Consider the following 72,089-nt stretch of genomic DNA (forward strand, 5'->3'; position numbering starts at 1 on the left):
AGACGAGGGGTTTTATCCACCAAAGCCTAGTTTCCTGTTCCCACCTTACTCCCCTAGTGTTTTAAGTGTCAAATAAAATTGTACTTTTTATGTCAGCTTCTCTTTAACAATTCAGTAATAGAAAGCACATGAAAAACCGGAGGAATCACTAGCATGTAATGTGAGATTGAGTACAACTATGAGATTGAAATAGACATAACATTCAAACATCAATTTCTGGCTTCAGAGTGAATTCAACCACCTCGGAATTCCATGCAAAAGGAGAGTCCCAATGTATTGGAGAACATGGAGGAGAAGTCCATTCTGTTGAAGATGCTAACCGATCAGAAAATTCGGATATGGGTAATTCTACTGGCTCAGGGTAGCAGCGTTGACTATCAAGATCAGTCTATATAAAAAAAGAACAGACATTTATATTAGATGATAATAAAGTAAGGAGAAGCTAGTTTGCAGAGCAAGAATGACAAAACGACATCACGGGAAACCAAGCTTTGTTGGCAACACATCTTCATAAAAAGGATGATTGTCATTTCTATGCACACTTACTGATATGGAGTATGCAGAATTAGATTTTCAAAATTATTGGTGTGTGTCAAACTAGACCTGCCCTTCCATTTTACATTATCTCAAAGTAGAGAGGTAGAAAAGTGAAAAAGAAGCAGCACCTTTGCTTGTTTGAACTCTTGGCATTCAGCGTTACATACAGAATCTGCACAGGAGGAAAAAAGGGAAAAGGAAAAATATGAGCTTAATGAACTCTGCATGCAGAATACTTCGTGAGAGTTAGACGAGAAAAATGGCATCAGATTTAAATTACAGAAAGGGGGAGAAAACACTTATTCAGTCTGATGTAAAACCATTCGAGACTTTTCGAGACAAGTGTTCCTCACTCCATTACTTCTGCCTTATTTCATCACTAAGTCACATTCCATTCATTTCCTAATGCAATTCCTGTCTCTTAAATGGGGAGGAGCGCTCTTGGGTGACTCACTGACTGCAATAAATATCCTTTAAGACAGTGCTTGTTTGATGAAAACACAGGGGAAACTGAAGTAAACCAGAAACTATATTCTATCCACTTGAATTATAAACATCTAATGAATCTTGAAAAATGAGGTCATCTATAGTAGCAAGATTACAAAAAAAGTACTTCAGATTTATTCTGGAATATACATACCAATATGAACATACGGAGACTCCAGGAATTATTGATGTGCACTAAGATAATGTAGAAAATCAGACGTCTTATTAAATTGAAAGTAGCAGTGTATTCACTGCTTTGGATAATCTTTCAAACAGGAAAAAAAAAACTGACTACCAAGTCAAAACATATATGTGAAAACAGAGGATCAAATTGTTGATGAAATAATATTGAAATGAGAATCGAGTATAATCACCTTGTCCTGGAAGAACCAAGTCCAGGTAAAAAGTATTCAGTGCACTTTTTTGTGCCTCGATGCACTTTCTGTGATCATGCAAAAACATTTCTTCGGCTACATTAAGTTCCTCTTTTGGTATATTCATTTTCTTCAAAGATGCTTCATTATGAAGGGACGATTTGTTTGTTATGTCATTGAGAGCTTTACGACTTCCATGCCCTAATCCTCCTTTCTTTTTAGCTGTTTTTGAACTCTTCATTTTTCCATCTAAAATGCCCTCTACCAAAGAAATAAATTCAATTAGAGAAAAATTATATGAAATCATTCAGAATGCCTAATTAAAATTGGTCATAAATTAAGACTATCAACATTGGATTAACTCAAAGGCAAGATCGCCTGCCAGCCAGTAAAACTCCTGTTTCAATAACATTCGAATCTTCCACTTTGACTTGAGAATATAAGAAAAACATGGAGCATTACTTTTGTGGAGAAAGTCCAGATTTTCATTCGGAATGATTAGCTGCCCCCGAGTGAAATGGCTTGCCATTGCTTCTTTTTCCTACCCTTCGTATAAAAAATCCCCAAATATCCAAACGCAGAGGATGAGCGACTGGTCATGAAAAATTCAAATATCAGAAAAAATACTCATACAAATCCACAAAGAAACAAGATTACGGCTCATTCACAGCATGAAATCGAGTAATATCATATAAACCCATACATCCAATGCCTAAAAAAAGATTAAGAGGAAAAAAAAAAACTGAAATAGAAAGAAAAATGTAAGCGTCGGAACAAGATTGAGACAGAAATCGTTACCACTTGAGAGTAAGAAGAAAATGGAAGGGAACCGTATCAACCGATTCAACCGAAAAATGCAGAGCCGCTGGCTGTTAAAAAAAAAAGAAAACAAGCTAAAACGAAGAGCGGGTTTATAACTGGCGAAGCGAATTCAAAAAATATTGGCTGTTTGGAAACGTGATTAGTGTGGCTGGTATCGGGGACTGTGTTCGGTCTCGATGCCGTTTAAGATATCCCATGTTCGGAAGATATTAATGAAAGGCTGGATTAGCTTTAAATTAAAAAAATAAATAAATAAATTGTAATATATTGATGGTTCTATTTAAAATGTGTCGTTTAATAGGATAAAGTGTAGCTTTTCTTACTATTTTTCTAACATCCCGTCTAAACGACTAGATATTTTAGTTGAGTTTCTCTTAATTTTAGTTATTTGTATTACAATTTTAAAATTTTAGTTTAACGTGATGAATAGAGTGTCATATCAATATTTTGTCGTATAATTAGAAAAACATACATATACTATATAAAAAATGTACCCTCATTTGAAATTGAGTAAAACTTGGATGAATTATCCTTAAATTTACAAGTCATAGATAATACCAAGTCATAAAAAATGGATTCTTTCATAAGTAATTGTAATAAGTAATTGTAATATCCACAACACGAAAGAGTGTTAAATGGAGTTCAAACTTTAGAGATATATATGAGAAGTGCTAGATTTATATAGAATTTTTAGACAAGCAAGTTGACATAGGTTTTTTTTTTTTATATATATAAAAAGTCGGGACCACTTGTCTACGGGTAATCTCTCCCCAATTTTATTAAAAAAAAAAAAACCTCACTTAAGGCAGAGGGAAACCATGGATACAACTTGGTACTTAATGGTTACAACAAATCCAACCCAAGCAAAAACTACTGACTCTACCAGGAAATTAAAGCCAAAACCAAACAATATTGTTCACAAATAAAAATGAAAAACCTGAAACCTGAAACACACTAGAGTCAACACCGAATCTAAGGCAAACCAAGTCTATCAGTACGCAGCACACCTCTCAATAAATGAGGAATCAAGTCCCAGGAATCCCAAGTATTATTGACTCCCTGAGATCCTAACCGAGCCAACAAATCAGCAGCTGAGTTACCTTCTCTATACACATGCCGCAGTCTGAATGTAACTTGCTATAGAAGGACCATAAGCTCCTCCCAAAATTCTTCAAGATACCAGACACCACATGTAGATGAGGTGATCCAGCTTATCACCACTTGAGAGTCCATCTCTATCTCCACTCTAGAAATCTGTTTATGCCTTATGAGTCTGAGACCGTGTAGAAGTGCAAGAAACTCTGCAACTGTGTTAGTACCTTGCCCAACATCAATTGCAAAAGCTGAAAACATTCTCCCCGCAACATCTCTGATCACCCCTCCGACTCCTGACCTACCCGGGTTACCTTGGCTACTCCCATTTACATTTAACTTATACCAACCCATACTTGGTCTTTGCCAAGTGACCAACCTAAAAGGTTTTAGCTTTGGGGCTTTATATGGAACATTCAAGTCCGCTAACATTTTCTCATCTCTTGCACTCAATGGCTTTACAACTTTGATTTTTTCACTTAATTTCACAACCCAGTATTTTATCTTCCTCCATAATTCCTCTGTACTTATATTTCTTCCTTCCATACGCACGCTGCATCTTCTAAGCCATAGCTGCCAAGTGACTATAGAGGGGATTTTCTCGAGTAACTATCCCTTCGTAGTAGCTTTAGAAGCTTTACTAAACCACGCTTGCACTACTTCCTACCAACTTTGAAACTGTCTCCAAGGCATACCAACTTGTTTTGCGCATCTCTCCCAAATAGAAGAGGCCACCTCACCCGTAGCCAACACATGATTAATATCCTCATATCCACCTTTTTCACAACAATTACACTTTTAGACCAAAGGTATGCCTGTTCGACGAACATGATCATCCACACTTAAAAGCATTGTTAACACTTCTCCATATAGTTACAGCAAAAGTTTTGGCGAGACTTGGATGCCAAATCCACTAAGCCCAGTTAAACTTAGGAGATTTTATTCTCACCACCTCTCACGCACTTTTTGTTGTAAAAACCCCTTCTTCCTTAGCCATCCACACAAGCAGGTCCTCACCCTCTTTTTGGTGACTCAAGAATTGAAAATTTTCCCCAACTTTTTGAACTCCAACCAGACTTATAAGGAGCTCCATGTTCCAGACCCCATTCAACTTACACTCTTTTACCTTTAGGCCTGGACACCTAGAGATTGGCAACCTCTCCCCAAGTGTCTCTACTCCCATCCACTTATCAAACCAAAAAGAGATCAACCCCTTTCTCAGTCTTCACTTTGAATTTTCTAATATGAATGGAACACTCCTTATCACCAACTTCCAGAACTAACTTCCTTTGTTCGGATTTAGTAAGGATACATGAACATTTTTCACATATTTTGTCTTAAAAAAATAGCCCACAGAGAATTTCCTGTTAATAATCTCCACGCAAATTTCATATGTAGTGCTTTCTAAGTTTCATGTAAATCCCGAACCCCAATACCACATTCCCCTTCCGGTTTACACATGTTTTCCCAAGTTTTCCAATGCTTTTTGGGCTTCCCATCCTTATATCCCTAGAAAAAATCAGAAAAACATTTAGTGATGTTGGATAGCACAGATTTGGGAGCTTGCAAGATAGATAGAAGATGTATTGGGATACTACTAAGCACATGCCGCATCTGATTAATCTGATTCTTTATATTGTAAAGTTCTTTTTATTTTAAAATAGTTTTGCCAATTTGTATTCTTCTTTGTATAAGATCTTTGTGTGTTTATTATTTCCCTTTAATCTCTATCTCACTCTTAAAGTATTCATGTAATCTCTATCTCTATCTCACTCGTTTGTTTTCACAACTATTCTCGTCTCATCTTATCTCATCATTACAACTTTTTCAAATTTTCACACAAAATAAAATAAACAATTCAACTTTTTCAAATATCAAAACAAAAATAATATTAAAAAAATATATTCTAACAATATTTTATTCAACTATCAACTTTTATCTCAACTCATCTTATCTCATCTCATCTGCGAAAACAAACAAAGCCCTACATATCTATCTTGGGATATGGAGAAGGTAAATGTAAACTAAGACCAATTCAACAATTTGAATTGATATTTACTTCAGTATTAATTTAGAATGTAAGTGGACTCTGATTTAGACATAGTTATCCTAATTTAAGGGGCTACATCTGCCGGAACATAACTCAAATTGCTGTTTCTGTCTTAAAAAATCAACATCCTTGTGTACAAATCTTCAAGCAGGCACTGCATGATTTAATGGAATTGTGGAACGATGGAAGAAAGAAGATTTTATCAGTTTGATGGGCAAAGATTAGAGTACTTCACAGTAGGGTCCAAATATTTTCATGCATAGGAGAAAGCCAAGAACATTATCCTTCATTCCACTCAAAAAACGTAAGGCAGGCAGTACATCAGTAAATATTAACAAGTCTACAACTGATTGCAAAAACACTCTTCAAGCATTTCCTTCTTATTTAAGAAACAAAAGATTCCCAAAACAGAAAATAAAAAGAAAAAGAATAACAGAAATCACTCATCTTACACCGGAGATCATAAAATGAGCAAAGAATACTTGCCTACCTTGCTGGAATTCGGGTTCTTGAGTCTTCAGAGGGATTCAATCTTGCTTACCTAAAGCCATTTCCTTATTTGACAAGTGAACAAACCACACGTGAAAAACCAGCAACCTTGGACAAACTGTACAGGTATGCACCTCAGAGACTTTACTGTCATTTGTTAATCATTCCTCCAAACCATACACCAAAACAATGAAATCCCCATGATGCTCAAGAGCAACTATACAACCCACCTGAACAAGCTCTGGAAGTCTTCCTTATTGTACGGGAGGTTATGTCCAGAACTGAAAGTGCAGAGTCACCTGATGGACATCCTTTTCAAAATTCTTCAAATTTCGGTTCTGCCTTGTCGTTAATTTGAAGTAATGGGATTGCATTATCTGAAGCAGACCTATCTAGTACAGTTATTGACTCCTTAAGCAAATTTCCTCAGGAGAGGTTTCATCTTCCTCTTCATACTTCAGTAAATCCCCATTTCCGCTGCAAAGTCGATTAGACAATGAAGGGGATACAGGTGTGTAGCCACCTGTGGTTATTTTAACAATAAAGCATGAAAGACAAAAGGATAAATCGAGGTTTCCACATCTCAATCTGATACATAGTGAATGGATTGAAATAAATGGGTACAATTGAACCTATCACACACCTCTAAAAGATGAGCTTCTCTCAAAGTCTTTGGTTGCATGCAATAAAATGGTTCCAGAAACCACAACAATAAAGCCACATATTTCTGTTAATATGGTTCCTCCACTTTGGTCGTCCCAGTCCTGAAACCACAAATTTCAACATACAATCTGCTTATCTTAAAGCATTTATGATTAAAAAATATGCTTGGTCTGGCAACAGGAAAATTCAAGTACACATATGGGTTCATCACAGAGATAGCATGAATTTATTCAGCGGGTCTCTGCCCCCAGGAATGCTAGGTCCAGAATATCTTTTACCCAAAATGAGGCTGGGAGCAGATTCTAAGTCTCCGTTTTAGAATTATAATAAACTAGGTACAGCTCCTACTTTCACTAGTCCAATCAGCAATATAACGTTTCTCCAACCTCTCTTCCATGATGCAATGACCCTCAGAACTTATGATTTGTAATTAAGGTGTGGACAAGGACAATAGGTGTAATATTTAACACCCTAGTGCTTGATACTCTTCTGCAGGTGTCATTTCTAGCTTTTTCCAGCCCAAATAAACCAAAAACCTAAAATTTCTCCACTTCATCTAACAAACTGGGTTTGGCAGATGCTCACAGCAAGCCCATGTATTATTAAGTGGAAGCCAGGATTCATCTTCAGCACCTAATAAAGTGGTATGTTGAATTGAAGACTGTCTTTAATCGATTCTTCAATCCATTTTGTGCATACCCAAATCCATGCCTCAAGAAGAATAAAACCAACTTGAAAGTGAAGCTAGGGATAGAATATCCAATACAAAAAATAATTACCGGACAATACCTTAAACATAATGACACTGGCTAGGATTGTAAGTGTAGTGAACATCACGTAATAGATAGGGGACACAATGGCAGTGTTAAATGTGTCAAGTGCCTGAAACATCAGACTAAAGTTGTTAGAGAATAAATTATAGACTCAAACTTGTAGGTATCAAGAAACATCCCAAAACTCCTGAATATACTTAAATATTAAAGCATCCATTAGAGAAGATAAGACAAGGGTTAAAATAGCGATGACTTGCATAACAGATGAAAATTATTTCTGCAAAGGATCAAACTACGAATGTATATCTACTTTAGAGGAGCTAATTCTTCATGAGAAAAGATGATTAATTGAAATATGGTTTTAGCAGCACAAAATTTTAATGTCCTTTTGGCACGTAAACTCAACGAATTTACCCAACTCATTGAATATATATTTTTGGAGCTAGGCTATTTTAATTCTAAAGAATAACATTGAAAATCTGCACTGATGAAGAGTAGAGGCAATTAGACCAAAAAATAAGAGTGAAGCACTAAGATCAATCTGTTTACTTTCTCATCCAAGGTTTACAGGAGCTCTGAAAAGTAAATAACTTTTAAGTGATTATTGTAAGGATCTGCATATGGTTAGAAATAAAACCAAAAACTAAATCTCATGGTACAATGATTAACTTTTTTCCCAATGAAAAATATTAGAACATGAAAGGTTGGATTCACTTGCTGGTTGTAGCTATTGAAAAATCTGGTATATTTAGCAAAAATGCCATGGTCATTGCTTCAGATTGTGCCTTCAAATCTGGTATAAACCCAATGAAAAGATTTGAGGCAGCCACAAAGTTTGACTTAGATACATTAAAGGATTAGATTTATAGGAGGTAGAAGTCTAAATAACTGGACAAGTTGGTGATTTTGATTTATTAGAAAAAGGAAAAAATTCAATTTCATGCTACATGATATAGTATTGCAATCCCTCCACATAAGTCTCTCTAGTAAAGTGATGAAAAGTTGGAACTTGAAATTGGTTTTGCATCATATGAAAGATACCCAAGGGAGCATGAACATGCACATTGCATGTTTTTATCTGTGGAGAAACTTGCAATATCTGACCATGACAAGGGATGAACAGAAGATCCCAGCAATTTGAAATTGGCATTACTTGATTACTATGGGACAATAACTGTGACTATCAAGTACCATGCCTTATATACTTCAACATAGATACTATTTTAAGAATGCCCAGATTCTGTAGACAAAGTTGTTATATATGGGTATACCCCGCATACTACACCAATGAATAACATCATGGGAAGGGGAATATTAGTAATGCCACACATCAGACTCTCACGTACATTTGAGCTCTCTTAAAGAACCCTAGGTCAACTGGAGTAAGCTTGAGTCATTCAATCACTTTGGTAGATCCATGGAAGTCAACTATACCTGATGAATGTGGGAAGAAAAGCAAATATTCTGGACCATAAATTGCTTGTAAGACTTTGACAAGACCACATATCAAGAAGCATTTTGAAATCACGATAGATAAGTATGCATAAGTCCTTGAAGGTATTTCATTAGTCGAAACAAAGTAGTAAACATTGAGGGGAAAAGAACAAGGGAAAGGAAAATTTGAAAAAATAAATCAAAGTAAGAAAAAAGAAGGGGTAACCTTTACCTGATATTTGAAGTATCAGGGATTGTAGAAATACAACTCTTAAAATTATGCTAGGCTAAATTAAACACATTGACACTACCATCCCATACTGACCTTGTTGAGATAATTCATCTGAGTGATGACACATGTAGCCACAACCAACATGAAAAACCATGTTTCTGGATAGAATAACTGGTTCTTTCCCTCAAAAGTTAACTTTATTGAAGTTCCAAGGGCTTTAACACTCATAACCTGTACAAGTATTGGCAATTTACACATTTAAAAGACACACAGAAATAGCATGTATAAGTTTGAATTGCAAAAGAAGAAAAACCACTGAAGAAGATAGGAGAGTTCAAATGCTAAAAAATGAACATCTCCGTATATGTATAAATCTTGTATCAGTGAAGGTCTACAGAAATGGGGAGAGAGAGAGAGAGAGAGAGAGAGAGAGTCTGTGTGTGCAGGTGCGCATGTGTAACATTAGGGTATTCGGCCAGGAAAAGAACTGAAAACCATTAACAGTTGAAATGATACCGAGAGCGAACCCATCAAAGAACAGATTCCGGTGAAAATTAACACGTTTGTATGCCCACATCGTGGTGCAAAATGGAAGACCAGAATGAAAACCAACACAGTTACAGAGGCCATGTAAAGCAGAAAAGCTGAAACAGAGAGGTAATGTTTTAGGTCAGTAATGAAGAGTAATATACATGCTTAAACAAGACACAATAATTAGGGTAAACTCTAACCTGGTTGAGTTGCCATACTCCATATTTCCTGAACAGATGTAATGGGATGCTCCTGTGGTGCATGGATAACAATTACGACAGAACCTGCAATACACATCACGCAGCCCAAAATTCCAAGCTGGTGTAACCTCTCCTTCAAGATAAAATGAGCCAAAATAGCACTAGCCAATACAATTAGAGTCAATATCAGAACAGAGCAACCACATTATATGACACCAGAAGAACAATGATCGACTGAGAAAGAAATGGGCAGCAATACCACAAACCTACCTGACAATAATACTTAATGCACCAAGAGGAGTAACAAGAACTGCAGGGGCAAATGCATATGCAACAAAGTTTGCAACCTCTCCAACAATCACTGTGTGAGAAATCATATAACAAGAAGATCACAAGTTCAATACCAAATCCCAAAAGAAGATCACAAGTTGTATGATATAACCGTAGATTAAGAACACCAATTTATATGATTAAACCAAAAACGAAAACAAAAAAGACTCAAAGCAGCTCATCGACTCCTCATGCCACCAAAAAGCGGAAAGAGAACTAAAATTCCAATATACAAACCAGAGCACAATACGAGGCACTGTAATTGATTATCAATATTAAAGCTATTTCCTATGGCACATTAAGAGAGCACACAAATAGATTGTATAATTAATAACATGAAGAAGACCGTTTTTGTGGTCTAAAAAATGATGATTAAGCAACTAACAAAACAATTTAAACCCATTTTGCTTTAAACGATTAGAACATATGAACAATGAAGGGGAACAGAACATAAAAGCTTACTTGTAATCATGCCCAGCCACCACAGAGGCTCCAAGAGATAGGAATACCCACCAACACCTGAACATTCAAGAAAAAACCCATTAAAGAAAAAACAAAAATTGAGAAAAAAACATGAGAAAAAGAAATTCACCAGCTCTGACACCAGAAGCTGCAGCAGCTCTTCTTAGACCTTTCTTCTTGATGATGAAGCTTGCCCCAATGAACCCACTTGATAGCAAAGCCAAAACAAAGCCTATTCGATTGTCTCCAGAGAAGCCCATGTCCAATTTCTCTCTCTCTTTACTCTTTTGGGACACTCTTCTTCTTTTCTTCATCGAAAGCTCCAGGCCACAATCTCGTTCAGATAATCCTCGTTCGCTAGCGTGAACTTTCTCTGTTTTTCAGGATGTCATTGGGGGACAGCTATGACGTCATATGTGAGCACTTTATTAAAGAAAATGATTTATACTATATATTTTTCACATTACATTTTATAATATGATGGGAACAATATATTAAATGAGAGATAATTTTATAAAATATTTTATAAAAATAATATTATTTTACAAAAATATCTTTATTAATATTATGAAATGTATTATGAAAATGTATTGTGTGTATCAATGCTTTTTATTAAAACTATTTTCCTTATTTTGATTCACTTCAAGAAATTATAGATTTTTAATTAGTACATTAATTTGATGCATGTTATAAAACTGCTATATGCATCTAGAAATATATTTTAGATTCATATTGTGTTTTACACACAAAATAAAATAAATAATTTAATTTTTATAAATCTTAAAATAAAAATATTTTAATAATATTTTATTCAATTTTCAACTTTTATTTTAACTCATCTGCGAGAATAAACGAGACCTTAGAACGTGAAAAATTAATCGGCATGATAAAAAAAAAAAAGACAACTAATGACAAGCCGACTCGTTTTCCCTCTCCGACAAAAAGGGTATCTAGAGAGGTAAAAAAAATCTTATATTCTCTGTTAAGAGGTTGGCCGGAGCTTCAACTCCACCCACCTCCTCCCGTTTGTATAGTCTAGATAATGTTCTATTGTGTTTTTTTCAATTTTTTTCTAAATATTCCGACCATAGCACATAGAAGTGCCGGTCTACTACTTTTCGACTACCTAAGACTGCCTACTTTTCGACCACCCAATACCGCCACGTGTCACACCACAAGAGTCGCCAACCACCGATCCTTCGGATGGCAAAAGAAAAGACTTGAAAATACCATAATCGAGACAAATTCCTCAATATGAATCGTTGGTAGCTATAGTGCTATCCTTTTAATATGAAAATTATTACAGATATAAAGAGATTATATAAAAATAAATTCATCAACTGGCGTGATTTTATGAAATCTATTAAATTTAAATTATAATAAAAATAACTTGACAATCTGACGTATCATATTAAGTCACGTTAATTTATGAGTTAATTTTATATAATTTTTTTATGACTAAAATATTTATCTTTTAATATACAAACATGATATTAATGCAATGTAAATGGCGTGAGTTAAATTTGGAAAGAAAGTCATAAATGTGTGATATTTGTTGACACATGATAGTTAAGACAATACAAACAAAAACCTTATTCTATGACAGGGTGTGTGGTTCATTAATTAATTAAATATGTTAAAGAGTTTGGCCAATAGGAGCGAGAGTAGCAGCATATGGGAAGATGCCAGTGGGCCCCTTACCAATCATACATATATTTGTAACTATGGTCTAATTTTTTGAGTTGCTGGATTTTTCCCAAGTGGCAATTGCCTATGGTTGATTTGCTATAGCCTATAGCTATCCTAGCACTTGGGCCGGGCTCTTTCAAACGGTTGTGCTGCAAATTTCACAGCCAAGACAGAGGGTAACGAGAAGGGTTAGGTATGCCTAAAATTTTTTGGAGAGTATATTAATAAATTATGTTATTTTATATTATATAAAAATAATTTTATAAGTTAAATCATGTTAATTTATAAATTTATTTTTATAAAATTTTTATTTAAAATAAATATTTCTCTAACTTAATACTTCCCTCCAAACTAGGTTAGTCTCATCACCATATATGGATCTACCCATGAAAGGTCAACAGCCAAAAGGATGAGAGATGAATTAGCTTAGAAAAAGAAAAAAATTCGAAAGATGTATTGCTCAAAAGGAGATTTTTATTTGCAATATAGTGTGGAGGGAATACATTTCACACCATTAATATGACATGATTTGATTTATAAAGAAAATCAAAATATTTAAGTTGAGATTACAAGATTGACCTTAATTAACTCTAGACGTGGTGAATAGGTGCATGCCACAATTTTTTGCCCAATTTTAATCTATGCCAAAATTAACTCTATAAATTTCAAAACAACCCATATGCATTAAGCCAATTACAAGATAAGAATTTTTGGTAACGAACGAAACTATTTAAAGAACTCTTTAAAAATAAAACATCTTCGAAGTAATCTATGAAGAATAACCCAATTCCACCATTTGAAAAAAACTTACAAGTAGTTTGATTACAAAACATTTGCAACCATCCCCTTCAACAAAACCTTTGTGAAGCAAGAATTCCTACTTGCCACGAACCTTCAAGTAATTTATTTTTACAAATAAGATGAGATAGTTTTGTTAAAATGTGTGTGCTTGTTTATAGAGATGAGATGAAAATGTTGACTTTTTTTTAAGTATTTGATAAAGAATGAAAACTGGGACCCACTAATTATTGTGTATTTTTTTGGGTAAGATTTTATGAAACAATATTTGAAAAACTAAGACCCACTAATATCAGATCTCATGTATGAGACAAACGATATTTGAATAGTCAATGGTACGGGCATCAATTCAACCAATGAGAGACGACCCGTACGAGATAAGCAGATAGCAGACAGCTGAAAGCATATTATCCACTGGCAGACTTTAATGTCGAAAGATGAACACGAAAGAGAGAAAGGCGAGGCTCCACTGGCAACTTTTTGTGTATAGTACAGTCAATGAACAGTGATAAAATAATGAGAGATGAACTGAGATAAGCAATAGGTGTTTATTTTTAGAGTGTCTGACCGTACAAAACTTGAAAAAAGTTTTTAAAGTTTTCTGTTTCATCTCTAAAGTAAACGATGCTTACTCGCAAAGCTTTTGTAACATAAATCCATTACTTGACACGTGTCCATACCTCAGCACCAGATAAAATTTCTGACAATTTTCAAATTTGGTTTCTTCTATTGGAACTTCCACTGGCTGAAGTAGTTGTCTCACATCACATGGATCTTTCATTGTTGTGTTTTGTGTGGTTTGCTAAAAACTCCAACAGGATTTTTCCTTGTAAAAGCTCTAAAACCCTTTTAGAAGAGAGTTAACTTACAAAACCATGTAAATGCAGTAAGCTGGTGAGTGGAATGCCTCTTTGCCAAACTCCTTTCAACTGACCATGTTTGCCCATTGTATGTATGTTTTGCCGACTTGAGTTGAAGGTTCCATAACAAAAGAGATACTCACTATGTCTCTTCGTTGTCATAATCCTTTCATTTTTCCTTGATCTGTAGACTGTTTTAGTTCCATTACACTTTTTTTATACACTCTTTTTGTTTTGTTGTCATTTCGTATTCTAGTATTACTAAGTTTTCTTGATACTTGATTTGTAGATATCTTTATTGTCATTTTGTTTTGTTTTGTTTTTTCTCTAACATTGTATTTACTACTTTTGGATGCTTGTGATCTTGCAGTCCCTTCTGTTACCATTTTTTTTTTATCCATAAAATACACGCAAACAATTAGAAATGATCAATAAATGTTACTTATATCCATCTCTCTTCCCTTCAACGGTACTCACTAAGGGTCCGTTTGGATACAGAGGTGAGATGAAACCATCTCGTTTCATCTAATTTCAATTAATAATCTCACTATTATTTATAAATCATCTCAATTCATCTCATCTCATCTCACTATTCAAATTGACCCTGAATGCTACTGACAAATGCAAAGGAAAATCATTTCCTCAAATTTTTGGGACAAGTAGTTGGTAGTATTTTTTGTTCCCTAAAACTTACATATGCATTGGTCTTCACTCTAATCCCAACAATCAAAGCAAACAGTTAAAAGCTTCTTATTCTATGCACTGCATTATATACAAAAACAAAGAAAATATGCAACTTGAAAACTCAGAAGGAGCTCATTTCCATCACAAACATTGGCTTCCTCTTCACCATCTCTCTCACAGCTTCTCCAAAAACTGTCTTCTCTTCATCCTCTCCATCCAAACCACCCACCAACAAATCCCCATCACTTTTTCCCTTTGTCACCCTACCAGCAGGCTTGATGAGCATAACTGTAACTCCTTTCATGGCAGACCCGGATGCCGGCAACTCCATTACCGGCTTGTACCACAGCTTCACGCGCAATTTTGGTATTGGAGTTCTCTCCAAGGACGACTCTAGTGATGTTCCCTTCAGAGTTTTCCTCAGCTCAACTATCTGTTCTTCCACCATGCAAAGCTTCCCTTGCTTTCTTATATCTGTGATAACTACTCTTTGAAGTGCAGGACACTCTGCAACGATCTGTTTCAGCAAGTAATGCCTCACAGACGCAGATACTAAGCAAGATATCGTCCACATGATTCGGGATTTCAGCTCTTCTCCAGCTAAATATGGATGCAGAAATTCTTCTTCTCCTTCTTCTTCACGTTCTTTTCCATTGATACTTGATGAAAAAGTTCCCTTTTGGAAGGATGTTGCGCCTAGGATTATGCAACTCTTGAGCTCTTCACCAAATTCAGCTTTCCACTTGAGCAACGAATCACCACTGTCGAATCCCATCTCACAGTCAATATAAGGTAGCTTTAAATGCAGAGTTTTTACTCCATTGAAGTTTTTCAGAACTTCATTAGGGGAACAGTACAAGAAATGGTCAGGCTTGTAGTTTGAGGCGTGCCTAGCAGAAATGACTTGATGAAGGAATTGAATGGGTTTTATGATCAAATTGTGTACAAAGATCTTGAGAACTTTTATGGGTAAGACTTGCCTTGGTTTTGGATTAGGCACATGGAGAGGGAGGGGAAGAAAAATGGCATCAACTTGAGGAATAAGATAAGCAAAACGCTTAGAGACTGAGAGGCATCTTATTAAAGTCTCAGCTTCAAGGAGTTTATTGAAGATGAGGAGGAGAATTGCATCTGGAAGACGATCAAAATGATCTTCTTGATTGGAACTCATTGAATTTTGGGTTATAGGAGAGAGGTGGAAGAGAATTGGAAGGTTATAAAGGAGTGCGTATAGTTTTGAAACCGAGGGACTGCACGCGGTTTGTTAGACCAAATTCCATGTATTTGGGGACTGTTTTAGTAGGACAAGTTTCTGACTAATATACTATATAGGATGTTCCGGCAAGCATACAACCTTATCCAAACTATTTTTTTAAGGAAAAGAAACCAAAAAATAAATAAATAAATAAAATGAGGCAACATGCTGCAAAAGCAAAAGGTAAATTAATCAATATTGGATGTGTTTTGTGAATATATTAATAGGATAAGATTGAGATGATGATGCTCATCTTAGGATGCCAAACTAGAACGTGGGATATTAGAGACATGCCCAAAGATTCGGTTGTCGACTGAATATTATATATGAATAATTCTTCTCATTAACTACTATTTAGTATTTCACAACCCACACTCTATGAAAAAAGAAAAATTCTATTTGCAGTCTTCAAGTAGAGATTGCATGTGCAGACACATTATTAAATGAGAGAAAACATCATTTTAGGAAGGGATAATTTTATAATTTTAAAAAATTTTAAAGTTAAAATAGCCTAGGCTTGCATTGCAGTCTCCATTTTAAGATTGTACCTAGCATTGCTCAAGATGGGTATTGCTATACATCAGTCATTATTTACTGCCACACCCCATACCTAATAGTTTTTTTATTTTTTCAATAGAGTGTGAGATGTTTTTCATAGGGTGTGTAGTAGTGAATAGTGACTGATGATAAAAATTATTCAAGATGCCAATGTAGCGGAAGGAATGAATATTGAGATATAGACACAAGGAAAGATACATACATGCCGAGTGATTCGAGGATGCTGGAGACAAAATATTAAAGCAGAAAAACTACCAAAAGACCAAAAAAAAAAAAATACAAGTAAAAGAAACTGATGGTGATGTTAAAGGAAACAGAAGTGCTGAAAGATATGGGTCAAATTGAAGGATCAAGTGAAACAAGCATGCTAAAATATGCAAGGATGCTAGGTAGGAAACAGGGGAAGAACAAGGTTGGTGAGAAAAAATAGAGGTACTAGTACAGGATTAAGATCTCCTAAAGTTCCTACCCAAACTCTAGTGCCCAGAATGGGAGAGAGAGAGAGAGAGAGAGAGTTCGGGTCTCTAGAGGATCCAAATCCACTAACACATGGTGATGATTAGATTTTCTGCATAGAGATCATGGTACTGGCACTGAGAGAGAAAGACATGTTTATTAATCTTTTAGCAGGCTTTATCCAAGTGAGGTTAAAATGAATCTAATGTTCTCAACATAGTAATAGTGCCAATAGAACAGACAATTGGACTTAAAGATGTGTCCAAATACAGGAACAATGCCAGAAGCATTGTATATTAAATAGGGAATTTGGTGAGCCTCAAGAGTGCAAGTAGAGGACATTATACATTTTTTTACGAGGAAGCTGAAGGAAGCCATGGAAGAAAAAGTAATTACATAAAGGTGACTCAGATCCTGGAAGGGATGAGTGGGATGTTGTTCTGCAAGTATACACAAGCAGCAGCAACTCCGCTTCCTAGCTTTACCGGATAGCCCACATCCTTGAGTATCATCTCCACTCCAGCAAGACAACCCAATAATTGTAACTGAAAATAATGAAAAAGATTACCAGATAAAGAAGGACCAGGTCCATTCATGAGGAAAAAATGGCAGAAAGAAACTAAGATTAGGGACATGGCAGACTAATATGCAATCCAGTTATAAAAGACATTAAGGATTTTGAAAATTAACACACCTCATTCAGATTTCCAAGGTGCCCTATTCTGAAAACCTTCCCAGCTACTTTATTCAGACCCAGACCTAAGCTTAAATTGTATCTTTTCCATGCCCTTCTAACGATTTCAGAACTATCAATGTAGGGAGGAACTACAACTGCAGTTACTGTGTCACTGACCCACTCCTCCTTTTGGGTGCAGTTCTTCAAGCCCCAGGCCTCCACAGCAAGCCTGCATTTAAGTTAAGAACCACCAATCATACCAATAATTCATATTTAAAGAAAGAATATAAGGAACATGAACATCACAATGTTCTTCTCGGAATTCATCAATTCAACCTTCACATAGGAAGCTAGACTCTCAAAATAATCACAAGTAATAAACCTAATTAATAAATGCAAAATATGCCTCACCTTGTTGCTTTGCCTAGACGGCTATGCCTTGCAATCACATTGTCAAGCCCTTCCTCAAATAAGAGATCCAGAGCTGCTCTGAGACCGTACAACAGCTGGATGGAAGGGGTGTACGGCCAAAATGTTCCCAAATTATAGAACTTCAAGTAGTCCTTCCAGTCAAAGAAAACTCTGACTGATTTTGCAGTTTTAGATGCCTCCAGAGCTTTAGGGCTTGCACATACAATACCAATCCCAGTGGGAAGAGAGAGAGCTTTCTGAGATCCAGTTAAAGCAACATCTATGTCCCATTCATCCATACGGAAATCAAGAGCTCCTATGGAAGACACTCCATCAACAAGGAAAAGAGCTGGATGCCTATATTCATCTGAGAGTTCGAGAGAAAACATAAGAGCCAGAAGGAGAATTTTCAACTGAAAGGGAGAAGTATATATGGAATTATGGATTAATAAATCAAAGTTGTAAAAATTAAAACCAAGAATTTTATGAAATATCACAATACAAACATATAAAAGAAAACATGATGCATTCCAATTAAGTATTCAAGGCTGTATATATATTCTGGGAAGAGATCAAGATCTACAAGCAATTTTATAGACTAGAATTTGGACCAACATATAACGAACCAAATTAGAAACCAAACTAGTTTTGTTTTATTGATAGGTTGAACAGAGATAAGAACAATTTCAAGTATAAAGGCAGCTGCCTTCATGGTTAGATTATGATGAGGAAAGGGCTCTGGTTAATGTAATCCTATCATCCATGGAACATGTGGCCAGCCACATAGAATGATAAACATTACACTATCAACGAGAAGCTATAGTATCCGCTAATTGAATGATCTTAAAAAGCCTAATTCGTAAGAATGTCGCCTCTGTTCTCGAGCATGGCTGCAAGAGGTATCAGCTAAAAGAGTTTGCTGAAAACACTTCATCATCACCGAATGTGTTCCAGGAAAATATAGCTTACAAGTCAACCTTTTTACTTGCGCTTTTTGGTTTGTGTATTGAACAATGACACCATGCCAATGTAAAATATCAGGCTGACGTTTTCCGTTTTCACCAAAGCAAGATGTTTTTCATGGCTTGACTGTCGAAACAGGTTTTTATGTGGTTCATAACTTCAAATGTGAAGGCAGCATATCATACCAAGTAATCTCTACCATGAAAAACTCATTAGATAAAACACTTACCAAGGATTTTTCTCACTTCAGCCAAATTATTAGTAACGCCCGTTGCTGTCTCATTGTGAACAATGCAAATTGCCTTTATGGTGTGTGCAGTATCTGCTGCAAGTTTTGATGCCAGAATGTCAAGGTTGGCACCTTGGCCCCATTCACTTTCTATGACATCAACATTGAAGTTAAGGCGCTGCTGCTGATCAATCCAGAGCAGACTGAATTGACCAATGAGGAAAGATACAATGCGATCTCCTGGAGATAATGTGTTTGTAAGTGCACTCTCCCATGCACCAGTACCTGAACCAATGAAAAAATTCATTGTTTAAATTGTAGCACATAAATGAGACATACAGTGTAATCAAATAGATTAAATTGAATACTAATCCACCCATGGAATCCAATCGCGTAAGGATGAAAGTACTACCAACAAAATTTTACTATAAAATTACAAGTATGCATTTGGCATTTTAGAAAAGCACCTAGAAACTGATAAGACTGTTCATCCGGGCCGGGTTTTTACAACTAATTCCAGAAGTTCCATCCTAAAAACTGGAATTACTAGAATGCGAGGGAGCCAAACAAATTTATTATAAAAGTTAGGAATCACCTCTAGGAATGATAAAAATAATGAAGATGACGACAATTTTTGTAATCTCAAACATGATATCATTCAAAATACCAACTACAATCAGTTGAAATGATACATGTTTTATTCTTTTGACATATGGACACGTCTCTATGCATTGAAAAAAAGAGCCAATCTGAAAATAGAAACTCAGACCTTCCTGCTAACTAAGAATCAATGGAGTTCAAAGCTTTGCATGAAAGCCCTTTGCATCAAAAAATACATTCTATAACTACATTAATGAACACATCACCTGTGGTGGGGATCATAAATGGTGTTCCTGTAGTAGTCTTGAAAATCTTCTTCACATCCTCAAGCAGTGTTTTTGTCAATGCAGGGACAGCTGGAGAGCGGTAATCCTCATTGTTTCTGTTCATGGCCCGAATGACAGGTTCCGGGATATTGACCGGCCCCGGAACGAAAAGATGGTTCCTCCCTGGTCCATAAAAATGGTCCATTTTTTTCCCCTTGGAATTTCAATGAGGAATTGAGTACGAACAAATTCTCGAGGCTCCCAGCAACAAAACGCTTCAACTGCAAAAACCCATCAAATAAATTAATCTTAAGATTAATATGTTTTGAACATGTAATATTACGTACATGAGTAACAATAAAAATTATATGACTCACTTCATATTTCTCTCTTTTTCGTTGTGGGTCATAAAATTTAGGCAGGACATCTAAAAATATTAATATGATCACTAACTCTAATGATGCAAAGGGAAAAAAAAAGTGGAAAATCAGAATTTTAATGAAAGATAAGTTTATAGATTTTGAATAAGACATGATTTTTGTTGTAAAATAGCCAATTATAAGAACAAGCAATTAAACAAATTAAGCATGTCCCATTGAAAGCTCTTTGTTTACTTCCACAGCCTTTCAACTGAAATACACAATAAATTCCCCTTCAAGATTATCAATAATGATAAATAAATAGATATATAAAGCTGTAACTCCAGGATCAATACGTACAGTTTCGAAATTTCACAAGCCATTAGTCAGCTCTTACCTTCTCCATTTCATTGTTCCAAGAAAAAAATAAGATGAAATTACAAAGAGGACTCCTATTTCCACAAATAAATTATACAAAAATAATTATATAAATTGATATGACTTCATCTGATCTGTTATATGTACTTTATAATAAAAATAATTTTATAATCTGACAAATCATATTAAGTCATATCAGTTTATGAAATTACTTTTATATAATCACTTTGTGGTTAGAGTATTTCCGAATTACAAAAGTTCAAATTCTCCAAAAACATATATATTTTTTTGGCAATATATAATCGTATGCATATATTCACCCCTAGTTATATTATTGCTGCTCCATAAACTTAATGAATATTGGTCTTGTTTGTTTTCACAACCCCTCTTAACTCATATTATCTCATCTCATCTAATCTAATCATTACAACTTTTTTAAATTCTCACATAAAATAAAATAAACAATTCAACTTTTTTTCAAATCCTAAAATAAAAACAATATAAAAAAATATTTTATTCTAATTTTAATAATATTTTATTTATTTTTTAATTTTAATATCAATTCGTCTTATTTTATCTAATTATCTGAAAAAACAAACGAGGCGAGACATATAAAAAGCAAAACAAGACTTATCTTTGTTCTCCTTCCAATTAGACATATATTTTCTTGTCAGAAGAATCATACTAATTCAGACGGACAGAGTGATAGACACACACAAATATAGAGAATCCCAGGTACTAATTAGAATTTAGCAGAGCACAAAAACACTCTGAAACTGAAACCATAGTAAACATACACACGAAAACGCTAGACAGGAAACATGATACGCATAAGCAAAACGTATGGGATGTGTACTATGGCCAGATGCCAGAAGTCGGAAGAGTAATTTTTGCAGAAGAACTGGTCGTATTACCTGGAAGTGGAAGTACTTGCTGGACTTTTACCAAAATTCTTATGCCTGCTCTCTCTCTCTCTCAACTTCGGCAGAGAAGCTGAAAGGGTGGAGAGGAATACACTGAGCCTTGCAATTTTGTTTTTATAAAGAGCAAGGGAGAGCCAATCAACATTTTCATGCTTATATTATATATATGCGTGGCAGATAAGAGCTCTTCAGTGGGCATCTCGCGGCTATGATCCCACGAGTGACGAAGAGACCGTCTGAGTCTGCATGGGATTTCCATTTTCCACCCAATTATATATTATATATTATACATTCTAAGTCAAAGCATCATGGAAAACACGTTTATCTAATTAGATAAAACAGTTATTTTATAATAATAATATATATTTTTTTATAAAATTTGTAAAAATAATTTATGACATATTTAGCTTAGAAGATATTGCTTCAACTTTTATATTAATAATATAATTAATAGAATATTACAAATAAATTTTAACAAATAAATTAATTATTACGATCAGTACTTTAATTCTTGCCCGCACAAGTGCAGCAAGAAGTTGTTAGGAAACCATTAGGGGAAATATATAATTTCTAACATGCCTAGAGGAGACCATTCATAGACTATGAGTTGCCCATAAGAGAAAACGCTACAGGCTGACATGGTTGCCTATCCTTACCCCAACATAGTATGGTCCAAGGAAAATTGTACCAACGGGTTGAGCTAGTGCTTCCTTACTATTCCAATATAATCGCTTCTTTTGTGATATCTGTATTTTCGTCTATTTTAATTAAATAATTATTTTATTAATTAGTAATATTGGTTCTCTTGTTTTAAATTTCACGTGATTTTCATTGTATTATTTGTGATAACTAAGTTGTGAAACTTATTTTAACGTGCTTTTTGGATATTAATTATAGTTTAGTATTTAAATTGTTCTCTATTTTAATTTATTTAGTTGTTGGGCTTTATTGTTTTATTTTATTAATTTTTAGTTGTAGTGTTTTTATTCGGCTTTTTTCTTTTTCTTTTTCTTTTTTTGTCTTTTTATTTTATTGGGCTTGAATTTTTCGGATAGGGCTTGTTTTTCTTGGGTTTTCTCTGTTTTAGGCCTAGCCCGTTTGGCTTTGCGAAGCTCAGCTCAGCTCGTGGGCTTGTTTTCAGCCTAACCCTCTCTTTCTCAAATGGCGCCGTTTTGGCCGGCCCTTAGGGTTTTCTTCTTCTTTTCTTCTTTTCCTACGCACCGCTGCCTTCCTTCTTCTTCTTATTCTTCATCTTCTCGGTTTCCTCTGTTTTTCTCCATTGCAGGCCTTATCCGTAAGCCTCTTTGCTCGCCTCTCTCTCTCTCTCTCTCTCTCTCTCTCCGCTATTTCTCCTCTGTGCCCTGCACTCCGTGGTGAGAACCACCATCTGCCCTCACCTCAATTTCTCCCCATCCCATGCTCTATTTTTTGACCCCAGCCTGTGCCATGTTTTAACTCCAAACTGTGAGCATAACTGAGCCTTCATGCTCGCCACTCTCTCTATGTCGTTCCCTTAGTATTTTGGGTTCAAGCTTGTGAAAAACATGCTTGCATTTTCATTTCTTTTTCTCTCTACCCATGCTTTGAGAAGATTTTTTGGTTTCATCTTTCTTCATCTGCAAATCTGGTTGTGCCACAGCTCTACTCCTCATTTTTCATCTGGTCATAGCTTGCATTTTAATATCTATGATCTTGTTACTGTTTTGTTGCAAATCCGAGCTTTCTTTTCTCATCTCTTACATTATTTTTCATTTGTTTTACTCTTCACTGCAGGTCTTGTCTGTGAGCCTCCATGCTCGCCACTCTCTCTCTGTCGTTCTCTTTTGGTTTAGTGGAGTTGGTTTACGACTGAGCAACTGTTGTGAAAAGTGGCTAAAAGTGGGGAATAGGAGATGGAGTGGAGTTTCTGCTTGAAGGAACATTGGCTTTGGTCACAACGAGTTGGGCAAAAGTTAACGGATTTAACGGGAAACAAGAAAATTTAACTAGAGAAATAAGAAAAAACATTGTAGCAGTTAGATAGACATTTATTATAATAGAGTAGATATATTGACTTTATAATTCTTCTCAAATATTTTCTTTTGTGATCCTATATTTTTTATTAGAAAATGATAGTATGCCCCTTAAGTTCGTTCGAATTTGACCGTTCATGTGTTTTATTTTATTTATTTATTTATTTGTTAAGAAAATGACTATTAATATATTGATTTTTTTTTATATTTTTTAAAAATATTTAAAAATATTTAAAAATATTTAAAAATGTTTAAAAATTATTTAAAACAAAAAGTAAAAAACAAAAAAGAAAATTAAGTACAATTTGCACTAGTGGCACATCAAATGGGCAAACTTAAGAGGCATATATCGTAGCACTACCATTTTCTCTTTATTTCTAATTTTCCTTACGCGTTCATAATCAAGGTCCATACATTTAAGCAAGGTCTTTGTTCATTAATTTATCCTAATTATTAATTGTTCCTATATTTATTTGTACTTACCGCGACTTAAAAGGAAAGAGAAATGATTTTGCCACAAAGAAATTTTATAAAATTAAATCCACAAACTGACGTGACTTGATACAATACGTCAAATTATAAAATTATTTTTATTGTAAACTAGATCTAACATATTACATAAAATTATATCAATTTATAAGTTTCCTAATTTTATGAAATATTTTTGTGGTGGTAACATTCTCCAAAGGAAATGCATTTAGAAATTAGCAACACTACAAAATAGAGGGGGCAATCTTGTGATAAACACAGAAAGTAGCATGAGAACTATCAAAACATGTTAATGTTGTTACCAAGTATTATTCTGGGAATTGTGGATTTGAGGTTGAGAAAGCAATGTGAAAGATAGAATGATAAAGGGTTGTCAACCACACCTGATCTCCTGTGGGAAGCAAGGGCGCCACATGTACAGCAGTTTTTGGATGGATCGATGCAGGCTGGCTAGCTCTTTAATTTCCTCATACGTACGTACCCCTAATCTCAAGGCTGTTGTTGAAATTATTGAAACTTTTGATGAGTTGAAAGGGTACGTATGGGGTGTGTGTGTGTGTATAAAAGCTTTTTGTCGAGTCTATCTGCTGCGACGACTAATTTTTACAGAAAAATATATATTTGCAGCGAAAAATAAGCTTTTTGTGGCGACAATATGTCTTCGTAGAATAAAATTATATCTATTGTGGTGTGTTCATTTGAACTCGATTACCTATCACAAAAAAAAAAAAATATATATATATATATATATATATTGTGCGTTGTTATATTTAACAAGAACTACTACTTCTTTAACTTATGATCATGATTCCTATATATAAATATATGCTAATAATTAATTCTTTTGTTGTTATTATATATTAGGGATTAATATTTCGTCCAAATTTCTTAAATAGATTAATTCCCATTAAGAAACCTGTACATGAAGCTAATATATAATTGCATTCAACTATCTTTTACAGTTTTATTTGTAACAAATCATATATAATTATTTTGTCACGAAATGATCAATTACTTATATAATAATATCTTATCTTTCACATAAATTATAAGATCCAACCCCTATTCTATTATATATATAAGTATAGTTTCTTATATATGTGTGTATATAAAAAGACACGACCAAAAAAAGTTAAGTAATATTGACACCATAAGTATTAATTTAAATGTAAGAGGAATATATAATTATTAGAACTATGCATTTAATTGATATGATAAGATTTGATTTGTTAGAGAAATTTAAAATTAAGTTTTTTAGTAAATTAAATCTTAACAATTCTGCTTAATTTGCATTGGTCCCGTAGAGGTTTTAACAACCTCCAATATAATTCCATCATATCAGCAATTCTATACAAATTAGACGAGGAGCATCACACTAAATAAAATAGAAATATTTCTGCAGAAACTCAACCTCGTCGAAGCCTTAAGCCAGTCGAACCTCAGCCTCAACCTTGACATCACAGAAATCAACTCTTGTCGCCGTCACCCACCGCCGCATGTCACTAGTTCCGTCACCCTCCAATAATTTCGCCGTCGAGCACCATCTCCGTCGCCCACCATCTCCCCTGGATTATCATACTGGCTATTTTTTTTGTCTACTCGATCGTGCTGTTTGCTTCTCTAGAAAAGAAAAAAAAAATCTTCTACAAAAAGGATCGGAATAGCTAATTTAGTCCATAAAGCTACAAAAGTTCCACCATAAACATGGTGCTTTATTTTTTTTATTTATTTTTTGCTCTGCTCCTAGCTAATAGATCCAAATCTCCTCATAATCTCATGTTCCTAACCCTCTCGTGCTTAGACTAGTTTGAAAAACCAACTTCCGAACAACAACCGAAGACCATTTGATCAGAATCATGTGTATTTTAAAACTCAATCGATGCAAATGGAAAAACATGTGCAAAAAGATACAGACAGCAAAACAAAATCCATCCCATCGAATCATTCCCTTATCAATCAAATTTAAAATTTTTAATGAAAAAGAATCCACTTGAGCATCAGATCGGAGTAGTGGACGTGTGAGGCTTCCTCACCGACGAGCAGATCGGCAATAGTGGACTTGTGAGGCTTCGATGGAAGAGGGAGGGAGGGAGAAGGGTTTTTACTAAGGACATTCTTTCACAATTATTATGTGTGGACAGGTATATGAGATTTGAAATAGAAGAACTACGCGGTAAAATTTTATTAGAGGGCTATTATTTGAGGAAAAACAGACCGACCGGTTATAAGATTTCCTCTTAAATATATCATGTGAATGAAGGGTGTTTGCTCTTATACATATAGAAGAACTCCAGCTACTTAGAACAAAAATAAATTAGTAGAACTATAATAATATTACAACGTCTATGACTCTTATTCCCGCAGTCTTCGTATTGGAACCAAACGGTGTGAAATTTGAACAACCCATTGGCCGCGAATAGCCAGCTTGTACGCAACAAGCAATACAGCTCTAGCCCTAGTCTTCGCCGTAGAATTCCTTTAACCGATATAAAAAAACCCTAGCTACTTCTCTCCTTCGTATAAATCCATGCCAAACTTTATGAAACCAGCAAGATCAGCCGGCCGCACATCACCTCTCCCACGTTGCCTGTAAGTTCTTCCCTCACCCTAATTTGTTTTTTTTTTTCTCGTACGTCTTCTTCTTTCACGCCACACTGCCCAGCCAACATCTTGAGCAAACCCGGCCTATATATAGCAAGCAAACAAACAAGCTAGCATGGCGTCTCATATCCCTTCAGATCTTCTCTATGAAATCTTTTCACGACTACCCATCAAGTCACTTTTCCGATTCAGGTGCGTCTCTTCTCTATGGCGCAGCATCATCGACGATCCATGCCTCGCTTATATGCACCAAACCCGATGTGCTGAAGAACCTAACGTTTTAGTTTTCCACCATCCCGGCAAGACAACGGACGTAATATTTAGTCCGGAAGGGAGATTCTCAGAGGCTAGTTTGCGTAGTTTTTCAAAGTTTGTAACTTTGAAAGGCTATAATCTACAGTGCATCTGTAATGGGCTGTCTTGCTTCACAAAAAGTAATCATGCTGACGAAAGCATCGTGGTTTTGTTTAACCCTATTAGGAAACAAGTTGTATCCCTGCAGCCAACACCAGCAGCATATCCATCTCGGCGGCCTTCTCCTACACAAAATGGCCTGACATACTACGGGTTAGGCTTTGATTGTTCAAAAAACACGTACAAGATCGTTCGAGTGTTTGATGATGAATCCAACAGTACTGCTTTTCATGGTGAAGTATTCACACTTGGTACGAACTCATGGAGAGCCATTCCCAAAGACCCTCCTTGTCCTTTATTTGGATTGCCTGTATTTGCATCTGGAAATCTTCATTGGCTTGCTTACCCTAGTGATCATGATCATGTAGATGAACAAGGTCATCATCATCGAGTAGGCTCTAAGATTGTTTCGTTTGATATTTCCAAGGAAGAATTTGGCTTGATTTATCCACCTAAATTTAGGTGGCCGGGTTGTTTGCTTGATCTAAATGGAAATTTGGCTATTGTTGTCGTTGATTGCTCGAAGCTCAGGCCGCCGCACATCGATATTTGGGTATTGAAGGAATACGAAAGGAAAGATCAATGGGTCAAAGAGTACGATATTGATCTAAAACCAGCAAGAACCTGTTTTTTCTTCAATAGACTTGCAGCCATTTTAGAGCTAGTGGAATTTGGCGGAGGGCTCCTATTGAGGTGCCCTGGAAGGTTATTTTTTTGTGATCCAAAGACTGGTAGGGTAAGGCAGTTCTCTATTCCAAAGCTCTGTTTTGGGACAGAGGCCCTATGTCACAAGGGCAGCATATTATCAATTTCTGGGTTTCAGACAAATTAGTAATTCTCAAGGGTCTGATCAACTTTACTCTTTTATTGTTCTTGTTTGATTTTTCTAACTTTATAATATTAATTCTAGTCAAGGGTACTGAAGATTTTGGAACTTATTTCAGCAGATACTGTTAATCATTCATCTTATAATCTTCTCCCAGCTAGCTCTCTCTCACTATTTCTTTCATCATCTTTTGCAAAATCATGATCATTTGCTGATGCAGTCTGCTATGCTTTCGTTTCTACCATTTCATTGTTTATTTGTAGAGTACTCATATGATCATGCATGCAAGACCTTTAATTGCCCAAGCCAAGTAGAGCATGAGTGGCGCTGGTTCGACATGCAATGACTAATTAGAAATTAGATTAAGGCCCTGTTCGATTTCACAAATGGTCTCAATCCATCTCATCTCAATATCTAAATACCATTCAAACACAAACACTTTTCAATTTCAATTATTCAATTTTTTCATCTAATCATTATCTAATCAATACAACTTTTCTAAACTTCTAAACAAAACACAAAACAATTTAATTTTTTTCAATCTCAAAATAAAAATAATATTAAAATATTATATTCTAATAATATCTTAACTGTATAATATATTTATTAAACTTTTATCTCTCATTTTTCAAAACTCCATAAATCATCTTAATTCAAATTATTTCACTATTATTCACAATCTATCTTATTATTATTCACATATTTCTCAACTCATTTCATTTGCGTAACCAAATGATACCTACACTTTAACAAATTTCATTTTTAGAAAAGAAATTTATTAGGGACTGCATAAAAGTACTTATTTGGGACAAAATTTAAATTTCGTCTCAAAACATGGATGAGGTTCTCAAGGCATCCGTTCGAACTAGATCTTAAAAATAGAAATACGTTCGAATGGGTAAAAATAGGTTCAAACATAGAGTTAACGTCTGTTTAAATGGTTTAGTCTATGTTCGAATAATAATTTTAAAGAGAAAGTATATATAATTTTACAAGAAAAAGTTCAAAGCCGTGCGAACTTAAATTTTATATTCGAACATGTGTTTTTTTGTGAAAAAATCTAGCAGAACAGTTGCAAGACAGTTCGAACTCAAAGAAATTGGATTTGAACTAATTCAATCATCACATTTAGTCATTCGAACGACTTGTTTGGTGGGAAATCATAAAAGAAAATTGGTGAAAATTTGATTCAATACTGTTTGAAGAGAAGTGTTCGAACGATATGAACTTAGTTCAAACCAAAAATAAAGGTTCGAACGTGATTGTTTAATTAAATAATTTATTAAAAGACATCCAAAATACCTTAAAAATAAATATTTTTTTTTAATTTATTAGTTATCATTTTCAAAATATAAAAATATAGATATATTATATAGTATTATTTATGGTGAATTAAAATATTTCATATTTCATAAATTAATTTTATGTAATAAATTTAAAAATGCAGACTACTTCCGGGATTGTTGTAAACATGATTTAAACTTCTAGAAGAGGAAGAAAAAATAGAAAGAAACTAGAATACAAGAAAATATATAATTACAGCTACAATTATCCATATAAATTACAATAACTGGTTATTTGCATCCCTGTAGAGAATAATTTATGGCCTATGCATATCTTCACATCGGCCTTCCGCAGCATGTGGGTTCAATCAGTGGCCTTCCGCAGCATCGAATAGCTCTCGCCACTTTTGTGGATCACTTCCTGGCCCTTCCCCCTGCATACAAATTTCAGTCCGGCAAACAATGTCTCAAGTATGACAGAATATGGTAAAGTTAACTGGAAGTGATCACAAGCAGTTGCCATGAATAAAATTCAATTAAATACACAATTTCAACTCCAGAAAAATATATTAACAAATGAGTGAGACAGCAGACTCTGATTCAAGGCCTGATAAATTTGTATTGCACAACAATGGTCTATAGCTTTAGGATAAGTACTCACAAAAGGGAAAATACAGGATGTGATCTAATACGTCTCTTTCTGCTTTAATTTATAGATTCTCACGAAGGTAATATCCAATGTGGAAGAAGGAAAAGGAGCATTTTCATCAATAAAATGAGACATTGGATAATGTTGAATGTCAGGAAACAACCAAATTCAAAACTTTTAGGAGACAATTGAAGACACATTTTGTTTGTCATATCCGGAACATAGTGATTAAAGCCAACTCCATAATGCAGTAAGTTCAGATTCAGCCTTTTGACAAAGAGTCAAAAATCAATAAAATGTCTTCAATTTAAAAGGTACTACACATAAGCTCAGAACTATGGTTGCTCCAAACATCACATGCTCATGAAAGCCATAAACTTGTTACTTATTTCATGTAATGGAGTAGAAAACACTTTGATAATATTAACACTTCAAATTCAGCCACAATGAAGGAACTCAAGTTGACAAACTGAACAGAGAACTTTAGAAAGAGAAACTCCCCCTTCTCTCTAGAACAAAGAAAAGGATCTTTTCTTTCTTGGGTGAGTAAGAGTAAATTAAGAGGGAAAAATTATAGAAAGGCACACGGTTATACCCCAACAAATACAACACACAGAAACTCTCAAGTTGAGGAAGACACCAAAAGACTGAGACAATCCCCCATCACCAGTAATGAAACCAGTAATGGGTCGACAATAGTACTGAACAGGGCATCAATGCAAATATCGAGAAAATGAAGCGAGTCTGAACTGTTTTGTCATAGAGAAAATGAAATGAGTCTGAACTGTTTCATCATAATTTAATTATAATCCTTATAACCAGACGTTAGGATCTATTATTTATCTTAAACAATTCTTAGTATTGGCTGATTTTTATTATGTTTGAACTCTTCATACAGCAATGCATAAATCAACATCATTGACAAAGAATATCACATCAGCTCAAGCTACTTATTGAATGTAGTTTGTCAGAGTAAAGTGAAAAATGCATATGAGTGCCTAGAAGCAGAGATGTGGTGGATGTGCATTTCAAACAGATATTTAGATAAAATAACCACATATACGGCAAGATAATCAAAGAACTTTGGAGTAACTATTGCATCAACGTCCACAATGAACTCGTCTACTCACTTGAACATTTTACATTTTTTTTCCTGTGTGTCCAATTCCTTTTATTTTTTCCCAATTATACGCTTTTTCATATTTTTCCTTTCAAGCAAACTATACAGATTTAACATTAAATTCATCTAGTTCAAATGATGAATCCATGCATGACACGTGATTACAAATGGTTGCAATATTTCCAACTGGCCACTCTACATGTAAGATACCCCAAACTGTTTCACTTGCAACAATAGTTAACAAGACTGTTACAATAACTCCCATTGTTGTCAGACTCATTCAGCATGGTTGGGTGATTAAGAGAAGATTACTGTGGTAAACACTTAGGGTAGTAGAGTGGGTGGGTTCTTGGTAGCGGCATCTAGTTCTCTTTAGAGATAGGTTTAGAAGGAAGTGTGACCTTTCTTCTCCAGGAAGCCTTTTTCGATTATTCTTCCCTGGTTGGACATTAATAAGGCAATTCTCAAATCTTTTTTGATAATTTCCGACTCTTGAGGCAATGCTGGAATTCTATTTGGCTCTCTAAAGTTAGTAAACCAAACAACGGGATATATTGTGATTTGTTATAACCAACTGAAGTGGCCAGAATAGCATCTAATTCATAACAATAGGAACTCCAAAACCTCGTCAATTATATCATTATTTCTGTTATTAATATCATTTTTATTAAGAAGTAAGCAAAACGTCAGCAATTGTATTAGCTTATATATAATTTGGAGAGGAAGTGTAGAGCATAGTAGGTGGTCGAAGTAAACCACCCCATTGTGTTCAATGATATCATCTCACCATGAAGTTAACTCGTGGAATATTTGGTCAGTAATCCCCTATGCTTTAGCCAAGCTAAGCTTCGCTCCTTGTGCAATTTTTTTTAGCAAAAAGATCATGCACTATCACAAGTTTTGAATCAAATCCCTCCATTAGAATTTCCCATTTCACCCTAGATGATGGAAAACATGTGGAAAAATATTACTTTTTATTAAAAAAAAAATAATAATAATAAATATAGTTCTTTTTCTAATAAAAAAAAATTCCAAGGTGGGAGGGGAGGTTTCCCCTCACAACTTGGTTTTTTTCTGTATTTATTAATAAATTATAACTTCTTTCCTTTTAATTTCTTTTTTTAAATAAGAAAAAATAATTTTCTCCGTAGCAACTTGTGGGGCTGCCACATGCTTTCCACTGATTAAGGTGGACAGAATTTCTTATGATGAGTCCTGATTCAAAACTTGTGATGGCACAGTGTCATGCCTAAAAAACTGCACAAGGTGCGAATCTCAGCATAGCTAAAAAAAAGAGGGAGTTACGGACCAAATTCTCAAATTGTAATTGTCACAATATTTTGAATGAGTCCATTTTCTATTCTGCACAGAAATGTTGTTGTGAGTTCAAGAAATAGCAGCCCTTACATTGTCTCTTATGAATTTCTTTTTGTTTTAGTCTGCAAAAAAGCTATGGGTTTCTGATTCAAATTCTCTACCATTAAATCAATCATTAACAAGAGATTACCTCAACTGAATTAATTTCGTAAATTTTCCCTTCAGTAGATTCTATGTCCAGTGCCTGCACGCATGCTTCTGCAACTACAAGTCTGCTAGCCTCTCCAATAAGTTTATCTCCTGTAACATATATAAAAATGCCAGACAAGAGATATAAAAAAACTTGAAAAGGAAGAATGTTTCAAAAAATTATAGATACAGATGATCATAGTATTCAGATCATGTGATAAAGAAACATGTTGGAAGTTGTTCCTGAAACAAATTGTTTACAGTATACCTTGACCTATAAGGACTGCTCGTCTTTTTCCAGCAGTAGCTTTGAGTAAAGTATTTAGATCATATGACGTGTAAGGTCCATCTGTCAATCTACCAGGTCTGGTTCACAAGAGAAGTATAAACATATATAAAGTATAAGACATCATTTTGCTAGGCTGGGGTCCCTCTCTAATCATTATGAATTCATTTTCTCACCACCGAATAAACAATATGTATTTGCTACATACCTTAATATGGTAAATGGAAGGCCAGAATTGCGAAGAAAATCCTCTCCCATCTTTTTAAATTTCAGAACACCAAAGAGATTCATAATGCTATAAAAATAATACAAAATAATAAAATAAGTCAATGGTAATAGAAAGTACGCAAAATTTTATGTCGACTGTATATAGGATTCTAGGAATATAATGGGAACACCATGCGGTTAAAACTTCATAACAAGCATTTTGAAAAAACTATAGCCATAACTAGAAGAGAAAAGTAGAAATTCTCACTCCCAAACATATGGTGTATGTTATATATGTACTGCTCTTATTTGTAAGAGATATCCTCAAAGAACCACCAAAGAAAGTGTACAGAATATGTGAATTCCTAAAGAAACTTTGAAATTGGAAATCATGTGAATATGTGCATTCGGCAAATATATATTTGTAAGGTAATAAAATTTATATTCAAATACTTCCTTATAAGTGCTTACTTTGTAATTTATAACAAAATAAATTACATCACATATATTACTTGTACCAACATTAGAGACCGATCAAAAAGTGCTTATTTTGTAATTTCCCATCCAATTAACAAATATTCTTACCTCCAAGGTAGTTCACTGGACTTTGTTACACCTACTGATGAAACAAGAACAATTCTCTTCAGTGAAGAAGGCAGTGCAGATACAAGATTTCTCACACCCTCCCAATCTTCAATTAAAAACTTATAGTCAAAAACGCTGAAAGCATACATTGATGTGTAAGTGTGTGGGTGGTCAAACATGCATTCATGTGTATACATATTATAACTGCAATTTAAAGGCACAAGAATGATGTACTCTAACTACTACCCAGGACCATTCTTCAGCGCACAGGCACTAATACATAAGAGAATTGCAGATTGTGTTATCAATGCTGTTACTTGCAGATTCTGGTTTTCTGGATGCTAAAATTAATAACAAATACAGAATATAAGCCTGACCTACTCTTTCTGGGGTATTATCCCTATCCCACCGTCTTGAAGGAAAGGCTGTTGTTCCTGTACAGCAAATTACATGTGTGACTCCCTGAAAGAAAAGGTTTTAACAACAGAAGTCACGCATTAGAAAATTACACAATTTTTTATTAAGACAAGAACACCTTCATCTTCTTTTCAGAAAATAAATAAAACAAAATAAAGGAAAGCGGAATTCGGTAAAGTAAAAGATTACCTCAAATATAGATGGATCTAAATCGTCTGGGTTTCGAGTATCCCCTTTAAACACCTATCAAGTTGAAGAGCTCCATGATTACAAAATCTAACATCCCGAGGGAAATTAACAATTATATAGTAGAAAATTTTGTTTCGCACCATAACATTATGCCCAAAAAATAAAGATAATATTTGCATTATTCAGAGCTTCATAATAAGTCAGAAGAATGCTACCTCCAATGTCTCCTCATCTTGTTCACCAAACAAGGTGATTGCTTTCTCAGGTTCTCGCAGTAATAGCCGAGACTTGATATTCCGGCTGAGCAATGATGCCACTACCAACTGCCCTGGAAGGATAGAAAAGCACTAAACTTGCAAACCTCCTCAACGAAATAAAAAAAGTCGGTGTTACAGTGAAAAATAAGAATGATAACAAGAATTCTGTCAATGAAAATTCGCATATGCTAGTCCTCCTTCTATTTTCACCGTCATATTGGAAATATTATCTTATTAGAATCGCTTATATGTGGATTATATTCAATATAAAATAAAAACAAAAGCAGAAACTGAAACTGAAAAACAACACAGAAAGATATAAATGGATAGATAAGTACATAGGCATCCATGTTATTTCATGAACAGCAGAGGAAAAGAGCAAGACTAAAGATTACCAACGCCGCCGGAGCCGCCCACGACGAGAACGAGCTTAGAAGACGAAGAAGGAGTGGTTCTGGAATCATGGGTAGGTACTGAACTTGGGGATTGGATGAGTTCCTCCTTGACAGCGTTAAGTGCCGGCGATCCTCTTCTAGAGCTTGAAATGCTCTCAGAAGAAGCAACTAGGGAGTAAGAACTTGAAGGTGGAATGGTAAGACAAGGGATTCGTTGAGGGGGTCTCGAGAATACCTCAACTGGGAATGGGGAAACGGGAATTGGAATGAATCCAGGGAGTCGGGAAGCCATGAACATGAAGCAGAGAGACAGAGAGAGAGAGCGAGCGAGAGAGAGATCGACGAAAAGAGAGACAGCGAGAACGGTTGTGTGGTACTGGTTAAATTTAAATGGGTTGCCAAAATAATTCATTTTTAAGATATCATATTTCTAATGTTAGTTACAATCATTTGTTTAAATTATGTGGATCACTACGTTCTCATTAAAAGTTAGTAGGATCCATCTATGGTGTAAATCGGACCGGTCTCGTTTGGGATGTTTCGGCCCATCATTTTTCCGGCTTGGATCGATTATCCCTAGTAGACCGGATAGGACGATTAGCTATCGATCGACCAATTTCAAATGGAACCCAATCATACAAAAAAGCTCAACATTCTAGAAGTATACAAACAAGTCCGTAATGTATATTTTCAGTCCATTAGTATAAAAAAGTCCATAATGTATGATTTTAAATAATACAACTATTTCACTATATTTACACATTTTTTTACTTGAAAATAGCTTAAAAAATTGTTCAAATTATCAAAATTGATAATTATATATTAGTTAATTGATATTAGTTAATTAATAATTATATATTTGATATTAGTTAATTAATAATTATATATTTAACATTTTATATTGTCAATAGTCATAGGTTAGATAAAAATTACATAATTCACTTATCCAAATATTAGATAAAATAGTATATACAATTTATAAAAAATATATTTAAAAATATATATTTATAGTTAGGTCAGTCCGGTCTAATTCGGGATGAAAAAATCCCACCCCGAGACTGGACCGAAACCCATTTGGTTCCACAAATGGAGGACCAAAATCGACCAAACAAATTGTTTGTCTGGTCCGATCCAAACCGATCCATTCGGTCAGGTCAATTTTTTCGGTCTGGGACCGAAAATTTTACAACCCTATTTAAAAAAAAAAAAAAGTATCGACTTGAATATTTTAGAACTATACAAATCATTTCCTTAATAGTAAGAGAAGTGTTAAATACAAAGAGCATCTATAAAAGTAAATTATAATAAAAATAATTTTACAATTTGATAAACCATATCAAACCGCGTTAATTTATAAAATTATTTTTTGTATAATTTTTTTGTGGTTAAAGTATATCTGTAATATCAATATCTATTGCTTTTACATTGGTGAACTATTTATAAAATAATATTGACAATACAAGTTTTATAAAAGACAACTTAAATGAATTTAAAAACCATGAAACAATGTTGAAAATGTTGTAAAACTTAAAGGAAATAGTAAGAATGCAATGTAAAAGTAGTTTTTCAGAAGCTTAATATCATTTATTTTGAATTTTTTGTGTTATACAAATGGTTTTCATGACACCCTTTCATAGATTTAGGAGGATAAGGAATATGAAGTGATGATACATTGATGAATTTATGAATTCCAAGAGTTGGTACATGAATGTGGTAGAATTCTAAAAGGTAGAATCTAAATGATTATTCACCAAGTTCATTTATATATATTTATAACACTCCTCATTGGATGACCATACATAAAGAAAATGCATTGTTAAAACATTGTCATGGAAAAACCCGATGAGAAAAAATCAATAGCGAAGGAAATAGAGTACAATATTATTTTATACCTTGGAATGCTGTAGGATTGCCTCGTCAAAACCTTGCAAAGGAAAACCCAATGAGAAAAAGCCTTCGTGAAGGAAAAATGGTACAATCCATTTGATTATTTTCTCCCCCTCAAAAGTATGTAGAGCTTCAATCGTTTATTATAAAATATCATTGAGTTGACGCATTCCAATTTTGTGTACCAACTTCTTAAATATTACAGATGGTAATGCTTTAGTGAATAGATTCGTCAAATTATCACCTGATCGTATGTGCTTGATATCAATACCACTGCTCTTCTGAAGTTCATGTGTATAAAATAACTTTGGCAAAATATGATTGGTTTCATCACCTTTGATATAGCCTTTTTGATTTGTGTGATTCAAACAACATTATATTCATATAATGTTGTTGGGCTAATTTTGATTGTAGATAAACTACACTTTTCTCGAATGTGTTGAATTACTGATTTTAATCAAATGCATTATCGGCTTGCTTCATGAATCGCAATAATCTCTGAATGGTTGGAAGAAGTAGCAACTAATGTTTGATTCACAAGTCTCAATGAAATAGTTGTACCTCCACAAGTGAACAGATATCCTATTTTTAATCTTCCTTTATGCGAATCGAAAAGGTAAACTAAGGGCTTGTTTGGATTCGCAAGTTATCTCAGCTCATCTCAACTCATCTCAACTCATCTCACTACTATTCATTACTATTCAGCAACTTTAACTCATAAATCTCACTACTATTCACAACTCATCTCATTACTATTCACAATCTATCTCAGCTCATCTCAAGTCATCTCAAGTCATCTTCGAATCCAAACATCTCCTAAGTTTGCATACCTAGCTAATTGAGGATTTGATAATTTTGGATAAAACAATCACATGTCAACCGTTCCATGAAGGTAACGTAGAATATGTTTGATCCCATTCCAATGCCTTTTAGTTGGTGCAAAACTGTATCTTGCTAGTAAGTTAACTAAAAATGCAATATTTGCTCGTGTGCAATTTGCAAGATACATCAAAGTACCAAATGCAATTAAATATGATACTTTAAAACCAAGAATTTTTTTTGTTGTATTCTTGAGAGTAAAATGGGTATTTTTTCACATCAAGTGATCAGACAGCCATTGGAGCACTCAAATGATATGTTTTGTCCATGAAAAAGTGCTTCAGAAGTTTTTTTGTATATATTGACTGATGGACAAGTACTCCATTTGAAAAGTGCTCAATTTGTAGACGAAGATAAAATTTTGTTTTTCCAAAGTCTTTCATTTCAAACTTATTTTTTAAATAATTTGCGACTTTTATGAGCCTTTTGGAGTTCCAATAAGATTTAAATCATCTATATATATCTCAATAATAACAAATTTGGAATCTAAATTTTTTAGGCAAACACATGGACAAATTGGATTATTTTTAAATCCTTATTTTGTTATACATTCACTGAGACAATTATACCACATGCGTCCGAATTACTTTAATCCCTATAAAGATCTTTGTATTTTGATAGAACGAATACTTCGAGATTTTACATGTTTTAGTCATTATATATCCTTCAGGAGTTTTCATATAAATATCATTATCCAGTAATCTATATAAATATATAGTAACTAAGTTGTAAGACTATTGGTCTGGACTGGAAAAACCGACCGGACAGGACTGATATTCTTATTGGTTAGTCTCGAGGTATGGTTTTTTTAGACTGGATCGAATCGAGACCGACCAATCTAAATGTAATTGCATCCACAACAGGGTAATATGTTTCTTCATAATTAATATCAGGCTTCTGCGAGAAATCTTGTGCAACAAGTTGTGCTTTGTATGTCACGATTTTATTTTTCTAGTTACGTTTACGTACAAATATCCACTTATATTCAATAGGCACCACACCTTTAAGTGTTTGAGAAACAAGTCCAAATAATTTACGCTTTGCTAGTGACATCAATTTTGCATGAATTGCTTCTTTCTATTTTGGCCAATCATTTCTACGTCAATATTCATTGACGGTTTTTTGTTCATTTTCATTATCACTTCTAGTAAAATCAATAACAACTTTAAATGATAATATGTTGTCGATAACAATCTTATTTCTATCAAATAATTATTTCATACTTATATAATGTATCGAGCTCTCATTATTTTTAAGTACCTTTCCCCTTCAAGAGATAACTCTTCAGGAGATTCCTTTTCAGGGAATTCCACTTCAAGAGATTATATTTTAGGAGAATTTTGAACAGAAAGTTTGAATGGATCTATAGCTCGTGTTGTCTATTTTGTGGATATGGTCTCTTTAAGAGCACCGATTTCTTTTATTTATACTTTTATCTTTCGAGAAGTCTTATTCTTTACACCAATAGGCATTCCATACTTCAAGCTTGTCTTAGACGCTTTAGCTATTATATTGATTGTCCAACAGGGACATCAATCTTTGTTGAAATATTAGTAGCCAGAATGTGAGACTTCACTATTTTCTTATTGTTAGTAAAGGTATCCGGTAATTGATTTGCAATAGTTTGCAAATAAATAATCATTTGAACCAGTTCACATTGATTTGCACAAGGATCAAGGTGATATATCGTGAAAGTGTTTCATATTATTTATTTTTGTACTTCTGACAACTTTTCTCCTCCTAATGGTGGGAAGACTATTTCATCAAAATAACAATTTTCAAAACGAGTCTTAAAAATATTTCTACTTAAAGGCACAATATATCTAATGATGGAGGGAAAATCAAAACAAACATAAATTCCAAGTCTACGTTGACGACTCATCTTAGCGCATTGGGGAGTTGCAATTGGAACATATATAGCACAACAAAAAGTACGAAGATAAAAAATATTTAGTTGTTTACCAAATGCAAGTTACAATAGAAAATATTAATTAGAGACAGTTGGTCCCATTTAAACCAATTATGCAGCATACAAAATTGCATGTCCCCAAGCATAGAGATGTAGTTTTATTTTAAAAAGTAATGGTCTAGCAATTAATTGTAAATATTTAATAAATGACTCAGCTAGACCCTTTTAAGTATGTGTATGGGCAGCATGATGTTCGACATTAATCCCAACTAATATGCAATAATCATCAAAAGTTTTAGATACAAGTTCTTCTGTATTATCCAATCAAATAGACTGAATCGAATAAGCAGAAAATTGATCCCGTAATCTAATAATTTATGCAAGAAGTCTAGCAAATATAACATTTCAAATAGAGAGTAAACAAAGATGTGATCATTTAGTTGAAGAATATATTAAAACCATAAAATATTTAAATGACCAACCATCTTGAAATTGCTCAATGCATTAATAGAACTTATGTATCCTAATAAACAAAATATGTATAAAACTTTATTAATGGGAAAAAAAAGTTTAACATGATGTATTAAAAGATAACGACTCAAACATAATATAATTATAATAAAAAAAAGTTAATTGTTATTTTTTTTTATTAAAGAGAAGGAAATCACATGTCCAATAGTGACCCCTGCCCGAATTTATTAATGATCCATCACTTGTGACGGATGAAAACCGTGGTTACAATTACGAAAAATCTCACAAGACCAACCTACAATTACAAAACAATTAACCAAACAGCCAAGAAAAAACCTTCTAAACAGGCCTAATGAATAACACAAAAATAAATATCACCCAACAGCAAAGTCTCGGCACAACTCATTTGGATATGAGTTGGATAGATCTGCACTACCCCCTTCCCAATTTTGACACTACACAATAAGAGGTATTCAATTCTCACAGCATCCCCTTATGGATTTAACACCTAACCTCATGCGATTTGCACCGAATGGATGCAATGCCCCATTTATCCATCCTTATTAAACCTCGCAGCATAGCAGGTGAATCCAACGTATTTCTCCATTCTGCATCACCCACTCTTGCCCCCCACCGAGCAAGCCAATCCGCAACAGCATTCCCTTCCCTAAATATGTGAGATAATTTGTAATCCATATATTTAATCAGCTCCTGAATCTCCTCCCAGTAGTCCTCCAAATACCAGATTCCGCACCTATTTTTCTGCAGCCACGACAGAACAACCTGTGAATCCACTTCAATATCTAGAATAGAAAAATTTAATTCTTTACAACGTTTAATCCCTTCCAGAACAGAAAAAAGTTAATTGTTATGGTCATATGCATCACTAATCAAAATATAATTATTTCTGTTTAGATCTATACACAAACCAGAAATATCGAGATAAGTTAGGACTATCATATTTGGATTATTAACATAAGTTAGATGATCTTCTAGATCCTTGAGGTTGGAAAAATTCATTTAGACCAATTTTTCTTTTTCCTTCAGAGATGCTTGATATAGATCCACCAAATATTTGGACGTACGACAAGTATGTAACCAATGTTTTTTCATACCACACCTATGACATTTATTTTCATATTTCTTTAAAGACTCTGCAAGTTTTATTTTCATCTTGTTTTGTCATGATGTGATTCTGACATTATGAAGTTTTTTTCTTTGAGAAAATTTGAGTAAGTTCCCCTTGATTCCGATAACTTTTCTTACCACTTCCAAAGTCGCAATCACGATTTTCCTTTATTATAATGAAATGAGATTCCATTCGCTTAAGGGAATGTAGAGAACCGGTTGGACAAGACAAATAATTTTTTATTAACAACTTGTTGTTTCGTTCAACCACTAGTAAATAATATATTAGTTTAGAATACTTAGTAAACTTTCACACTTGATATTACTATTGCAGGAACACATTCGAGGCATAAATATATTATATATTTCATCTCAAACATATCCTAGTGATTTCTCTTCTCAACACAATTTCAATTATGCAACTTCAGGTTTATCCAATCATAATGAGCTTTTGAAAGGATTACGGTCTTTTGATACACATATCACTCCATTAAACTATTTCATAGAATCAATGAATCTTTATTGTGAGGTACTCAGTATTTTATAAAATTATTGCTTTAGAACGATCCTTCAGGCATACTCCATTTCCTTTCTTAATGGTATTTCTAAGATTGATTCATCAACATATTAAGTATGAGAAAGAAATATTTAAAATCGAGCTCACATAGAGAAGACAAGAATATTCATGGCATTGATATGATAATATCATACTCCATATAATATCACCTAAATCATATCAAGATTTTAAAAAATGATTTATATTGCAATAAACATATATCAAATTTATATAAGAGAAACTTATAGTAGTTGAGAAATGTTACTCAAATATTTTGTTAGATAAAAAGAATACAACAGTTGACAAAAGTCTCGTGTTAAATGCGTGTTGTAAAACTTAAGAAAAGTAGTAAAAGAATAATAAGATTGCAATATAAGAGTAGCTTTTTAGGAGCTTAATATCATTTACTTTGAATTTCTTGTGTTATACAAATGATCTTCAAGACACTCTTTTATAAGCATAAGAGGATAATAATTGTAAAGGAATGATACATGAATTAATGAAAGACATTGATGAATTTAAGAATTCCAAAAGTTGGTACATGAATGTGGTAGAATTCTAAAATATGGAATCTAAATGGTCATCCACCAAGTTCATGTATATATTTATAACATAAAATAATTTTTTTAAGTAATAAATTCAATAATATCATTTGCTTTTGTCTACAAAATTATTAACATGCAATATTAAAATTTGAATACCAAAGTCAGGATGATGTGTATAATTATATATTCTCGAGGAAATTTTGAGCCTTAACATTGCCATTACTTTCTCATTTTATGTAATTACCATCAACACCTTTTTGTGCTTTCTAATATTTTATGCTATAGACTCAAGTGTATGTTCTTTATATTAAGCTATAAACACAAAGAGATTACACAAAAATAAATCCATAAAGTAACGTTATTTCATGTGATTCGTTAGGTATATTTTATGATAAAAGAAACTTTATAATCTAACGTACTTAATCAAGCCACATCACTTTGTAGAAAACTCTTTCTACTGTACCCTCTAAAAGGTGTCGACCTTGTAATCACCTATTTACATGAAAATTTAGAAGAGGTTACAAGGGGCTCTTTGCACTCTCTCTCATGTGAATACTATGCATGTACTATTTCTGTGAATTATTCATTGAGTTCTACTACAAGAAAGCCCTTAAACTACACACCCTCCACGTTGGATGCCAACGTGTAATTTTTTTTCAAACTAAACGCGATACCCTTCAAGCACAATCTTCCCGCAAAACACATGACCTCTTCTTAAATTTCATTGTTGATTCCAGCAAAGATCTCCATTTGATCCTCACCTACCACCATGACCACAAAATCCAACTACCATCACTCCCAACTCCACCACCCGCCAGCAGAGTCTGTAAAAAGCTATATTTCTTCTCCATAGCACAACACCCTTCGTTATCCACAACACTCTCACTGAATCCAGAGCTTGAAAAAAACATGTGAACTGTAAGGATCCAAAGAGGGGGAGAGAGAAAGAGTTTGGTGGAGAAGCATATTTTTTTCCCTTGTTCTGTTCGTAGAGGGAGGGAGCTTCAACAAGGAAAACTTTGCATAGTGGGATTTTAGGGTAGCGGGGCTGCTTTGTAATAAGAGGAGGGGTAAGTTTTTTTTTATTTTTTGGGTGGGGGGTTCTGTTCTTTGCTTCTGAGTCTTCGTAGCAAGGGGCAAGAGGTGATGGGTTATTTTGTTTGAAACCGAACCTTGGCGTGGACAAATTCAACCGATGTGTGGTGTAAAAAATTAAACCAGCTTCCATTAGACTTTTTCTTGTTTATATGAGTGGGTTCATGTATACCTACGTTGTTAGATGTCATCTAACATATGGTCTGATTGCATCTTACTTGATTGGATTTTCGGTAATTGGTGTCTAGCAAAAATGTCCTTCAAATGTGCTTTTGTTGTTGCATTCTCAATTTCCTTTTGGCCATTCAGCTTCCTTTACCAATTGGCCCTTATAAGCAGTTTGAGACACATGTTGTCTTACCTTTTTTGTTTCTTCACTCATTATCTTTGGATTTGAGCGTTTAACTGGAGGACCCTCCAGTCATTCCATCCAGATCAGGTCGTAAGGCATGGATTTCTATCTTTTGCTCAGCTCCTCATGCTTCGCTTTTGTCCTTCAATTCTTACATGACTTTTTGTTGGAAACATTTTAAAAGAATTATATATTATATTTATTATTAATAATATTCTTGGATTTAGTTTAGAAGTTATAAACTATTTTGGAAAGAGTAAGACTATAGAGCTTATAAGCTTATGCTTATGGTTATAATAATTTGGGTTGATTTTATGAGATATAGTTGTTGAACAGTTCAGTCATCAATGGTATTGGCCTTATGTACAATTGACCCTAGCAGTTTTTTTTTTTTTTTGGGTGGGGGGTCGAATCACCCCTATGTTAAGAATGAGTTTTAATGATTTATTGCAAGGATGTGACAAAACTTTCTTTAAAAATAAATACCAAAAGGATGCACCTGGTGGGATTCAAACATCTGTAAACTATTTGGGGTAGGCCTTGAAGCTTTTCTCTCACTATTTTCTTCTTTTAAAGACCCTCTACACCAACACTTTAGCAAAAAATCTTGCAATTCTTTCCATGCGCTTTTTAAAACTTATTTCTAACCAAGATCATGACAAGCTCTGTAGGCGTCGATTTCGTGTTCAGCTAGATTGAGTTGATTGGTCTAACAGGTTTTTCTAATCACGTCTTCAACAAATTGACTAGCAAGTTCATAGCCCCAACCCAGCCTACATGTCTAGGTCAATCCAAGGAAGGGCGCCTTTTTTGTTACTCTATCGGGTGTATCACTGCCTTGAAATGCCCAAAACCCCATTATGCCCTCTATTTTATTGTGTCGTTCAGTGTGTTGAATGAACAGATACTCTTGACACTTGGGTGAGGGACGTTCATGTCACACATTTGTGGTGAAGTAGAGGAAGAAGTGAATGATGGACCAACAGTTGGGCTTGCAACCATTAGCTCGAAATCTCATTATGCCATATGTCGAGTTGTCTGTTGGTGGCTTGAGTAGGGTGAAAAATTTACGGTCTGGACTAGAAAAATTGACTGGACCAGACTGAAAATTGGCTTTGTCTAAATTTGGGGGACTGAATGGGTTTCGGTCTGATCCCGGGGTTTGTGATTTTTGGATCGGACTGTACTGAAACCGACCGAACTATATTTATTTTTTAAAATTTTATATAGATAAATATATTTTTTTATAGAATAATTGTATAAGTTAATTGTGTAATTTTTATCTAATCTATTATCATTGACTTTATAAAATGTTAAATAATATATGCTATCAATTAATAATATATTATAAATCATATGAAAATTTATGTCATTATATGTAGATACATTCATAGATACTATATTACTTACACTTAATTAAAATAATTAGGTAATCAGTTTTTAAATACCTAAGTTGCAAACAAACATGAATAATCTATATACAATGAAATTATTTAATATTCATTAACCATACATAAAATGTAGGACATTATTAATAATTGTGCATACTAATATAAGTTAGTAAGTAGTAACTATCAACATCATAAATATAATTATAGTGAAATATTTTTTTTTAATGAGTTAGTTACATAATCCACATTAATAATTCATTTCATTTTAATTTTAATAATTTAAATAACTTTTTTATAAATTTATTTGCAAAAAAAATGAAACAAAATAATAAAATAATTGGGCTGAACCAAACAGACCGATAGCTAACGGTCCGGTCCACTAACGATGATGGGTCCGGTTCTAAAAAACGATGGACTGATTTACACCCCTAGGCCTGTGGTATGTTAGTTAGCTTACTTATATTTTAATCCATTGTGGGCCTAGTATTAGTCTATGTTACATTTTTATATTTTTTTACACTTTCTGCTATTGACATTTGAGTTTCTCATTGGTTTTTGATTGTAAATGCTGGTAGCTGTGTTCCTTCCATTATATGTGGGGACCGATTTATATGAATGTTATCTTTTGAGCAAATTAATACAAAATCCTGTTATCTCTTCCTTTTTTTTTCTACATTCTTCTGGAAGTACTCACCCAACAACTACTGAAATACCTTCATCTCAAGGGTGTAACAATTCTTGGTATCAGATATTTCTATCCAAGAAGCATCTTGAAAGGTTGAAAGAACTCGCATGAATCAACTATAGGAGGGGTTGGCCTCTTTCAAGAAAACAACTTACTCTTAGTTCAAAACCATTGACATTCTTGACATTTTATTTATCAATATAAACTACTAAATGATCTGCAAGAAACTCATCTTCCATTCAAGTATGCAATCTAGTTTATATAAGTTTCATGGTAGAAATTGCTCGCTCAATAGTGGCAGTAGAAACAAGAAGAGCTAATGTTGGAAGAATAACCTGTCAATCAAATAATAAGTCTTTGAATTTTTTGAAATTGATAGTTATTTGCATAACTTAGATAATGTAGATATATATTGAAAGTCTAGATGTGTCAATACATCAAGCTCATAATACTGCAACTGAATTTTCAAAATGGATTTTTCCTGCTCATCTTGTGGATAAAACTTCTCAACCAATTTGCATATATCATCAATTTTAAATGATTTGTATGAACTTTTAGGGTTTAAAACAACATTAATAATGAGAAGTTCCATTGTATGGTAATTAGATTCATTGTTCATTTCTAGCAACTCGAAGTCTATTGTAGCAATAAATATATCAATCCTAAAATGATACTCCATTGTTGTCAATGACTTGTCAACTTAATAATGATATTTACCTCGAGCTCTAGTATAATGACCATTCATATTAAGAATGTCAATTTGGTGTTGTTCACAAAATGTTTAACATCGACAAGCAAATACTCCTACCCACATCTCTTAGCTTTTGAATGAGTATTTTTATAGTTAAAACTAAGCTTATGGCATTCACAATGTCTTAGAAATTTTATTGCAAAGATTGACAAAGTGCATTAGTGATTCTCATGATTTTCTTCATTATATTTAATATCAGAATAAATTCAAATAATGTTAATATCATGTAAGTCGCTTAAGCATCACCGTGTTGAGAATAATTTGATCTCTCATTTGATAGAGTATTGATAATTGAGTAAGTAGCACCAAACAACATCCTTATCTGGCTACAAACAGATTGAAAATGAGATCCTCATCTGGTATCTCCAGCTTATTGTGGCGTACCAATTTGATTTGCCCATTTTCTAGTCTCAATTTCATTGGAAGCGATCAAACTTTCAATTGTAGCAGTTTGATCATATTGTAATTCATCATTACGTTTAGAAGAACCAACAACAATATTGATAATGCATGTCATGGCAAAGAATTGATGAATATGTTTGGCTTCTCTAGAGGCTGCAACTAAAGCTAATTGTAGTTTGAGCCTAATAATGCACATAATATGTGTAGGGACAATATTTAAGAAATAAAGCTTGTAATCCATTCTATTCACCACACACACTACTTCTTCCATCATATTCCTGATATCAAGTATTATCAATTTGGAGGTTGTAACGAGAAAGAACAATACATATCTCATTTTTTAGAGTTAGCGCCATAGTATATTTGACATGCACAGTATGAAAAAATCGCTCTTTAATAAAAATATCTTTATCAACAAATCTAAAAATAATAATCATTTGTTCTCTTTTGGACCCATCTAGAGTGTTGTCAATGAGAATACAAAATTTGGCATCCTCGATTTTTTTACTAATCACATTGCGCACTTTATTTGCATATATATTTAAAATTTCCTTTTGAATTTTGGGTGATGTATATTTGACATTCTGTGAAACATTTTCCATGACAACTCCATCAACTTAATTATTTTCACTTGCTAGAAGTTTTCTTAATTCAATGAAGTTACCTTAATTTTTGGAGTCCAAGCTTTCATTATGACCTCTAAAAGCACAAGCTTGGAATATATGCCATCAAATACTATCAATCAAAGTTTTGAGCCGCAACCAATTATTCTCCATCTCTTGTGATACTTGTTTTTTACCTAACTTGTCAATATGTCTTGAATGATTCATTATATCCTCACAACATTTCAAAACATTTTTATGCTGTGAGTTTGGATCTCTCCAACATGTCCTATTAAAGGATAATTCATTCTATCATTCAATTTTTTTCAATGTCAAATCCTTTATCAGTAAATGCATCTGATCCTAGACAACCCATTGATTTCTTAGATAAAAATTAGGAGGAACACATTGGGGTTACTAGGAGAAACTGAAAGGGGTTAACATATCACCATGAGTAAGGATTGCTGAAACATCCCTCAACAACTTTTATAACAATCCCAAAGGGAATTCCCATAGCCTTGCTACCTACTCAAAAAATTAAGTAACATCAGATGTAGGATGAAGGAAATGAGAGAAAAGTGGTTGAGCTATTATTGTGATTCCAAGTGGAATCCAGATCATAAGTTTTTCAATCCTAAATTTCTTAATTGATTATGTTAAAGAGGAATTTTCAAGGAACCTGAGATGGATGAGGGTCCTACAGTTGAGGAAAGTGTGGAATTGAGACAAAAACACAACTGGCCCAAGATCTCCCTACATGCCTCAATTGGCCCTCAAGGGCCCAAAACCATGAGAGTTCGAGGTAGGGTGGGAACTTAAGAAGTGATAGTCCTCATTGATTATGAGAGTACCCATAATTTCTTAGATTCGTTACTTGTTAGGAAGGCAAACTTACCAATCAATAGTGTTAAGAGGGTAAGGGTAAGGGTTAGGGTTGCAAATGGGAAACAAATTGTTATTGAAGGCAAATGTGTTAGGATGACATTTAAAGTGCAGGGCATCATAGTCATCATGGATGTACATGTGTTGGTCTTTGTTGGGTGTGATATGGTGTTAGAGGTTTAGTGGTTAAGAGAATTGGGACCCATTATGTGGAACTTTGTAGATCTCTCAATGGAATTCCATCACACTGGCAGAGAAGTCAAACTCAAGGGAGTCAACCCTTTTACCCATATTGAAGAATGGGGCCTCAACAAGCACAATAAATTAGAAAAGATGGGATTGTTGTTACAGTTACTGGAGGAAGGAAACACACAATGGCTCCCCACACCCAAGAACCGATGACCATGCAATTAACCTCTTTCTTAATATCCCACCTATGACAATAAGACCCTACAAATATCCCTACTTCCAAAAAGATGAAATAGAAAAAATTGCGAAGGAGCTGCTAAGTACAGGGGTGTTTCAACCTAGCCAAAGCTTATACTCATCTCATGTGCTATTGGTAAAAACAACTGTTGGGTTTTAGAGAATGTGTGTGGACTATCGAGTATTAAACAAGGTTTCTGTGAAGGATAAATACTCCATAACTGTTGTGGAGGAATTATTCGATGAATTAAGTAGGCTGAGTTGTTTTCAAAGCTGGATTTGCGTTCAGGGTATTACCAAATCTGGGCCACTATGAGGTTTTAATTATGTCCTTTAGGTTAACTAATGCCCCATCGACCTTCCAAAGCTTAATGAATGAGATTTTTAAGCCTTATTTACCAATATTCATTCTTTTTCTTTTTTTTTTTAATGATATTTTGGTGTATAGAAAGTTAGCTGAAGACCATGTTGAGTAGTTAAGGTTAACTTTGGAGGTCCTAAGGCAGCATAATTTGCTGGCCAAAGTCTTTAAGTGTAAGTTTGCAAGCTCAAATGTGGCTTATTTGGGCCACTAGATCTTAATAGAGGGAGTGATAGTTGACATTGGGAAACTTAAGGCTATAGAGGAATGGCCATTTCCCACTTCCCTAAAATCTCTTAGGGGACTTTTTGGCTTAACAGGGTATTACAAAAGGTTTAGGGTTTTGGGGGCATATCATGGCCATTACTAGTTTTTTAAATAATAACCAGCTCTTTTGGACCCTTGAGGCAAATGAAGCATTTTTTAAATTGAAGATTGCAGTCATTCCATTTTTAGCTTTACCAAAAGTTTCAATTCCCTTTATCATAAAATGTGATGCCTTGGGGGGGCGATAGAGGTTGTGTTAATACTGAGGAATAAACCTATTGCCTACTTCAGTCGAGCTCTTGAAGGATGAGTTTTGGCTTGGTCGACCTATAAAAAGGAGCTTTATGCTCTAGTAGCTACTATATAGAAATGAAGACCTTATCTACTTAGGCAATCCTTTACAATTATGATTGACTATCAAAACCTCAAATACCTGCTGGAATAAAAGGTAGGAACTTCTATGTAGCAAAAGTAGATCTCTAAGTTATTTGGTTAAGACCTAGTGGTTAAGTTTAAAAGGGAATAGAAAAATAAAGTTGCGGATTCTCTATCTAAAAGGGATGATGGTGCTAAGCAAGAAATGGAAGCTAGGATCTCAGACTTGTCTATTCGAACTACATAATGGTGGGAAGAATTTAAGGCATGCTACGCTAAAGACCCTTATACAGTGGGGTATTGATCTCTCAACATGAGAAATGAACTTTACCCCAGAAATGCTCAAGGCTAAAGCTCCTATAATTACTTCATAGCAATCTCTTAGGTGGGCATTTCAGGTATGATAAGACCCTGCATCGAATCAAAATGGAGTTCTTCTGGCCAGGGCTAAAGGCAGATACAAAAAGGTTCATTGAGATTTTTTAGGGTGTCAAGGCAAACTAGTCCAAACCCAATGGCCAATTGCAACCCTTCCCCATTCCCTCCAACCATGGTCTCATATCACCATGGATTTTTTGGAAGGTTTGCCATTTTCTTAAGGGTACAACAGTCTTTGGGTTGTAGTGGACAGACGTAGTAAATTTACTCATTCACCCCCCTTAACCCACTCTTTTTTTGGCTAAAACAATGGCTCAACTATTCATGAAAAACATCCTCAAACTACATAGAATGCCCCATTCTATCATCTCAAATAGAGGGAATAACTTCATCAGTCTCTTTTGGCAAGAGCTATTCAGATCTCAGGGTATACAATTAGCCTTCAACACGTCATATTAACCCTAAATTGATGGTCACACCGAGAATGTCAATAAATGTTTGAAAAATTACCTAAGGAGTTTTGTGGGAGACCAACCTAAGGGGTGGACTAAGTGGGTGCCCTTAGCTGAGTGGTCATATAACACCTCACAACACTCATCTACCAGTATGACCCCCTTTGAAGCCCTCTGTGGCTATGCACACCCACGTCTACTACCTTAGGTTCCTGGGACTACCAAGGTTGAAGTAGTGGAGGAGGGCCTTCAGTCTAGGCACCAAATACTCTAGCTACTGTGACACAATCTACAAAAGGCACAAGAGCGGATGAAAAAATACACAGATCTGAAACAAAAGGAACAAACTTTCGAGATTGGGGAGTGGGTTTACTTCAGATTAGCCCTATCGTCAGCTACTTGTGGCTCACCGACGGAACCTTAAACTCACGTCTCACTTTTTTAATCCCTTCAAGCTCACCTAGTGAAATTTTCTTTCTATCAACTAAGGGAAATTAAGCAAGTGCATTGCACATGCCCGCCACACTAGTTTATTTTAACATAGTAGCTCATTGTTGGGAAAATGGGTTGTAAAGGCCCATGAGAACTTAAGACTCGCTGACATCTAAAAACTTGATGAGGTAAGTGTGTCATCTTGCCTTAGATATAATGATAATATATAAGAAACATCAATCCCTTCAGACTTGTGAATTCACTATGATCATAGTGGTGAGAAGTAGCATAACACATTTAACTTTTTTTTGGTGTATCTATTGAAGAAGGGTGACAATTCGTGTTTATGTGCGTGTTTGTATCCTATTAAATAATGGATATTCGACTATATGGTTCAAACTAAACACGACCCGTTAAGCTAAACGGGTTATACTTTCAAATCTTAACACGACCTTTTAAATAACGGATGACACGACACGATCCATTTTCACTTTTTTAATAATTACTTAGAAATGGGTCAACACAACATGACTCATTCAACTCGTTTTATGTAAGTGGTTTGAACTAACCCGCTTAACCCATTTAACCTGATTAACATAATCTCACCAAAAAAATAAAATGTATATTTATTAGTAGGCATAATATCCAAAAAAAAAAAAAAAAACAATAAGATTACCTACTAACAAAAGATATTAATATTTTTTAGATTTTAACCTATAATAAAATCAATATTACAAACAAAACCAATATTGCAAACCAACAATAACAAATATGAGCATATATCCAAAATCTCAATTCTAACAATAAAAACGTAAGCATATTAAGAAATACTAATATTACAACTCAATAATAATAAAATTATAATTTTAAAACAAAATTTAAACAGATTATTATGGATAGATTTCAGGTTAAGTGGATTGACCCGCTTATTAATCATGTCTTAATGGGTTGATCCGTTTTGATTTAAACTCATTTATATCAAACCAAATATACTAATTTTGTTTTGTGTTCGTATTGAATTTACGGATCATGTCATATATAGTTACCTTTGATAATACAACAAGAGGCGGAAAAACTTTTAGGCCCCATTTGGATTCATAAAGTATTTTATCTTATCTCATTTCACTATTACAACTTTTTCAAATTTTTATACAAAATATAATAAACAATTCAACTTTTTCAAATCTCAATTCAACTTTTTCAAATCCTAAAATAATAATAATATTAAAAAATAATATTCAAATAATATTATTTTTAATTTTTATCTTTTATCTAATCTAAAATTATTTTATCTCATCTTTCAATTTAAACCAATCCTTAATACTAGAGGCGTCGACACATCATATTTAATAAGACAAGACACAAATATGACACCATATGCACATAGATCCAATGGTTAAGTCAGAGCATTTAATGCAACTATCGTAGATATAATTATGCATCTCAAACAATGACTAATAGAATAAAAATTGAATTATTTATTATATTTTGTATAGAAATTTAAAAAAATTGTAATAATAAAATGAGATGAGTTGAGGTAAGTTTTGAATGCAAACGTCTTAAATTAAAACAAAATATAAGGTGAAATGCTTGGAACCATTAACCATCTAAAAACTCATATAAAGTTTATTCTAAAGAAAGTAATTTAAGCATCGAAGTATTTCCACACTAGACACTCCCTGCAAGCTTTGTTTGCTTGGCAAGAACCTTCAACGAGGAGACAGAGGATCAAGTTCTTGGTATCGAAAACCATACCGACAGGGATAACTGACCCCTCCCATCCCGAAGAGAGGTCTGTACCAATAGAGAATATGCGAGTACATTAGAATGATGGGGCTGGTGGGTGCAATGCAACTAGTTGGTGCATGGCCCTATTTTTTTTTTTTATGGGTTCCTCCCTTTATGTAGTTTGGGTCTGAATGCAACAATGGCCAACACAATTGGGGCAAGTCCCATCTCTGGATGGCCCACTTCTTCAAAGTTAATGCCACATTGCCACTTTTAGGCAAAAAAAAAAAAAAAAAACTCCTGTGATTCCATTAGGATGTCATCTTCCACTTCAAAGGAAACCCAAAAAGAAATCCACTTTGCATGTGTTTAACTTGCTGCTCCTTTTATCTTCTTTTATGGTTCAGCATTTCACTCTCTCTGTCTCTCAAATCTCCCTAGAGTAGACAGATGGGTTGAGTTTAGAGTGCGGATTTAGGACTTCACAATCAAAGCCATGAGTTCACGAATGGCACACCACTATATCACTACTTTTGTCCCCGACATGAATGGTGTCTTAGACTTTCTTTCCAGTACTCAAATCCCTTTTGGTTAATGCTCTTTTTTTCCAGGAAAAAAAAGTTTAGATTATGACTCTCAAATTCCTTAATATTTTTTTCTAATTTCTTTCGTTATTTTCTTTCCTTCCAAACAATAATTCAATATTTGTTTTTCTTTTAAAAAAAAAAGTGACTTCATTTAATTCAATATCATAGGGTCAAGCCTCGAACACGTCGTTACTGCTGGTGGCCACGTGAATCCATGGAGTACTTGAGGAAACTAACCTACTCAATGTTGTCACATTTATGACAGTGATGTCACCATGTATGATGTATCTATGGATTATGGGTATAAATGCTTTGTACACTCATCACTTCCATCTTAATTTTGAGACTCTTTTTTCAACAATTTACCATAGAGATTATGTTCTTAGATTTCCATCTAATGTATTATATTATGGCATAAAAAAACTGATGTTTTGATTTTGGAAAATGCTAGTCATTCTGATGGGATTTTTTTTTTATTTAGTGATTAAGAAAATATTTTTTAATGATGTTATAAATTTTTTTATTTTTTTAAAAAATATTTAATAGTGCTAAAAAAATACATGTGAAAAAAATAATAAAAAAAGCATCTCAAATATACTAGCAGGAGCTCCCAACTACATGTTAAAAAAATACCTTTTTTTTTTTTTTTGAGAGAAAATATAAAAGAATCCCAACTATTTTTGAATGGATTGAAACAGAAGTTGAACAAAGAAAGAAGAGATAATACACAGTTGCATTCAACTGTAAACGATGACCCAAAGTCTGAAGACAATGAATGACGTTCTGGAACATGTCATAGATAATGCATTTACAGTTGCCCCCTCGAGAAAATGAAAGCCACACTCAAAGTACCACATGCTTGCCACGACATAACAGAGCCCAAACACGTAACGACAGTTACCTAAAGAGTTGGTTGTATGAAAGCATTTGATGGAAATTTCGTAATAGAAGTTAAGGTGAGAAGTGTATGTAATTGTACTCTTAAACCATCTTTTTGAATATTTTTAAGATATTATTATTGTTCTTAAATTATACGAATTTATACGAGTTTAGCTCATTTAATAACTCGGGTTTATTCGAAATTGATGTGATAGATTTTCACGTTAGCGATATGTTTAATATTTAAAAAAAAAATCAAATTTGCAAATAAAATCATTTGAGATAGATATATTGATGTTTAAAACTTTAATGATGTCGGCAAAATAATCAATTTCTTTAAGATATTATGGAGAAAATTGGGATGGAAATTGATTTTCAAAATTGACAGCCAAGACTCTAAGAAGTAATATAGTTGTGGCTGTTTTTATTTTCTTAACCATCTTGGCCAGCAGCCTCTGTCCTTTTAACAGAAGAAGATAAGACCAATTGTATGGTCATTGCCTTTGAAAGCAAACAAAATGAGGGTTTTGGAAGTATGTAGGGAGCTTTCTTGTAATTCCCACAAACCCCACTAGGAAACAAAACTGAGGGCAATTTGTTTTGTCTTTGTAATGTTTGGATCGGAGCAACCTTTGGGAATATTAAGAAGTCACCAGGACAGCCATGATTCCCTATTCACCTAATGTAATGCCAAAAAAAAAAAAATTAAGAAAAAAAAAGTGGAAGTTTCAGAGTGTGTGAAAAGAAAGAGGATTTCTAGAGAGAGAGAGTGAGCGCAAAGGAAAAGGCTCACCTTCTCACAAATTCCATATTCCACTTGGGGGAAGGGGAAGGACAACAAAACAGTAACGACAAAAAGACTCCTCCACGCATTGTCGACAACGTAGCCATGAACAAGTCCTTCCAAACAAGATAGTAGCTTTAATTAAGCCAAGTTGAATTTTTTCTGAGACACAAACAGAGGAAACCCCAACACCCCCCCACCCAAAAAAACCCATAAGATCAGCTCCGTGTTCTTAGAGAGAGATTAGAGAAGCGATCTTTGGAATTCTCAAGGGGCTCTATGTGGGTTCTTGATCAATTACAAAACCCAGTAAGGATTTGGCTGTTCGTGTTTTAGTTGGCTAGTTCTGGTTCTGGTATGGTTAAGCTGGTTCTGTTTGTCTTCTTTGTTCAGTTTGTGACTATTTAGGTGCTTTTCTTTGTCATTTTGAACTAAATTGTTGAAATCTTGAATAACCTTTTGAGCTTTTGTTTTGGGAATATTTCATTTCTGATCATTCTCTCCAATTTAGGTCCGTTTGTTGTTTAATCCTAGCCTTCTGCTTTTTTGCCTGTTCTTTCTTCCTTGCATGGTGATCTGGTTTATTTGTTAGATTCTTCACCTCTTAGACTTACAACCAAGCCCTCAAAGCACTCTGATCCTGCATTCGTTAGCTTTGTTATTGTGAATTGGTGAAAGGCGTCTAAACATTTTTATCAAAATCCGATTTTATGCAAATTTGGCGCTTGCATGAGCATTTGTTGTGTCGTTAGAAGACTTGGACTTTCTCATAGTTTAGATTCTTTTTTGAGGTGAGTGTCGTTCTCCTTCTGTTGACAATTATTGTCTGTCTTTGTTCCCCGATTCCCCCCAGTTGTTGTGATCGTTATAAAGCACCAATGTTTCAAGAAGAAGGGTCTTCGTCTGTTACTTCATCACCTCTCCAATTATTTTCCATGATGTCACCTCCACCGAGCTTAGGATCACCGTACCCGTGGCTCAAAGAACTTAAATCCGAAGAGCGGGGTTTGTACTTGATCCACTTATTGCTCACTTGTGCAAATCATGTTGCTGCTGGTAGTCTTGAAAATGCAAATATTGCCCTTGAGCAGATCTCCCTACTTGCTACTCCTGATGGTGATACCATGCAGCGCATGGCTGCATACTTCACTGAAGCACTTGCTGATAGAATCCTAAAAGCTTGGCCCGGTCTTCACAAAGCCCTCAATTCCACTAGAATATCTTTGGTGTCGGAAGAAATTCTTGTTCAGAAACTGTTTTTTGAGATGTTTCCCTTCTTGAAGGTGGCCTTTGTGCTCACAAACCAGGCCATTATTGAAGCAATGGAAGGGGAAAAGGTGGTTCATATCATTGACCTGAATGCTGCTGAACCTGCCCAATGGGTTGCTCTTATTCAAGTTTTGAGCACACGACCTGAAGGCCCACCCCATTTGAGAATTACCGGGGTCCATCAACAGAAAGAGGTTCTGGATCAAATGGCATATAGACTGACCGAAGAAGCTGAAAAATTGGATATACCATTTCAGTTCAATGCCGTGATTAGTAAATTGGATAATCTGGATTTTGAAAAGCTCCGTGTGAAAACCGGGGAGGCTCTAGCAATCTGCTCAGTTCTCCAATTGCATTCCTTGTTGGCCTTTGATGATGAACTCTTGAGAAAGAAATCCCCAGTAGCATCAAAGAATCTGAATGGAATTCACTTACCTAGAGTCCTGCAGATTAACCAAAGCACACTTGGTGAGCTGCTCGAGAAAGATTTGGTTAACGGGCATAGCCAGAGTCCTGATTCAGCTTCTTCATCACCCATATCCTCAAATCCTTCAGCGAAGATGGATAACTTTCTTAATGCCTTGTGGGGTTTCACACCAAAGCTCATGATAATAACAGAACAAGATTCTAACCACAATGGATCAACTCTAATGGAGAGGCTTTTGGAAGCTCTTCACTCCTATGCAGCATTGTTTGACTGTTTGGAGTCTGCTGTGCCGAGAACATCATTGGAGAGATTGAAGTTAGAGAAGATGCTGTTTGGGGAGGAAATTAAGAACATTATAGCATGTGAAGGATCTGAGAGGAAAGAAAGGCATGAAAAGCTTGAGAAGTGGATTCAAAGGTTTGATTTGGCTGGGTTTGGGAATGTGCCTTTAAGCTATTACGGTATGTTGCAGGCAACAAGATTGTTGCAAGGTTTTGGTTGTGATGGGTATAAGGTCAAGGAAGAAAACGGTTGTGTAGTAATATGCTGGCAAGACCGAGCCTTGTTTTCAGTATCGGCTTGGAGGTGTAAAAGATGAGATTTTAAGAAAATACTGATCTCCCAGGTTTTAGTACTTGTTCTTTCCTTTTTTGTGTGAAAGAATTTTGTTAGCCTGCAATTGAATACTGTTAAGAGTGTTCTAAATGGTCTTTCACTTAGCCAGCCTAAAAAATAGGCTGCCTTCTTTTATTACCTACATACAGAATTTGTTTAATTCTTCTCATTTTATATCTAATGGAAACTTTAACTAATGTTTGGTTTGTATCTGTATAAAGTCTTGTATTTATCAAAATTGTTGTCCGAGCACTTCTTGTGCACATGAATTTCTAGTGTTTCAGTCGAATTGCATGGCTTTGAACTTTGTTCTGCAGCAATGCCTGCATATGGTTTCATCATTTCTGCATTGAAAAGTAAACCATCATATTTCTCTTTTTATTTGGGAATTTATTGAAACGTACATCAGAATAGTTCACACCATTGTCTAAATTAGCAATGATAATGCTAAATGAACTACAGTAGACTTTGCAGCATATTTTCTCTCATTCTGTCATTGTTTCACCAATGCTCAAAGTTTTCAAGTCACGTTAGTTTATAAGATAATATTTTTGATCAAATATTTCCCGTTCTCGAATCGCAGTGAAATACTATGAATAAGTAGGAAGACTCTTTAAAGTGTAGCAGTAACAAATAAGATTGAAAAACTCTATATATTATCCTTTTTATCATCATTTTTGTTACCATTCCTTGACATAAATGATTAGCTCACAAGTATAATATAACAAATAGTTTCTAATAATTTAATATCATATTACGGAATAGTAAGAGGATGATGGTAAAAAGAATGATACGAAGCATTATTAAAAAAGATAATGATATTTTTACACGTTCTTTATTACGATTTTACTATTCAACTATTTTTTTCATTTTACTCTTTGAATATAGATTAAAAATTTCAGAATATGACTTTCTACCATAATTTAGAAGAAAATAAATTTAATCAATTAAAGTAATCATATAATTTAATTAAAAATAAATTCAATTTAGGAAAATTGATATTCTTTTGCTCTTGGAGTCAATTTTTATAAAATTGAATTTATTTTGAATTAATTTATATTTTTACGTTAGTTGATTGAATTTATTTTCTTTTATATTAGATAAGAAAGTCATATTTTAAGATTTTTAATCTAAATTCAAATAATAAAAGAAAAAAAAAAGTTAAATAGTAAAATAATAGTAAAAAAGGTTTAAGAATATCATTATCCTATTAATTGAGCAAGTATGATAATAATAAACAATTGTTGTAAAAATCATTACAAGATAGTTATACTCGATAATATTTATGAGATAATTATGACAAAATGACATCCCACCAATCCTTTTTTTGACAAAACGACAGAACTCTTTAACAAGTCAAAATATTCATTGGCTAAAGAGTCCTAAGGAGATTGAAAAGATGAAAGCTGAAAGGGTAAAATACACACACACATACATACATATATATGTATCTTATACTATAAAAGTGGCTATCCTTAAATGAACATGAATGAACAGTCACTTTTATTTGACACTTTATTTTTTCATTTTTGTCCCTACGTAGTTGATTGTTATTACAGTTTGTCCTAGCTCTTGTATTTTAATTTCTGCTTGTATTCTTATGTGAGTGATCTTTATTATGATTTCGTCTTTGGTTCCTGTGTTATTTGATTTTTTTTTTTGTTTCATTGATGCCCCTATTTGATTTGAGTCTTATTATGTTTTTGCCCCTGCTTGATGAATAGAATTTTTTACCACCATTTTTTTCCAGTTTTGCCTTGTGTTTTCTTTAGAAATTCCCTTCCCTTTTGTGTTTTTCTTAAATTTACCGACTTATCTCTTTGATTTCCAATTTTGTCCCTCATGCAGTGTCGCATCTTTCACAAATTAGTCTGAGGCCCCGTCTGGAAGTTGGACTGAATTGAGATCAACTCAATTCAGTTTAATTTTAAGCTGAGTTTAACATCCAAATACTTAACTCTCAAATCACTAAACTCATTTCAACTCAAAATCTCTTTACACACGAGATCCATAACACTTTTCAATTTCTTATAAATACAATACATCTAAGCTCATTTTAGGTAGACCCCACAAAACTTATTTCACCATCTCAACCTACTACTATTTATAAAGAACGCAATTCATCTCAACATCCAAACGGGTCCTGAAAGTTCTATCTCTCTCATCGGCCGAAATTTTTTTTTTTGTAACTTTTGGCTTTGGTTTGTTTTACATCAGTCCCCATTTTTTTTTTTGGATCGTGCTATAGCCCCCCTGGGAGCTCCCGCTGGGGGCTATAGGCATATATTGTATGTGTTTTTTTTTAAGTTGTTTTTTATATAATATTTTTTAAAAAATAAAATAAATTTAGAACATCATTAAAAATACTTTTTTAATCAAGAAGTAAAAAAAAAGTTATTAAAAAAATACTTCCTTAATCACGACGTAAAATAAAAAATCATAAAAAAATATTTTATATTTTACTTCGTGATTAAGCAAGTATTATTTAATAATATTATAAATTTTTTTATTTTTTAAAAATATTTAAAATCATTAAAAACATCTATATAAAAAAAGAATTAAAAAATACACATGATAAAATACACTAGAGCTCTAGCGGGAGCTCCCAGCGGGAGCCCCTAGCGGGAGCTCCAGCATTATCCTTTTTTTTTTATATTACAACTTTCTTTGTAGAAATCTAGGCAATGCCAACGTACACAGGTCGTACATAAGAGAATCAACTCCCAAACTAATGAAAGGACACTTAAATCGGATAGTTAATTAACCCAAAAAACTCAAAATTCTATCTCATTAAAAATTTGTAGAATAAAAAAGAGGGTGAGAAGATCTGAGAGATCAACAATAGAAACCATATCAGTGGGCTATAACAGTAGGCATCTTGCGTCATTTCTATTGAGAATACACACTGTTTTGTTTGATTATTAGATAGAGTAGAAGAAGATGTTATTCGTTTGATTTTCAGATAGACCAGAAAACTATTAAAGATAATAGACTAATAGAAAAACGTGAACTTTTTCAAAAATGGTATAAAAAAATTATGAAGAATAAGAAAAGTTCATTTGACCTTATCGGTCAGATGTCTAGTGCTAGACGACTAATGAAGTAATGATCAGAGCTCCAAAGAATATAGCATAGAAAGTTAACAATATTATAATATTAATTTAAATAAAAATTTTATTTATCATATTGTACACCACACAACACATCTGTTAATTTTGTTTCCTTTTTCTCATAACAAATAGATGTGATATATAAATAATGAATAAAATAACTCAATTAGTTTTACAAGAATAACATAAAATAAAATCATTTAAACAAAATAAAATTTTAAAACTATATTATTTTCGCGTTCTAAAATTTAAAGAGTCATACTTGAAAAATATGTTTGGTTCATTAGCACTACAAATATCCCATTTAGTTTAGATTTTTAAAATTTTTGGAAGATTTTCAAACACTTGGCTTAATTTAAAAGTCATCCGCTAGATTTAAAATAAATACCTGAGATAACAATATTTTTTTTCAAGATTTTCTAAAATTCTAAGTTTATTTCATGTAAGAACATTTGTCGTATTTGCAAAATATATTGTGACACATGCTATATATAATTTCATGTAGGAACAGTGGCATAAGAGATTTAATATTCTGTCCATCGGTGACTTAATCAATAACATAAATTTTTTTCTTAAATTTTATACTTTTTTAAAATGAATTATTACTATAATCTATTCATGCATTTTTTTTTTTTTTCACCAACCGGGCGCTACCTGCATCCACTTCATGAAAGATGGATGCTTTTCTTTTACCAAATATCCATTGCTGTCCCATTAAATTTCACAAAAAAACCATCCGACGCCACCAATTCAAAGCAAATCGAGAAGATGACCAATAAATTAGATAAGAAGAAATTAGAATGACTTGCGTCAATAATAATAAATAATTTATTTAATAATATTGACGGGACAGCACCTCAGGAGAGTTTAGCCACTGATAATTATAACAATAACATTATAATATGTAGTTCATGAAGTGACGAATGGGTTGATGATAGGGCAAAATGCCACGGGCCTCTGAGCTCACCCTCTATCCAATTGGAGCAATATAGGATCTCCAAAAGTGTTTCTTCATAATAGTCAAAAAGCCATAAAAACAAAGAAATATTGCATGATTTTTATCAGATGGGCCTTGGAGCAGCTATACTGGAAGACCCGATAGTCATTGGATTTGGGAGAGTCCCTGTGCCAAGTTTTGATATTTATAAGTTAAACAAAAAATAATTTTAAATATAATCTTTTGAGTGTGCAAGTTACGTGCCTTTTTTAAAAAAAAAAAAAAAAAAGTTTATTAATAAAAAATAATTTCATGTAGATTCCAAATTTATCTTTTCTTTTTTAAAAAAAAAAAAAAAAAACCCACAAGATTTGCATATCTATAATATAAATATCATTTCTATGAAAAAATAACTTAAAATATGCCTATGAAGTTTGGAGCCAGGTGACCTTTGGCTCGACCCATTTCCTTGGTTCGCGGGGAGGTAACCTGTTCACGTAGTCTGTTACTGGACTCGTTCCCACCTATTGACAATCACGACGAAGGTAAGTCTTTTTCCTTTCAATAGCTGAGGACTGACCCGTATTTTGTCGCAGGAGGGATAAGGCAACCTTTAGACATATCGTTCCCTCTGGCATCCCACGGGAGAGGTAAGTTATTCGGGCAGGCTATAACTGGATCTGCTCCTACCTATTGACACTCACAATGAAAGTAAGTTTTTATCTTCAGATGGTCGAGGGCCGACCTGCACTTGTTTGCGCGAAGGATATAGCAGCCTTAGGCATTGAACTCGTCCCTTTGGCCTCGTGGGGAGGTAAGCTGCTGATGGAGATTTCACTGATAGAGATTTCACTGATTGGCATTGAACTCGTCCCTTTGGCCTCGTGGCCGTAAGTGAGGGTGAAAGGAGTTTCCCTCGTTAGCCTTTTCACTGTGACCCGATAGGCGACAGCAGGAAGTTCTTCTGCCCATGCCCCATTACTATTGTCAAGCAGCTTCTTGAGCATTCTCATCAATGTTTTGTTGGTCGCCTTCACTTGCCCATTAGATTGGGGGTGCCCTAGTGATGAGTATCGAAACTCAATTCCTGATTTTCGACACCAATTATGGTGGTGATAGTGCGAGGGATGCCAAATTTGAAAACCACCATATTCCATAGGAATCACGTGATGTTGTTCGCCGTGATGGTTGCTAAGGCCTCTACCCACTTGGTGAAGTAGTCCACATCTATCATTACAAACTTTACTCCTCCCTTACCAAAGGGAAGTGGGCCGACTAAATCAATTCCCCATTGGGCGAAAGGCCAAGGAGAAGTGATCAATGTCAATTCTTCCAGTAGGCAGTGGGGGCACCTTAGTTTATTCTTGGCACTTTCGGCATTTCTACGCATACTGCTCGACATCTCTCAAGGCCCAGGGCCAGTAATACCCTGCCCTCAGTACCTTTTCGGCTAGCACCTTTCCTCCCGAGTGACTGCCGAAGATCTCTTCATGTATCTTTGCCAACACGTACTGTGCTTTTTCAAGGAAGATGCACCTCAAGAGAGGTGTCGAGTGGCCCCTTCAGTACATAATTCCCTCGATCAAAGTGTAGCTTGCTGCTCGGTTTCTGATCTTTCTAGCCTCGTGCCTATCATCGGGAACCTCATTGGTATCCAAGTACTTGAGTTTGTCCCTCACCCAATATGTGGCTTTGGGCGCCAACTTATCCACTTTCTGATTTTCTGCCATCGGCATCTACTGAATCTAGAAGTATTTGAAATAGGGGCACTCGGCTTCTACTAGTGCCAAGTATTTTTTTTTAATTTTTCACTCTTTACAGAAAACTCCCATCGCACTTGATTGACCACCACTCAAGAGTTGGCATGTACTTCAATTTTGATGGCACCCAAAGATCTGGCCACAACCAACCTTGAAAGCAGCGCTTCGTACTCCGCTTCGTTGTTTCTAGTTTTGAAAGCCAATTTGATGGCGTAATTGTACTTTGTTCCTTCGGATGTAGCGATATGCACCCTTACTCCCCTTCTAGTCCGACAAGATGAGCCATTTACGAAAACTTGCCAGGGCTTCGTGGGAGGTGCATGATCTCTTTTTGCCGAGAAACCAATAAACTCGACAATGAAGTCTACCAGTACTTGCCCCTTGATGGTGTTCTGCGGTGCACTGTCGATGTCAAATTTGCTCATTTCTACTGCCCAGTTCATGAGCCAACCTGAGGCGTTCGGTCGTTGCAATATCTTTTTGAGGGGAATTTCTATGAGGACCCTTACTGGGTGAGCTTGGAAATACAAGCGTAACTTGCGCTTGGTTACTACTAGCGCAAAGGCCAGCTGTTATACTGGAGTATCTAGCTTCAGCCCCACGATATGCTCAGCTGGTGTAGTAAACTGACCTAAGGCGTCCAGTCGTTGCAATATCTTTTTTCAGGGAAGTTTCTATGAGGACCCTTACTGGATGAGCTTGGAAGTACAAGCGTAGCTTGCGCTTGGTTACTACCAGCGCAAAGGCCAGCTGTTATACTGGGGTATCTAGCTTCAACCACACCAAGCTATGGGGGTTTCTGGAGGCTCAAGTTTCTTGACTTGGTCGGGAACTTTTTGGATAGTCCACTACCACCACAGTTAGGCTTCTTGACACAACTCGAGCACATGGAGATCGGTTACAGCGCGCTTGAAGGTACTTGGACACTTTTAACGCCAATCTCTCTGGCACACTTGCACCTGAGCTTGAAAAATTGACAAAGCTCAAGAGCTTGCTACTCAAGTCAAATTGCGTATTGGTGCATGCGACAGTGCGAGGGAAAGGAGTTTTGGCCATTGAGTCCTTCCGACCCTTTCGTAATAATACAGAAGCAAAACAAAGTATTCCGTTTCCGTTCATTTCAATTTGGGTTGGATAAATTTGTTCGGAATAATCGAAAATCTCGGGCCGGTGGGGTCAATAGGTTAAAATTTAAATGTACAGCCTATTAACAGATGATCATATGTTTATGATTCAATATAAGTACTATATATATATAAATATATATAACGTTTTACCTTCTGCAACATTTCTCCAAAAAAAAAACAATGTTAATAAATAAATAAATCAAGAGAAATGTTTTGGGTCCGAAGCTGTGTCCCGAATCATTTTTTTTTTTTTACTTAATAATTAAAGAAGTATTTTTTAATAATATTGTGATTTTTTTTAAAAAAATATTTATGATGATTAAACAAATACATAAAAAATAAAAAAGTAAAATATACATTTGGGTCACTTTTTTGGCGACTGTAGTAGAACTCATAAATCAAATTAAGGAGCTACAAAGATAATTCTATTTTTAGATAAGATACAATGATAATTGAGATAAATTGAATTCACGTCCAACTCACTTTTTAAATGACATTAGTTATATGGTTATATTAAATTAGAATTGGGTTGAAACTAAATTCAACCTATTTGAAGATTTCATCGATTGTACCATATATAGTAGTACAAGAAAAAACTATTATTTATGATGAAAATGACTATTTATGATGCGAATGACTCATCTTGAAATGAAATGATCATCTTCGTGACAAATAGCTAACCACATATAAATATTTTTCTTGTATTGATATTATAGATATACAGAGAGAGAGGTTCAATTTTCTGCATGTTCAAATTATCAAGATTGAAATGGAATGCTTTAATGGGATTTAATGGGAAATCTTATCCCTCCCAAGGCAAACATCAAATTCTTTCATAAGTGGAAATTTATATTTTTTCTTATCCATCTTATGCAGATCATTCTTATCAAGGTTTTGATTTTAGTACGTTGAATGAATTAATACATGATATTAAGTAATAAGTTGCATGCACTGGTGATTTTTTAACCTTGACGTGCATGCCAAGGGATTATTGGACCAAAAGCGTCTCCAGGCTCCAGCTATCTGTCTAACTTTTAAATAAAATTAAATAAAATATATCTATCTTTCTTCAAATGGTAAAGAATATTTAAATTAAAAGCTTATTTATAGAGAATCTTTGGAAATAAAAAACGAATCTGATCATCTAGCTAGACCAAGATAAATATAAATATATATATATATATATTTATATATATAATCTCTTCCTTTAGGAAGCAATTAAGAGATCGAAAATAACCCATTTGAAACCTCCAATATAATATTACCACAAAAATTAAGAACAAAGGAGATTCTTCCTTTTTAAATCCAACACTCAATACGACTCGAAGATGATACTCAACATGACATGCCTTAATTTGTCCTTAATTAAAAAACCCTATTGAGAAATTACCTGGAAACTTCTACTTATTTATTTTATTAGAAATCCTTTACGCATGCTAGATAGGAATCCGAAAAGTAGGCAACATGAGAAACTAACACTTGTATGAATACAAAATAATAAGAAAAATTCTACTCATCATCTTTGCACTGTATATCACACATGATTTTTTAGTTTTTTTAATTTTTTCTTCTTACTAAATGCCTGCTGTATGGATGATGAGTAGAAGAACTCAATTAATTTAAAAGGAATAAAATAAAAGAAATTAAAATAAGTGTGGTGTGTTGGATGATGAATATCAAAATTGTATATAAAATAGATATATAAAAAGTTGTAGCGTTTATCTTTAGGAGCTTTCCTACCTATCATCCCCACACACCACACATTATACTTTTATTTTTTATTTTTTATTTTATTATTCTTAAACTTATTGAATTCTTCTACTTACTATCTATATATCACATATTTGGTATGAGAAAAAAATAAAAAAAGTATGGTGGATGGAGATGATGAGTAGCAAAGCTTTTATCTTTACTTTGTGTGAATATATATTGTCCCATGTATGTACGCCGGCCATGCTTTTATGAGAATAAAGTAATGTTGCAACGTACCAATAGAAGGATCAAACTACATGGCGTATACTCTAAAATAACTAGTCAATTATATAATTGGAATCCTATTGTAACTTTATAAAAAACAATAACTTTTTTTGTAAGTAATGTGAAATCTCAAACACCACCTATTATTATCCTTAACACGTGGGGTATCACAAATGTCACACTGGAAAGCACATGGAGAAAAGAAAACCCGACAAGAGAAAATCAGAAGACCGAAGATGCCAAATAAGCATGGAATCATGGGAGAAACTGTTCTGTTTTGTAGTGGGTTCGATGCGTTGGAATAGGTTCTTGAAGGCGAAAAAGTACGTATCCCAATTTGATGAAATCTTGCAGTGGAACGATTCAGCCAGAGAGAAGGCTTTCCACGATGCAAAGACTCAGTTTTGGCTAAAGTTGAATGGCCTCCCATGCAACATGATTCCCATGCCCAGTTCAGATCTTTACATCGATGATCATATATATCGATTGGGATCCCAAGATTGATCCCCATCTTTTGAAAGGCTTGGAAGTTGCTGTCGATGAAGTACTACTGGAATTAGCAGTAGGGCTGTACAACAAACCGGAGAACCGACCGGAATCAACTCAGACCGGCCAACCGAGCTCGGAACCGGCCGAAACTGGTGGAGGACTGGTTTGCGTGTGGTACAAAATTGAGAAAACCGATATCGGCCAGTTCGGCGTCGGTTCGAACCTGGTTCAAACTACTGAACCAACCGACTAAAGAAATTAAATTTTTTTTTTATACTCTGTACTTAAAATGACGCCGTTCTACTTAAGTTTAAGTGGAACGACGTCGTTTACTCTTATAGTTGTGTTTCAAACATAACTGAAATGACGTCCTTTGATCAAACGACGTCGTTTTATTTATAACGTATTAAAACAAATAAGTAGAACGATGCCGCGTCGTTTCGATACCAATCCGTCTTCTTCCTTGCGTCTCAGTTCTCATCCTCGCTCTCTCTCTCTTCTTTGCAACTCTCTCTCTCTCTCTCTCTAGTTTCTACTCTCTTAGACAAAGCTCGGTCTGAGAACCGACCGCGAACCGCCATAGAAATGAAGCATCGGCCGGCGTCGGCGTTTCTCCTCCCCATCGACCGGTTTTGGCCAGTTTTCTCCCCAAAAACTTAAGCCTCAGTCGGTGTCGATTTTATCCAAAAACCGCGCCGAAGGGGTCGGTTTTCACCCATAATTAGCATATCAGGCGAACGAGCAAGAGAATACTAATGTTTCGGGTTGATAATGTTAAATATTTTAATGTGAACATTAATAACTGATTTTTCGATTTTCTATGGTCCATGATAATAAAATAATAACAGTTAGAAAACGCGCCTCCCACCATTATAGTTTGATAGAGAATCTGACCTGACTATGAGATAAGGATCACCCTAACAACTTTACCTCCGAGTGTCTCCCGATAACTAGAGGCACAATGATATTGTAGGTGAAAACCCTTCACCCCTCAATACTATTTATAGACTTCTGGTCATTAATAAATCTAGAGACTTTGTGTCTCACTGTGAATAGATATTGAGTTAATCTTATCCTATTGTAACTCATCAATTAAGTGATAATTATTGAACTAGTCTAAACCCATCAGGATATGAGCGTGTGGGATATAGAGTTTAAATAAACTCTTACACATAATTCCTGGCAGCCAATTAGTTTTGTGCTTTTGGAGGGGCTATGTACAGTTTGATTAGCTCTTTCAGTCAAATGGAAAGATTAACCGAGATTCCTCCTCCTATACGTCGATCGATAATATTGATACAGCATACACCTTGATTTTGGATTAATTTTTGTATCCTGAATGTGTTTATTTATAATCATGTACATTATCTTTTTCTGAAAAGGAAATTAATAGCCAAGTTTCCCCGAACCAGGTAAGAACCTAGCTAGTCTCAACCATGTCTCAATTGTACTAGTCCTTATCAGTTTTTCCCGTGTGGTTTGGCGTGTACTGTGTTCTAGTTCGAATCCGAATATGATTTACCTTACATTTTTAGTATTAGTCGCTTAAGCCTTAATGATTCATTAAATTCCCTAATGAGATTTGAGGGAATACTCTGAACTTCTCGCCATCTAAGCATCTCGTGATGTTTGATTTCTAGCGGATAGGATGTTACTATATATAGTCACGTTTAGGAGAACTCCTTGATCCTATCCTATTATATCTAGCAAAAAATAAAAAATAAAAAATGATTCTCAAATGAGAGAGACAAAAACACTTAAAATAGTCTTTATTGTATTTATTGAGCATTTTTAATATTATATAAAAAAACCCCACATTTACAGTTTTTTCCTACCTATGTTCTTTGATTCATTCTTACGTACAACGATAATTCTTTTATTCTTTTTCGGGAGATAATTGCAGTACATTTTTCCCCAATATTCATTGATCAGCATTGTTATATGACCAAAAATTTCCAAATTGTTCATTCAGTGTTGAAACAGTGGTTGAACCTGTTTTGCATGACATGTAACGTTTGTCATGTCACGAACCAAATCCTCATCTTGGCACATCCCATTGCACTCGTGGAGGCGTTCTTAGTTAAGAGGGTTGAAAACTAGCCGAGTTACGTAGCTGTTCATGGAGAGCAACGTGAATGACGGAACATATGGATGCATGCATGCATATGCAGATTCCATTCAAAATTTCAAACCATAACATCATGATCATGCATATTTCCATGTTCATAAATCCACGTCGATGCTGGGTTGAGATTCTTCTTTCTCGGTTTGTGTTTAAGGTAAACTAGGTAATGAGTGATCAGATCATGTCAAAGAACTTGGAAGAAGTGTAAAACTATTTCCCAACGTGGGAAGCTGAGGGTTTCTCATCTGTTTCCAATTGAAATCTGGATTATGAAGACATCGATACAAGTCCCCTGTTGTTGATGCCATTGCCAAACCTGGTTTATGAGGACATTGCAGAGATATACCGCTAGAAGGGCGAAGTTGATCATGGCGGTTGGTTCCTTTACAGACTCAAGCTGAAAAACAAATCCCTCTGCTCTCTTTATTGCCATGGAAAAATCCATTGGCTTCATTCATCATCTCTCTCTTTGGAAGTCTGTCTCTGTCTTTCTCAGAAAGGAGAGGATGAGCAGTCTCTGTCTCCCTCCCTCCGTGTGGGTTTTGTTACGGGCCTACAGGAAACATGTCTCGGAGCGAGTTGGAGCACTCTGAGAAAGACATTTTGCATGTAATATTCACTTTCTTTCTTTTCACTACTAAATCCATCCACTCTGATTGCTTCAATTAGTGAGGAATTGAAGTAAAAGAAATTGGAGTTATCCTTTTATTCATTTATTTTTTTGTGAAGCTCCCCAATATTATTTTGACTTGTTTTTGTAAATGAAGAAGAAAAATTCATGGAAAAGAAAGTTTCGTTTTTCTTTTCTTCGTTATTGTTAAGTGCTGTATAAAAATATATTAACACACCCAAGTTTTAGCTTCTGTTTGATCACTTGGAAAGTAGGGAAAACAGAAAATTTTGTTATGTCAAAGCACTCTTTTTTAAAAATTGAAAATTGAAAATCTTCATTCCTCTAGTTTTTTCTTTATTCTTTGAAGTAGACTTTATCAAGCTACATGCCTGAATTGCAAATTATAGTGCAATGAGGACCGCTGTCAATGATGGACCGTACTTCTTCTCCACCTATGCTTCCTTCTCCATATATGACATGAGCAATTGCTTGTTGTCATCGACATGATAACCCATTTAACTGCAAAACACAGTGCTAGTAAACACAAGGCAATTGCAGCTATTTCCTGTTATTGAGATTACGTATTGAGCCCCCAGCCGATTTGATTTGTGCTCAATACCAATGAGATGATCATCTTAGGGTGTGTCAATGGATGCCCCAATAGTATGGGGTTTGAAGAGACAGTGCAGTACACAATCTTCATAATGTTTTACTTTGCAGTCAATCAAATGGTGGAAGGACAAGCGCGCAATGTCTGTCTATAACATCGGCGAAAAAGAGCGGTGGTGTTTGCCCATTATGGGCTATGTCAAGTACTTCTTTTTAAGACAATATGCTTCTGAGTGAAGTCAAATTTCTGGTACTCCTGTTAGCAAATCTTCCTTGTTGATGGTATTTTGTCAGACTTCAATCTTCCCATTTCCTTCTCTTCTCATTTACTTGATTACTCTTATACAGCTGCAGTACATATCTGCTAATGTAGTTGTGTATGGTTGTTTTTCTTAAATCATCATGTCATGATTGTCATAATCTATTTAAGGGATAAGTTATGTTAGGGTAATGATCTATTTTATGATAATTTAAAAGTGTGCATTAAAAAAGAAAGAGGTGCTACTGATCTTTGGTCTATGCATAGCAAAAGAAGCAAAGATTAAGCCACACAAAATATAAAAGATTCTCATCTTCATGGCCTTTTGAATTTGAGCAGACTGGAGAAATTATAAATGACCCCACCAGAATATGGAAAAGGGTGATGCCCTACCATTCTTGATGTCATCTTGGGTTCATTATGGGGTTGGTTATGTCCATTGATCTCTAATTTATTTTCTCATTTGTTTTCTCCGCAACAGTCAATCAAAGAAAAAATGGCTTTTCTCTGGCCTCAACGAACAACCAGTTCCTCTTCATTTTCATGTTGAAATAATATTTCAGTCCTTACATCTTGAATTCCAAACTATTATAAGAGTGATAATTCTGTGATTAGTGCTTCAAACTCTTTCAGATTTTATTTGCTTGAATTATTAAATAAAAACAATTTCTGCACTTACTCATGTGCTTTTTGTGGTAATTATATGGCACGTACGACCTGTTATTCTGTCCTTTAATTTTGTTTCGCCATTACATTTTGGTGGATAGATATGGCTGCACATTGAGAAGTTAGATATGGAGGTACATATTGACTTAGATTAATGCTCATGCACTGATCTTTCTGAAAGCCTTTTACTGTGATTTATTTGGATAGGGAAGCAAATCAGAATGAGTTGAGACATAGCCTTTTACTTTGATGAGTGTTAGTAGTGTAGATGTTCATATTGTACATGGTAGATGATTAACTTGTCTTGGTGTTGAATTCATTTTTTACAAGAATAATTTTATTTTTTGTTTTAAATTTTTTTTATCTTTAATTACACCCGTTGATATAGATAATTACTTAAAATGTGTTTCATTGATAAATGTGACTATAAATGACAAATTTAGAATGAAAAATAACATTTCTCTTTTTACTATGCATGGCGGGGCTATATATATATATATATATATATATAATATATATGAGTTCGATTCGATCCATGAAACATGAACATTAATTAAGATTTCTCTAGGGGTGTTGGGCATCAAATCTGGATATTTGTAGATGGCCAAAACAAAAAATGCAGAAGAAAAAAGTGAGCCGTTACTTGAGTTACCTTTACGTTTTATTGGCTACAAAAGAAAAGAGCCAAAGATTTATCAGATATATTAAAGTAGATTAAAGTTCACATGTAACATGTTGAAGCATAAAAACTACCTTGTTCTTCCAAAATTATAGCCCTCCTTTAAAGAGCACTATGCTTTAGGAAAGTGAGTTTGAGCATCGATCATTATTCTTTTGTATACCTTTTGCTTTTCAGTCTTATTCTAAATTGTGCATTTCTATCTTTTTTTTTTTTTTCCATGTAAAAATCATTATTCCCTTAAACTACCACTTTATTTTTTAACAATATGACCATGTAATTATTGATATTATTGTTTAACCCTTTGATTTAAAACATAGATTGGAAATCTAATCCCTTGTTTATAAAACTGTAATCAAGGTATTGCAAGTTATAGTCTTAATTAGCTATGTATATCAACGCCTAGT

The 72,089-nt window shown here is 34.3% G+C and overlaps 7 protein-coding genes across 11 annotated transcripts in view; 2 read left to right on the forward strand and 5 right to left on the reverse strand.

The window, feature by feature from the left end:
- LOC108999102 (protein PATRONUS 2) overlaps positions 1-2,266 on the reverse strand; it is a 2,441-nt gene extending 175 nt beyond the window's left edge. The window contains exons 1-5 of the mRNA XM_018975901.2: positions 2,196-2,266; positions 1,860-1,989; positions 1,398-1,658; positions 666-709; positions 1-388 (exon numbers count right to left, since the gene is read on the reverse strand). The exon at positions 1-388 is cut by the window's left edge and continues 175 nt beyond it. Of these exons, the coding sequence (XP_018831446.2) occupies positions 203-388; positions 666-709; positions 1,398-1,658; positions 1,860-1,926 (558 nt within the window). The 5' untranslated portion in view covers positions 1,927-1,989; positions 2,196-2,266 and the 3' untranslated portion in view covers positions 1-202. The remainder of the gene's footprint in view (positions 389-665; positions 710-1,397; positions 1,659-1,859; positions 1,990-2,195) is intronic.
- Positions 2,267-3,415: 1,149 nt separating this feature from the next.
- On the reverse strand, positions 3,416-10,893 carry LOC108999253 (probable magnesium transporter NIPA6). Of its 4 annotated transcripts, none has more exons than XR_004801552.1 (10): positions 10,606-10,844; positions 10,476-10,532; positions 9,954-10,044; positions 9,684-9,844; positions 9,469-9,596; positions 9,046-9,183; positions 7,303-7,395; positions 6,494-6,614; positions 5,852-6,373; positions 3,416-4,820 (listed from the first exon to the last, which is right to left on the reverse strand). XR_004801552.1 is itself a non-coding variant. In XM_018976117.2 (9 exons), exons 1-9 carry the CDS (start codon positions 10,787-10,789, stop codon positions 6,252-6,254), a joined length of 1,095 nt encoding a protein of 364 aa, XP_018831662.2. In that variant the 5' UTR covers positions 10,790-10,893; the 3' UTR covers positions 5,612-6,251. The 4 variants fall into 4 exon arrangements, 1 of the variants encoding a protein (XP_018831662.2); XR_004801553.1 differs by lacking the exon at positions 3,416-4,820 and adding an exon at positions 5,405-5,515; XM_018976117.2 differs by lacking the exon at positions 3,416-4,820 and having other exon boundaries at positions 5,612-6,373; positions 10,606-10,893.
- Positions 10,894-14,392: 3,499 nt separating this feature from the next.
- LOC108999117 (F-box protein At4g18380-like) lies at positions 14,393-16,172 on the reverse strand. The gene has a single exon (XM_018975914.2). The coding sequence runs from the start codon at positions 15,675-15,677 to the stop codon at positions 14,628-14,630; it is 1,050 nt and encodes a 349-aa protein (XP_018831459.1). The 5' UTR covers positions 15,678-16,172; the 3' UTR covers positions 14,393-14,627.
- Positions 16,173-16,913: 741 nt separating this feature from the next.
- Positions 16,914-21,708, reverse strand: LOC108999263 (serine--glyoxylate aminotransferase). The gene is made up of 6 exons (XM_018976128.2): positions 21,572-21,708; positions 19,921-20,201; positions 19,055-19,339; positions 17,863-18,229; positions 17,470-17,680; positions 16,914-17,320 (listed from the first exon to the last, which is right to left on the reverse strand). The coding sequence occupies exons 2-6, from the start codon at positions 20,123-20,125 to the stop codon at positions 17,183-17,185; spliced, it is 1,206 nt and encodes a 401-aa protein (XP_018831673.1). The 5' UTR covers positions 20,126-20,201; positions 21,572-21,708; the 3' UTR covers positions 16,914-17,182.
- A 5,089-nt stretch (positions 21,709-26,797) lies between these two features.
- On the forward strand, positions 26,798-27,928 carry LOC108999118 (F-box/kelch-repeat protein At3g23880-like). The gene has a single exon (XM_018975915.2). It carries the CDS (start codon positions 26,798-26,800, stop codon positions 27,926-27,928), a length of 1,131 nt encoding a protein of 376 aa, XP_018831460.2.
- A 1,454-nt stretch (positions 27,929-29,382) lies between these two features.
- Positions 29,383-35,184, reverse strand: LOC108999274 (sanguinarine reductase-like). Its single transcript, XM_035690467.1, has 9 exons — positions 34,817-35,184; positions 34,380-34,492; positions 34,165-34,218; positions 33,936-34,020; positions 33,559-33,664; positions 32,975-33,061; positions 32,749-32,846; positions 32,482-32,591; positions 29,383-29,639 (listed from the first exon to the last, which is right to left on the reverse strand). The coding sequence occupies exons 1-9, from the start codon at positions 35,112-35,114 to the stop codon at positions 29,574-29,576; spliced, it is 1,017 nt and encodes a 338-aa protein (XP_035546360.1). The 5' UTR covers positions 35,115-35,184; the 3' UTR covers positions 29,383-29,573.
- Positions 35,185-54,980: 19,796 nt separating this feature from the next.
- LOC108999242 (scarecrow-like protein 3) lies at positions 54,981-57,543 on the forward strand. Of its 2 annotated transcripts, none has more exons than XM_018976098.2 (2): positions 54,981-55,375; positions 55,874-57,543. In XM_018976098.2, the coding sequence occupies exon 2, from the start codon at positions 55,899-55,901 to the stop codon at positions 57,312-57,314; it is 1,416 nt and encodes a 471-aa protein (XP_018831643.2). In that variant the 5' UTR covers positions 54,981-55,375; positions 55,874-55,898; the 3' UTR covers positions 57,315-57,543. The 2 variants fall into 2 exon arrangements, with proteins under 2 accessions (XP_018831643.2, XP_018831644.2); XM_018976099.2 differs by having other exon boundaries at positions 54,981-55,329.
- Positions 57,544-72,089: the final 14,546 nt, after the last annotated feature.

The sequence above is a fragment of the Juglans regia genome, chromosome 5, assembly GCF_001411555.2.
Source record: "Juglans regia cultivar Chandler chromosome 5, Walnut 2.0, whole genome shotgun sequence".
Lineage (NCBI taxonomy): Eukaryota > Viridiplantae > Streptophyta > Magnoliopsida > Fagales > Juglandaceae > Juglans > Juglans regia.

Excerpts from the sequence above, each read along its gene's own strand:
- LOC108999242 (XM_018976098.2), top strand. The coding sequence starts at position 55,899 with ATGTTTCAAGAAGAAGGGTCTTCGTCTGTTACTTCATCACCTCTCCAA.
- LOC108999118 (XM_018975915.2), top strand. The coding sequence starts at position 26,798 with ATGGCGTCTCATATCCCTTCAGATCTTCTCTATGAAATCTTTTCACGA.
- LOC108999263 (XM_018976128.2), bottom strand. The coding sequence starts at position 20,125 with ATGGACCATTTTTATGGACCAGGGAGGAACCATCTTTTCGTTCCGGGG. Across the intron at positions 18,230-19,054 it reads TGAAGTGAGAAAAATCCTTG|ATGAATATAGGCATCCAGCT; the intron begins GTAAGTGTTTTA and ends TCGAACTCTCAG. Across the intron at positions 17,321-17,469 it reads ACCTTGGAAATCTGAATGAG|TTACAATTATTGGGTTGTCT; the intron begins GTGTGTTAATTT and ends CATTATTTTCAG.
- LOC108999274 (XM_035690467.1), bottom strand. The coding sequence starts at position 35,114 with ATGTTCATGGCTTCCCGACTCCCTGGATTCATTCCAATTCCCGTTTCC. Across the intron at positions 34,493-34,816 it reads GGGCGGCTCCGGCGGCGTTG|GGCAGTTGGTAGTGGCATCA; the intron begins GTAATCTTTAGT and ends CTATCCTTCCAG. Across the intron at positions 33,062-33,558 it reads TCCAGTGAACTACCTTGGAG|CATTATGAATCTCTTTGGTG; the intron begins GTAAGAATATTT and ends TTATTTTTATAG.
- LOC108999117 (XM_018975914.2), bottom strand. The coding sequence starts at position 15,677 with ATGAGTTCCAATCAAGAAGATCATTTTGATCGTCTTCCAGATGCAATT.
- LOC108999253 (XM_018976117.2), bottom strand. The coding sequence starts at position 10,789 with ATGAAGAAAAGAAGAAGAGTGTCCCAAAAGAGTAAAGAGAGAGAGAAA. Across the intron at positions 6,615-7,302 it reads CCAGTGTCATTATGTTTAAG|GACTGGGACGACCAAAGTGG; the intron begins GTATTGTCCGGT and ends TTGTGGTTTCAG. Across the intron at positions 6,374-6,493 it reads GAGAAGCTCATCTTTTAGAG|GTGGCTACACACCTGTATCC; the intron begins GTGTGTGATAGG and ends AAATAACCACAG.